The sequence below is a fragment of the Abramis brama genome (genome assembly GCF_963993115.1).
Source record: "Abramis brama genome assembly, chromosome: 1".
Lineage (NCBI taxonomy): Eukaryota > Metazoa > Chordata > Actinopteri > Cypriniformes > Leuciscidae > Abramis > Abramis brama.
The window spans coordinates 56,930,908-57,002,996 of record NC_139963.1 but is presented as its reverse complement, the minus strand read 5'-3'; the positions used below and the strand labels follow the sequence as shown (position 1 = coordinate 57,002,996).

Genomic DNA, 72,089 nt, shown 5'->3' with positions numbered 1-72,089 from the left:
TACTGGCGCGCATTTCACTCTGTGCAGCAAAGATTAACCACTCGTGTCATCAAACAAATTTATGTGAAACTCAGATTAACATTAACAAGCGTCCTCATACTTATGAAAATTAACATGGACATTAACTGGTACTTCAGATGTTATACCGCTCATAGAGATATGACGCAATCGCACGTTTCAAGCAATACAGTTTATATATTTGATTATTAACCATGAAGAACGATCTATTTAACACACAACGGGGTCATTAACAGTATTACCAGCATATTTTGTAGTAACCTCTATTTAATATGCTCTAAAACCTTGCTTTGAATTGTGTATTAACAGAGACACATACCTCTCTTCAGAGTGCTTCCCGCAAACTGAAGAGTGCAACACGTGAGGAATGTACCATTGGTTGAAGAGGGGGTTTATACCAAATCAGTAACACAAGAGAACACAACACATCTTTATCATCAAACTTATACAGTACAGGGCAGTAGTGCAATTATAATGTTGGATACGCACAAAAATTAAATGCTGGATAAAACAATTACAATTTCCCCTCTGAGTTAATTTAATATTCCAACCTTCCCCACTTTAAAGAGATATGGATCATCTCTCATTCTCAAGCTCAATCTCTCTCTGCAACTGATTGGGAAGCAGAAGTTTGATGAATTATAATTTTTTTCACACTATTACATTCACCCTTCCCAATTTCATCAAACTTTATGGAACAAGAGAAAAAGTTATGAAAGGGGACACATTTTTTCCTTAAAACATGACCTTAAAACCATGACGTGAAGTCGTCTGTGAAGACTGCAGATTAATCTGCCAGGTAGATAAATGCCCATATACATATATCCACAGATCAGTTAAATGTTTCCCCCCCCCTTTTTTTTTTATTTACAAATCGCATTTACCTTCTTTTAACTGCATTCTCATGTCCCTTTTTTTTTTTTTTAAAGATCAAATCACATTTTAGCTTTCAACAAAGGTAGAGAGCATCTGCATCAAAGCAGTAAGAGTCTCTTTTTGACCAGATTCAGCAATCAACATACTCATGGATTCAATCAATCTCCTGACTGGCTTTACCATTCTACCAGACCGTGTATGCAAGGAACCACCCTCCAATCCTACACTGTTATCTTTCTCTCTAGTGTCAATCTCTGCAACACTTCCAGGACTATCCAAACTAGAGCAGTGGCTTAAACAGGCATGCGAGCCACTGATACTGCTTAGAGCACAGTCTGATGCGGTTGTGTCGCTCAAAGTATCTTCCGACTGATTGTTTTCACTCCACTGTTCACTTGGGTCTCCACTGTCAGATTTATTCCCAGAGTGTTCATCGAAGAAAACAGTATGTGGATCTTGACTATGCACCGGATCCTGTGTGGGTTCCCTTTGTGCATCAACTCCCGAGACTTCATAGGATTGGATCTCTGGGCCCTCAGTCTGAAACACCCAAGCAGCTGTCCTCTGGTCATCATAGTCTTCGTCAGCATACACAGGTGTGTCTTCTTTCTCCGTCCATTTCCTATCTAATCCATCATTTGACAAGGTTGAAAGAACAGTTGATTCTGCATCACTCTGGCTGATCGGAAGGAAATTAACAGGCAGTATGAAGTTCCTATGAACTACTTTGTTCTTCTTTGTGACAGGATCCTCAACTCTGTAAACATGCACATTAGGATCTTTCCATGTGATTACATAGACAGTTGAATCCCACAGGTCTGCCAATTTCCCTCTTGCCCGTTCCCTACGATTGGCCAACAGAACCTTGTCTCCAATCTCCAAGGCAACACCTTTGACTCGTTTGTTGTACTGTTCAGCTTGCTTCTTCTGAGCCTGTGTTGTGTTGCTTTGAGCAATCCTGATGGCTTCCTTTAGGTCTTTCTCGAATGAATGGACGTAGTCGTTATAATCCAATACTTCGTTGTCTCTCAGCACACTCCCAAACATGATATCCACTGGTAGTCTCGGAACTCTGCCGAACATGAGGTAGAAGGGGGCAAAGCCAGTAGTCTCATGTATTGTGCAGTTGTATGCAAAAGTTAAAGTTTGTATCATCTGGGGCCAGTTCACTTTTGCTCTAGCAGGGAGAGAGCGAATCATGTTGCCAAGTGTTCTGTTAAACCTTTCTGTTTGGCCGTTCCCCATAGGGTGATAGGGTGTGGTGTGAGATTTCCTTACTCCTGATACTTCCAGCAGTTCAGCTATAAGTCTGCTCTCAAAATTTGCCCCTTGGTCAGAGTGGATCCTATGAGGAAAACCATACACGCAGAAGAATTGATTCCAAAGTTTTTGGGCCACCACTTTTGCCGTCTGATTAGGACAAGGGAACGCGTGTGCCAATTTGGTAAAATGATCTGTGAGAACGAGTACATCCACATTGTCGTTATTTCTCCCCTCGGCAGACCAAAAATCAATGCACACTAATTCCAGTGGCTCACAAGTTTTGACCGATTCCAAAGGTGCTCGGGCATCTGGCTCAGGCGTCTTACTAAGAACGCATCGCTTGCATTGTGTCACATACTTCCTCACCTCGCCGTCCATGCCACTCCAGAAAAATCGCTGACGAACTAGATGGAGGGTTCTAGTCTGGCCCTGATGGCCTACATCGTCATGGGTTCCCCTTAAGACGGTTGACTTCAGGGAACTGGGCACTACAAGCTGATACCTTCTCTTTCCCACTTTATCTTTAGATCTCCTATAAAGGACCCCATCTCTTATCTCGTACTTTTCCCAATGCTTCAACATACGGAGTACCTGAGCCGTCTCGTGAACCTTCTCCCTCCGTGATGGCCGTCTTTTTCTCTCAAGGAAGTAGATCACCCGCACCACCACATCATCCTCTCTTTGCTTCTTTCTTATTTCTGCAACAGTAAACGCTGGGAGAGTGGACAGACCACATGACATATGGCTTGAGAATTGGGACCACTGAGCTGTGCGCACCGGTAAGGTGGAATCCCAGTCTAGACTGGACTCTATAATGGCTTTCACCTCCTCTCTTCCCACTTCTTCTTTGACTCTACATTCATTCTTGCAATTATGTTGCTCTTGAGAATTGACAGATAGTTTGAACGCATTCTGAACAGATTCGAGACTCATGTGATTTGTCTTGTTGCCTGGTTCGGTAATTCTAACCCCTTTTGCAAACGGCTCACGACTAAGGAGATCTGCTGGGATGTTCTGTGATCCTGGAATGTACTTAAGATCAAAGTCGAAAGGTGCTAACTTTGACACCCACCGTTGCTCGCAAGCGTCTAGCTTAGGCTTGGTCATTATGTATGTTAATGGATTATTATCGGTTAGCACTGTGAAGTGAGCCCCTTTTAACCAATGAGCAAACTTATCACACACTGCCCATTTAAGTGCAAAAAACTCTAACCGATGTGCTGGGTACCTAGCTTGAGAGCGGGACAAGGATTTGCTTGCGAATGCAACTGGTCTTGGTTTGAGTTCACCATCAACTATTTGACTCAGAACCGCTCCCAAGCCGTCCATGGATGCGTCAGTAGATAAGAGAAATGGCTTTTCAAAGTCAGGATGAGCCAAAACAATGGTGGTGCTTATAGCCTTCTTAAGCTTTTCCAATGACATTTCACAATCTGGTGTCCAATCTTCTGGCTTGAGGCATCTGTGTGGCTTGGTACTGACCTTTGCACCTCTGCGCTTAACTCTCTGTCCTGCCGTTAACTGAAATAATGGTTTTGCCAGACGTGAAAAGTTCTCAATAAAGTGTGAATAATAATTGGCCATACCCAAGAAAGATTTGACCTTGGTGTAGGAAGGTGTTTTACCATCTTCTCCCATTAGATCCTTTGCTGTGATCTCATTAATTGCAGAAACTTTTGCAGGATCTGCAGCAATGCCTTCTGCTGTGACTATATGGCCTAAGAATTTGACAGACTTCCTTAGGAAGTAGCACTTCTTTGGGGCTAGCTTAAGATTATGTTCTTTCAAGCGTGAAAATACCAGCTCGAGACGATCCAGGGCTTCTTGTTCACTCTTGCCAAAAACTAATAGGTCATCCAAATAACACAGGAGTGACATGTAATTTTGATCACCAAATATTGAGGTCATCATCCTAGCAAACGTTGCTGGACTATTACACAATCCTTGGGCCATTCGATTGTACTCGTAGAGCCCTACAGGTGTAGTACACGCTGTGTATTTACGATCGTCTTCATGTATGGGTATATTATAGAACCCAGATGTAAGATCCATGGTACTGAAAAAGCAGTTGCCGCCTAAGGCAGCAAGGGCATCAGCCTGATGAGGTAAGGGATAAGCGTCTTTTTCAGTTCTCTGGTTCAACCATCTGAAATCCGTACAAATTCTCAGCTCACCTGAAGGTTTCCAGACTAAGACAAGTGGAGAAGCCCACTCGCTGCTGGACTTACTGATGATTCCTTTCTCCTCCATTTCATCAAGTGTCTGCTTAAGTTTCTGAAATTGTGATGGTGGGACTCTCCTGTATGGTAACCTGAAGGGTTTCTCATCTTTCAGTCTAATCCGATGTACTACGTCCTTTACTTCACCACAGTCAAGTCTATCCCGCGAGAAAATTGATTCGTATTTACCAACAAGGTTGACCAGTTTTTTCTTCCATTCCTCAGATACATCACATGACTGGATATCTATTTGATGTAGACCCAAATCATGAAGCTTTCCTGAGTATCCAGACCCAACCAACGGCTCTTCTACTGTATTGACGGCACATGTACATTGAATCACCTCTGGATCGTTTTCATTGCCACAAGTTAGTTCTAGATCTTCTAATGCTAGGCAAGGATAAACCTGTGCAATTTTGGCATTTCGCCTGAGTGTAAGAGGACGATCTAGAAGATTGACTACCTTCATTGGAATCCATTTGTCTCCCCATAAAGGGCACACTGTACGTGCAACTAGTACATTTCTTGGTGCGGACTTGGACGTTGTGGGCTCTACAACAACAGTGCTGCCAATGGATAAGGGTACTTGCTCTTTCAGTTTCCCCCATACCAGGTGCTCATGTCGTGGGGCCAAGGTAATACACTGTTTTAAAATTACTGTACCCACTCTTTTGGGTATTTCCTTGCCTTGCCACCGGTCTACATTGGCTAGTAAGTTCATCAAGAGTCCTTCTGAATCATCTGTGGCAGGTTGAGAAAGGTTGTCCCAATACCACTGTGTTTTTTTCAGATGTTGCATCACATGCTTAATGACATTTGACCCTACAATCATGTCGTCTACTTGGCCAGGTACTACAAGCACGGGCACTGCTATTTTGCATTTGAAGAGGTCAACATTTAATTCATATTCACATTTGGGTGGTGTCTGCTTTCCCCCACACCCGACAAGTATTATCTTAGAAGGTTTACTTGATTCTCTTTGTAAAACCCCTTCATGAATTAACTTATGTTCGGCTACTTCACTTAACGTGCAGGCCATAGACCCACTATCTATTAAAGCCTTAAGTTCAACAGAACCCTGCACTAATATGGGTGCATAGAAGAGACTGTCATTACTGATTACTCTCTGATATACAACATTACTACTGCTAGTGGGCCTTTCTGCTTGGGATAGATGATCATTGATTGTGGCATCTGGGGGAATTACTGCTTCGCCCACACTGACCCCCTCCTTGTATGGGCATTTTAGTTTAAATTGTGACTCTGTCCAGAAGGGGTGGGTTTTCTTGCTGTGCCTGATTTTCTCTCTGGACACTCGAACCCCCTATGGCCAGGTTTGTGACAACTAAAACAAAGGCCATCTCTAAAACAGTGTGATTGTGTAGTATGACTCTGCTCACTACACACCTTGCATGGAAAATCATTAGGAGGTCGACTGTTCCCTCTCCCTCGGCTCTTCTCTTGTGTGGACAGCAGTTTCTCTAGAAGGAACACCACTCTATCCATTGTAGCATGTTCACTGTTAGAGGCTTGGGGAGCTGGAAGAGCGGACTGTTGAGGCATGCACCACTTAGAGGCTTGGGGAACTGGAAGAGCAGACTGTTGAGGCATGCACCACGCACCATAATTTTCTTCCTCTTCAACTTTTGCGATACGTTGAGCCCTGCTAGGTTTTGTTGAAAGTGTGTCCCTGTGATGACTGTCAACCATTTCTTGAACTTCTCCTGCAGTCCATTTCTCAACTGGTTTACTCCGGAAAGCAGTGTAGAGGGCTGGTTCGGGACAGTGCTTTACAAACATCATAGCTGCTTCATGGCCTGGATCTTCAATCCTCTTCCCTTGTCTCTGCAAACATTCATTGGCAAGATCAATGGTCTTATTAAGTCTTATCCAGTAGTCCAGGCTGTTTTCCAGTTGTTTTGGCAAGGTTGAGTAAAAATCAGCTAGAGGGGTTGTTGTAGAAATGGACTCTCCAAAGTGCTGTCTGAGAATATCATAGATAATATCAGGGTCTCTGCTTATGTTCACTAACGGGCTATTGCGAATCCCAATTCGAACTATGTCCTTAGCGCGCCCAAGTAGTCTGTCCATTATTTCTGCACCACGTTCAGACATGCTACACCCTTTCTTGGTCAAATACAACTGCATAATTTCTTGCCATTCAGTCACTGTACATCTGTCTGAACCATCACCACGGAAAAAAGGCGGTTCCTTTATTTCTGGCTTTAGAATAAGATTTACTTTTGACCAGTCGTGATGTTGCTCTGTAGTGCTTGAATGTGGAGGGGTCATTGCAACATTAGGTTCTTGAATCCTTGGGCTTGCCAAACTTGAGGCTACTTGTGCTCCTATTTCACTACCTAGTTGTTTGACTAGATCTACTAGGGTTTGTTTTAAATCCTCAGGCTGACTTTGGCTGAGGCTGGGGGCTTCATCTCGTTGACCCACACCATCACCTGGTCTGTGTATTGCCAATGGGGACATTGTAGGAACCTTAGCCTTGTGTTCTATCATACTAATCAACTGTTTCCCCCGTCCTATACCTGCAACATTACCTGCTGGTGTCTGGAGGGTACTCATTTCACCAGTAACAATGCTGCTACTATCCACATTTTCCCCACTGTTAATATCACATTCAGCAGCTACACGCGCCAGGAATGTCTGATCACTGTCTTGAAAGTCATAATTCACTGACATTTTCGTTACTATTTCTGTATATCTGTCTATTATACTTTTGCGTTGTGTTTGCACAGTCTCTAATGTTCCCTGCTGAGTTGATTTCACAATTTGATCACCTTCCTCTTTAGGATAACCAGATGTGGCCTTTGAGTCCTAGTTGTTTCTGGGTCCCCGATGATCTGCTACCGCTGATCTTTGATCCGGGTCACGGCACCAATCTGTAACGGACCGCTGGGCGCACCACAGGATCAGCCCAAATAAAGACCAACACCAGTGAAGTGTTTTCACTCTTGAGTGTTTACTGCAAGCAAAATGGGACAGTGTTACAACAATCATCTGTTCTGGATCAACAATCTCTCTTCAGAGTGCTTCCCGCAAACTCCCACATATTACAAGATGTATTTTCTGTACAGTATTTTAAGTTGTTCAATTGAATTTAATAAAATGCATAACACCAAGAGCATATTATTTTGTTTTGTAGAATTAATAAGATTTATGAATTCTGAAAATCAATAAAACATTAATGAAACTAAATGAATACAACTCATACCTGCAAGCAAAATGGGACAGTGTTACAACAATCATCTGTTCTGGATCAACAATCTGCAAATACATCATTCAGTTATTTACATTGTCCCATATTTCAAATATGCAGGCGAATTACAAAATCAAAGTAACAATACAGAGTTTCAGTTTCTTCTCCTTAACACACATAACATGTTTTAAGTCATGAACTACATTACCCATAATGCACCGCCGATTACTGGCGCGCATTTCACTCTGTGCAGCAAAGATTAACCACTCGTGTCATCAAACAAATTTATGTGAAACTCAGATTAACATTAACAAGCGTCCTCATACTTATGAAAATTAACATGGACATTAACTGGTACTTCAGATGTTATACCGCTCATAGAGATATGACGCAATCGCACGTTTCAAGCAATACAGTTTATATATTTGATTATTAACCATGAAGAACGATCTATTTAACACACAACGGGGTCATTAACAGTATTACCAGCATATTTTGTAGTAACCTCTATTTAATATGCTCTAAAACCTTGCTTTGAATTGTGTATTAACAGAGACACATACCTCTCTTCAGAGTGCTTCCCGCAAACTGAAGAGTGCAACACGTGAGGAATGTACCATTGGTTGAAGAGGGGGTTTATACCAAATCAGTAACACAAGAGAACACAACACATCTTTATCATCAAACTTATACAGTACAGGGCAGTAGTGCAATTATAATGTTGGATACGCACAAAAATTAAATGCTGGATAAAACAATTACAATTTCCCCTCTGAGTTAATTTAATATTCCAACCTTCCCCACTTTAAAGAGATATGGATCATCTCTCATTCTCAAGCTCAATCTCTCTCTGCAACTGATTGGGAAGCAGAAGTTTGATGAATTATAATTTTTTTCACACTATTACACTGGTAATGCTGTTTGTGGAGTTGTTTAATCCTCCTCTGCTGAGATCTTCACAGATTTAATGTCTTCTTTTCTCTTCAGTTGATTTCATCTAAGGCTGTGGCTGAAGTCAGTTGTAGTTCTTGTGTTTCTCTTTCCTTCAGTGATTCTGCTTGTTAACAGCAGGTGTTCATAATTAATGCTCAATCATCACTTAATTATCTCATTAACTTCAACACAGCTTTAACTCTGTAGTGTGCACACATATGAACACTGAGCAGTGTTAATTTAACATGGGTGTTTTTCTGTGTACTATTACATAAATCTTACCTGTTTCATTTACATACGACTGACAAATATAAATCACATTCAGTTTATTAATACAATTACATACATCTTATCTGTTTCATTTAGATATGACTTAAAAATATGAATCACATTCAGATTATTGATTGGTTTATGTTAAAACTATGTAATCCAAATGCATGGGAATTTGTTATGCAATTCAAATACATAAATCTTATTTTTAGACACAATTTTTTTTTTGAGTGTAAAATGGCTTTCTTACTAGTAACAATCACATTCATGATATCAGAAATTAACATTGTCACTAGTGAAAATGGAATTATTGATATCAAAAATGAACATTGTTACTAGTAGCAATTTAAATGTTGATATCAAGAATAGACATTTCAACTAGTGACAACTGAATTCTTGATATCAAAAATAAAGGTTTTTACTAGTAAGAATTGTATTTCTGATATGTGAAACTGGAATTTCAACAAGTAAGAAATCAATTCTTGATATCAACAATTGATTTTGAATGGCAGCCTATGGTGACATTTCACTAGTGAAAATACAATTACAGATATCAAGAATTATAGTTTTTACTAGTTGAAATTCAATTGTTGATATCAAGAATTATCATTTTAACTAGTGAAAATGTAAATGCTGATATCAAAAATTGCCATTGTTACTAGTAGAAATCTAATTTCTGATATCAATAACTATCATTTTAACTAGTGAAAATTTAGTTGTTGATATCAAGAATTCATATCCTGCGAATGATTAAAAGTCAAAACGGCTTGCCTATTGCCATTCCCAGGATATAAATGGTTAATATCAAGAATTATAGTTTTTACTAGTTGAAATTCAATTGTTAATATCAAGAATTATAGTTTTTACTAGTTAAAATTAAATTGTTGATATCAAGAATGAACATGTTTAATAGTTGAAATGTAATTCCTGATATAAAAAATTGCCATTGTTACTAGTAGAAACATTATTCCTAATATCAAGAATTATAATTTTAACTAGTTAAAATTGAATTGTTGATATCAACAGGGCTGGACTGGGACAGAAAATCGGCCCTGGCATTTTGGCCCAGACTGGCCCACTACAGATTTATTGTCCCACTTCAGGAGCAGTTACAGAGCACATTCTGAGAGCACACTGGCAAGCAAATGTTTGGGCACAAGATACAGTGCCTGCTCCAAAGATTCTTGACGCACTATCACTGGGATGGAGGCAAATTGATGATGGGCAATGGGCTCCTGTCCTGTCAAAACTTCCACCAGCACCAGAGGCTGTTGTGGAGCTTGTGAAGTGCTCTTGTCTTGCCAGCCAATGCAGTAGAAGGTGTTCTTGCAAGAGCAACAACTTACCATGCACGCAACTTTGCAGGAGTGAGGGCTCTGAGGAGACATGCACCAATATTGAAAAGTCAGACAGTTACAGTGAGAGTGATGAGGATAAATACTTGAGTAACAATGGCTGACTGTTTTGTTGAACTCTTCAATAATGAAACAAAATGCAGATTTTTTTCCCATTTTTTCCAATGTTTCTATTTTTTTCACCAAATTTTTTGGCAAATGATCCAATAAATATTTTGAAAATAGTCTGTCTCACTTGTCTGCAAGGAATACATTCATCAAAAGTTTACCATTTAAAAGCCTTTATAGAAGGGAAAAGATTATATATTTTATTTTATTTTATTTTATGTGATTTGTCTGCATATTGTCTGCCAAATCTCAAAAGAAAACTGTCTGTCCTTCTGATGAGATGTGTAATAATTTTAACAAATATTTTACAGAGAAGGTTCAGAGTATTTATAGCTCCATCTCCTTTGACTCTCCTTTGCTGACTAGTGAGTCTTACTCAAAAAACTCACCTTCTACTGCCCTTTCGAACTTTACTACTGTCAATGTAGACAATGTTTTTAAATTGATCATGACTATGAGTTCATCCACGTGCTTTCTTGACCCCTTGCCTACTGAGGTTCTAAAAAAGTGTTTATCACATGTCTGTCCTTCCATCACTGTAATTATTAATAACTCCCTAGCCACTGGCCAGGTTCCTCCGGCCCTTAAGGTGGCCGCTATCACACCTGTTCTAAAAAAAACTGGCTGTGATGTTCAAAATTTAGCTAACTACAGGCCTATTGCGAACCTGCCCTTTGTGGCAAAGGTTCTCGAACGAGTTGTTGTTGGTCAGTTACAGCAATATCTGTCCAATAACAACTTTTTGGAACCGTTTCAGTCTGGTTTCAGATCTGGACACAGCACTGAGACTGCACTTGTAAGGGTCACCAACGACCTACTTGTTTCTGCTGACACTGGTGCTTGCAGTATTCTAGTCCTGCTAGACATTAGCGCAGCTTTTGACACTATATGTCATATTATCCTTCTTAACAGGTTGCGTGTGTTGTTAGGCATCTCTGGTGTTGTGTTCAAATGGTTTGAGTCCTATTTAGCAGATCGTTTTCAGTATGTTTGCATGGGGAAACATAAATCTGAGGCCACATTAGTTCAGCAGGGTGTCCCGCAGGGGTCAGTGCTAGGGCCGACTTTGTTCTGCATTTATATGCTCCCACTTGGTGACATTACCAGAAAATACGGTCTGGGGTTTCATTGTTACGCTGATGACACGCAGATCTATGTTAACACACTCCCGGATCCTAATCTTGCAATCACAGCTCTGAGCGCATGTATGGAAGAAATTAAGTTATGGATGCATGCCAATTATCTTAAACTTAATGAATCAAAAACAGAATTTCTACTTGTTGGTATGCCGACACCCTTGCACAAGTTTAACTGTCAAAATCTGATCACTGATTCTGATTTACTGGCCCCAGCAAAACAGGTACGAAATGTAGGTGTTATTTTTGATTCACATTTGTCTTTTGATGCCCATATCAAATTGGTTTCAAAATCAGCTTTTTTTCATCTAAAAAATATTGCCAGAGTTCGGCCTTTTATATCCCTGCCAGATGCGGAAAAGCTTATCCACGCATTTATCACGTCGAGACTGGATTACTGTAATGTAATCCTGTAATGTAATGCCCCGCGGTTGTGGAATAAACTTCCATTTGCGATTAAAAATTCCCCAACTCTGGACTGCTTTAAGAGGTCTCTAAAGACCCATCTTTTTAAAAATGCTTACTGTCTTTGAAGTGTATCTTATTTATATTTTTTTGTCAGATTTTTCTGTTTTAAATTATTGTTTAATCATCTTATATTATGTTTACTATACTGTGTAGCGCTTTGGGTTGGAGAAAAGCGCATTACAAATAAAATGTATCATCATCATCATCATCTTGAATTTTGGCACTAAAAATGAAGACAAAAAATTGAAAACAGGTTGTTTTGTATTCAGTGGGGTCCTAGCAAGTAAAAAAAAACACCAGTTGCCCAGGCTGGAAAAATAATTTCCCTCTTCCTGCAAAAGCTCAAAAGTTTCATTTTGTTTATCGTTTCCTAGTAACAAAGGCTGGCTATCTTTCCCATCTTTCCATTGGCTTCATGTAATCCATTCTCCCCAATCATTTTCCATGTCATCTGATTGTTAACAGAATTATTGTGGTGAGCGCAGAACATTATTTTAATTAAAATGATTATTAGGTTATATGAAGGAAACTTTTAATCAGTCAATGCGTTTTTCTGGGTATGCCAATAAATAGCAAAATGGTGGTTACACCCATCATTGGTTGATAATCATGATAATTCATGTTACCCATGGTCATATTTATTACCCAAGTCAATCAGTTAATTAGAAAATGTATGTATATAATGATATACCTAACATATATCCATTTGAAATGTTTAAAAAGGCGATTATTTGCAATTTTTGGTGATCGGAAAAAATCGGAAACAGGTAGTTTTGCAAACTATAGGGTCTGAAGAAGTCAAAAAACATCATTTGCAAAAATCTATATGAAATGTTCCAAACACTTTATTTTGCTACATATGGCCCTGCACTATGTTGCTCTTGCATTCTTTCTTGTGACACACCTGAATGAATGGTTCATTATGTACCATAGTCTCCTCAGGTGCGAACCGCTAAATATGCATGATGGTGTTGGATCGTTGACGCCCACTCCGCATATTGCCTTTCCAAACAGAAATTGTTTTTTGCAAAATTTAAATCAATGTATTGTTTTATGTGAATGATTAGGCAGGATGATTTTCACATCATTTTGAAGAAAAAGTCAAAAGTCTTATTGCCACATATTTTGTATGTGTTTTGTGGCCTTCAGAAACTTTAGTTTTTAGTTTTTTCAATAACCATGCATAAACATTATTCTCTCAAAAATACAAACATGTACATACATGTTGCTCACATATTATGGTAGCCCTGTTTGTGCTAAATAGAGTGTAATTACACCTTTGCCATAAATATGTTTATAAGCAACTGAAAAAAGCACAAATGTCAGAACATCTCAAGGACCCCAAAAACACCTTAGACCCCAGAGGGTTAATGGCATCTTTTTATGAATTATGTTATTTGATTCTGATGTCACTGCTGCACATGTGGATCCCGCGTCCCATTTTCTCACAACTCTTAACGTTCATTTAAGATGAACCGCGGCACCCAGGTTGGGAAACGCTGCTCTAGAGTTATTCAGTAAGTCCATATATCCCCCCTCCATTGAGATGCTACAAGGTGAGAGGAAAGATAGCTTGAGAGTATTGGCTTGTTAATGGGGTGAACGCTCAAACTCTTTTCAGAGAGGGAGCCTTTCCTCGTGTCGCAGGTCTGTATCGTTGTGGGCAGATGGATTTCGGGTGCAAGTATAAACCTAGTTTTAACATTAGTACAGTCCACTGTAATTACACTCTATTTCTGTTTTCACAGAAGCGGAAGTTCAAAGGTCATTGAAGACAGTGAATCTTGGAGTGCAGATCTGACGCCAACTGCTAGAAACTAGTGAAATTCTGTCTTTTCTATATGAAGTTACATGAATCGCTTCAGTCTGAATGAATACATTCTTTAACCCCCTGGGGTCGGCGGTATCGCCGGCGATACCAGCTCGCTTTTTTTTTATCAGTGTAAAAGAAACTCATAAATACTCTGTTGACTTTGATTTTCCATAGGAGTTTCATACATCAATCGATCCTGTTAAATGTGTATTATTTTTGTGTATACTCACAATAAAAACAAAGTGTTGTGTTTTTCACCAAATAAAGAAAAATAAACACGAAGCGAGTTCTGCCTTCTCTCTGTCAGTTAAGTCAGCCTTTCTCAAACTTTTTTCCGTCAGGGCACCTTTCAAAAGTGCATAAAATCTCAAGGCACCCCAGTGTAAAATATAATTTAAAAACACTGCATAACCCAAATGTAATGCAAATTATATATATATATATATATATAAAATGAATTTACAATTTTATTAATCCGTTCATATGTTTAACCCTTTCACACGTAAATTTAAAATATTCTGGCTGACCCCCCAGCGTGAGTTTTTCAAGGTGACCGTTATTCAGAATGTGTCACTTTATGGTTTCCATGGTGACGCGTCATTGCCTGTCACGTGACACACCGCAGCAACAACAGAGCTGAATGAATGATGATCTGCTTTTATGTCATTTTTCCTTTTTTATTCAAAATATTCACAAATTTGTTAGATATGGCATGAAATATCTGATATTCCAATTGTCAAATATATGCAAGTGGAAGTGTTTTGTTTTTTTAACACCTTTATAACGATCGCGTTAGTTGAGCTGTATGCGCGATGGGCGCCGCCATGTTAGTTTGTGCCGCAGATGCAGTTCAGAGAATCGGATCTGTTGGATTTACAACAAGTGAATTCATCCACTTCTCCCGAAATACATAAAAGTAAGTGGCAGGTGAACTGGGAGAAGAACAGAGTAAACTTTAAAGTTACTTACACAATGTGTATCTGATATGAATAAAACTAATTATAATGGAAAGGATTATTATTGCCTCTTCCTTTGACATCAGTGTGTATTTTACAAACTCTAAATGTATTGTTTTTTAGTACTTATGTCTGAAACCTAAAACAAACATTATGTGGATGAAAACACTGAAAAGTTGTGATATATGACAGCTGAGCGCGCCTGTCTCTGGCTCAGCGCCAGCCAACGCGCGAAAGCACATTTGAATTTAGCAGTTGATCACGTCATGCACTGAACGTTCTAATCACACCGGTGCTCCAGGGACCAGCCTAGACTGATCACACCGGTGTGGTCGTACGTGCGAAAGGGTTAAAAAGAAGAAGAATGTATTTATGTAAATTCAAATATATTTATATATGAAATGTCCGAATTTTTTTTTTTTTTTTTTTTTTAACCTACGAATTTTTTTTGGCGGCAGTGTGCCGCGGCACCCACTTTGAGAAAGGCTGAGTTAAGTCCATTCTGAAACGCGTCCGAAAATGAACCATAACTCAGCGAATACTTCTCACACAGACACGTGAGATATGTCTTTATGAAGCTTGAAATCTCTTCTTTTAAATTAAGTAATTTATATAAAAAACAAATGTTTTCAACTCATGTAATCCGTTTGAAAGCAAGGAGAGGTACCGTTTTTCCTTCTTCCTTCATTATCTCTATAATGAGCTGAGGCCGACCCGGCGCTATTCACATGGTAAATAGTTTAGGTGATCTATGCATCGCACACGTCCCCCGATCAATGCCATAAAAACACAGTTTCTTCATCAGACTTACTGATAGTTCATCGCGTTTTGAGTATGGCACGCTTCTCCGGTAAAGACGCCCTTCAGATGATTCTGGACAGCGAGGAAGAATTCACCTTTTCCTCAGAGGAAGATTGTAACTCGGACGACGAACGGCAGCATTTTGAAGAGCGAATTGATCCCGCCGAGGACACAATTTCGGAGTAAGTTTTACTGTTATATAATTATTTTTCTGATAATATAGAACTCATATGAATTTTCAGACTATATCTGCTTAGTTTTGGCTAGCTTTTGGCATCTTACAGGAAAGATTGCCTTACAATATCCCTAACATTCGTGTATATGCTCAAATGTAAACTTTTTCAATGTGATAGGCTATTACTCTCTAAACATATTTGTATATTTCACTCAGTTTTGATTAGCTTATAACACTGATTATCATGCTAAAATACTGCCGTATGTCTTATGTACCTTATTTGTGAATATCTGCTTAAGTGTAATGTGATTTAGTCTAAATATATTTCAGCCTCCGGTAAAATATGTGATAGCCTAGGCCTAACTGTCTAAATACTAGATATTATATATATATATATATATATATATATATATATATATATATATATATATATATATATATATATATATATGGTTTTGGTTAGACTATGACACTGCTTATCATGCTTCAATACTGCCTTATGCACAGATGTTTGTGAATACAGGTGTAAATGTTTGAAATGATGTGTCGTTCGCGAACGATCCGTTCATTGCGTGCGTCACTAAATGCGTGCGGTCTATATGGCTCATCAACAGATGCTCGCGGTGACGCGGTGATATTTCTCTTTCCTATGGACCATCAACAGATATATACATAGATTGTGCGTCCATAACAATTAATTGCCCATCAGTTTACTTTGGATAATGTATGCTAACAGTTTTTTTTGTTGTTGTTTTTTAGGAATGTGCAGCTAGCTCTCCTTCTCCAGCACCTCGCAAAGGGGCACGCAGTTCAGTTCTCAGTGTGATGCACTCAAAAAAAAATTGTGTCTAAAAATAAGATTTATGTATTTGAATTGCATAACAAATACCCATGCATTTGGATTACATAGTTTTAACATAAACCAATCAATAATCTGAATGTGATTCATATTTTTAAGTCATATCTAAATGAAACAGATAAGATGTATGTAATTGTATTAATAAACTGAATGTGATTTATATTTGTCAGTCGTATGTAAATGAAACAGGTAAGATTTATGTAATAGTACACAGAAAAACACCCATGTTAAATAACACTGCTCAGTGTTCATATGTGTGCACACTACAGAGTTAAAGCTGTGTTGAAGTTAATGAGATAATTAAGTGATGATTGAGCATTAATTATGAACACCTGCTGTTAACAAGCAGAATCACTGAAGGAAAGAGAAACACAAGAACTACAACTGACTTCAGCCACAGCCTTAGATGAAATCAACTGAAGAGAAAAGAAGACATTACATCTGTGAAGATCTCAGCAGAGGAGGATTAAACAAGTCCACAAACAGCATTACCAGCTTCACTTATTACTAACCAGACTGACTTTATTTCATTTCCGTTTTAATGAAATCAATAGTTGTATTTTAAAGTCACCATGATGGTGGTTAGTGTTTGCTTTAGTTGGGCTCTTGACCATTGACTCTTTAATATAACATTTTATCTGGCTGCTATAATTATGTGTTTATAAAACACATTTGTTGCAGCGAAAAAGCCAAGAGAAAAAGAGATCAAGTGATATTGGCTGTTTATTGATGAAGGTATAATCATCATATTGTGGCCTGAGTCACTTGTCTTTTTCAGTGTCTAATGCTTTGATTATTGGGCTTATGTGATTTTGTTTTATTTATTATAGTAGCTGTGTGACCTGACAGCATTAGATCCAACAGTTAATCAAATAATATAAAGAATTTTAAAAACATTTAGTGCATTAAACTTTCTCTTCTACATTATTACTTAGACATCAAGAATCAGTGTATGACTCTCAACAATGGTGACAATCAATGAAATGCTTCATGCTGCAGTGCATGCTGGGTACCACCAATCAAAACTCACCCATATCTCCCAGCATGCATTGCGGCATTAATAAATTATGCATCAGGATTTTTTGTATCTTTTATCACCATTGTTGAGATTCATATGCTGTTACTTGATGTCTGTGTGAGTCTAAGTAATGCCATAGATGAAAGGTTTTTGTGCACTAACTATAAAAAAAATATATATATATATATATATTGTTTGATAATCAACACTGTTAGATTTCCTGCTGTAAAAACAAATGGCTTCTGTTATGAATAAAACAATATTAAAATGCATTAGACACTGAACAAGATCAGCGAATGAGGCAATTACATGATGATGACTTTGTCGTCATCATCATCATCAATAAACAGCCAACATCACTTGATCTCTTTTTCTCTTGGCTTTTTTGCTGCAACAAACATGTTTTATAAACACATAATTATAGCAGCCAGAGAAAATGTTCAAAAGCCCAACTAAAGCAAACGCTAACCACCATCATGGTGACTTTAAAATACAACTATTGATTTCATTGAAACGGAAATTAAATAAAGTCAGTCTGGTTAGTAATAAGTGAAGCTGGTAATGCTGTTTGTGGAGTTGTTTAATCCTCCTCTGCTGAGATCTTCACAGATTTAATGTCTTCTTTTCTCTTCAGTTGATTTCATCTGAGGCTGTGGCTGAAGTCAGTTGTAGTTCTTGTGTTTCTCTTTCCTTCAGTGATTCTGCTTGTTAACAGCAGGTGTTCATAATTAATGCTAAATCATCACTTAATTATCTCATTAACTTCAACACCGCTTTAACTCTGTAGTGTGCACACATATGAACACTGAGCAGTGTTAATTTAACATGGGTGTTTTTCTGTGTACTATTACATAAATCTTACCTGTTTCATTTACATACGACTGACAAATATAAATCACATTCAGTTTATTAATACAATTACATAAATCTTATCTGTTTCATTTATGTATGACTTAAACATATGAATCACATTCAGGAGTATTGATTGGTTTATGTTAAAACTATGTAAACCAAATGCATGGGAATTTGTTATGCAATTCAAATACATAAATCTTATGTTTAGACACAATTTTTTTTTTGAGTGCAAGTGCATTGCATTGGAGGCCCTGGATATAAGCCTCCCTCTCGATCTCTCTTAAATATTTTTGTTCTCTCTGTTTTGTCAATTAACTTTATAGATTTCAACCATATTATTCCTTCTTGAGTCTCTTTAACAAGAACTTAGATTAATGTATGAATTGAATAGTGATTGTGTGACCTATGATGAGGGAACAACCAGTGATACCCTTGAGGGAACAACCAGTGATACCATCAAATGATATAGCGATGTCATCAGGATACACATACACCGGTAGGCAGTGGCCCAACTTACTGGGTGACCACATCGTGGTCCACCAGAATTTATAGTTTACCCACCTCTTTTTTTACCACTACACCACTGATGACAGGGATGTTGCCACAGTTGGTCGCCGCTCATGTGTTCAGTGCAAAGCAGTGTGTGGTAAAAAGCAGTTAACACCATGGAAATGCCAGGCATGCAATGTTCACTTATGTCTTCAGTTAAACAGGAACTGTTTTCATGAGTGGCATAAAGATGTGTGACTGTGTTCAGATGTGTGTGCTCTGCTGACCTTTCCAAAGGATAGCAATCTGTCTTTACTTTTGTTTAATTTGCTCACATTTTATTTGCTTAGAGCCCGCATCAACGGGGCATAAGCATTTACTGTGAGATACCTGCCTATACTTTTGTTTATCGCTCACAATTGCTTTGTTCCTGTTCGCAGGAGTGATGAGATAGTTAGTAGATTGTGTTCGCTTAACGGTTGGCTGTCTAAGTGGTGTCCGCTTAATAATATAGAATTCATAGACAATTGGAAAAGTTTTTGGGGCAAACCTGACCTGTTGAAAAGAGATGGTATTCATCCCTCCTGGGATGGTGCTGCTCTTCTCTCTAGTAATATGGCTCATAGTCTTAGAGCTCAAACGTGACAATCTGGGGCTCAGGTCAGGAAGCAGACAGACTGGCTAAACCGACCGTCTGCTAGCGGCCTCACGTCACCAAGGTCAGATAAATCCCATCACATAGAGCCTCTTTCACCTAGATATCATCATATAGAGACTGTGTCTGCTCCCCGAATTTGGAAATCCAAAAAGCGTTTTAACCCATCTAAGGTTAAAAATTTAATTGATGTTCAACAAATAAAAAACAGCTATAATACAGATGAGCAAATGCTAAAGCTTGGGTTGCTGAATATTCGATCGCTTACTTCAAAAGCACTCATTGTTAATGATATGATTTCAGATAATAACCTAGATGTGCTGTGTTTGACAGAAACCTGGCTAAAACCAAACGATTACATTACTTTAAATGAATCAACCCCGCAAGATTACTGTTATAAACATGAGCCTCGTCTGAAACGCAAAGGGGGAGGAGTTGCTGTAATTTATAGTAATAGTTTCAAAACCACTAAGAAATCAAGTTTTAAATATAATTCTTTTGAAGCATTGGTGCTTAATGTAAAAATATATAGTGTAAACGATAAATTACGTTTGAGATTTGTGCTGGCTACTGTATACAGGCCACCAGGGCACCATACAGACTTTATCAAAGAATTTGCGGACTTTCTATCAGAATTAATATTGACTGCAGATAAAGTACTAATTGTTGGTGATTTTAATATACACATCGATAATGAAAAAGATGCATTGGGATTGGCATTTAAAGACATTGTAAATTCAATTGGAGTTAGACAACACGTGTCAGGACCTACTCATCGTCGTAATCATACTCTAGATATAATATTATCACATGGAATAGATGTTGATGCCGTTGAAATTCTGCAGCAGAGCGATGACATCTCAGATCATTATCTAGTCTCGTGTAATTTGCATTTAGCCAAGGCTGCAAAGTCAACTCCGTGATTCAAATATGTTAGACCTATCACTTCTGCCACTAAAGATTGCTTTATTAATAATCTTCCTGATCAGTTTCATCATCTCAGCATCCCAGATAGCTTAGAAGAACTTGATATTACAACAGAAACGTTTAACTCTCTCTTTTCCAGTGCTTTAGACACAGTTGCTCCGTTGCGCTTAAAGAAGATTAAAGAAAATAGTCCAACGCCGTGGTACAACGAGCACACTCGGGCCCTTAAGAGAGCAGCCAGATAAATGGAGCGCAACTGGAAGAAAACAAAACTAGAGGTATTTCGCATTTCATGGAAAGAGAGCTCGATTGCATACAGAGAGGCTTTAAAAGCTGCTAGATCTGCTTATTTTTCAACCCTATTAGAAGAAAATAAACATAATCCTAGGTATTTATTTGAAACGGTGGCTAAACTAACGAAAAATAAAGCTTCAAGCCCAGAAGTTTCCAAGCAACACAGCAGTAATGATTTTATGAACTTCTTCACTCATAAGATTGATAATATCAGGGACAAAATTATAACTATGCAACCGTCTACTACAGTATTGCATCAGGCAGTGCATTGTAGTATCCCTGAGGAAAAATTTGATTCATTCGTTGCTATAGGAGAGGAAGAATTTACTAAACTCGTTAAATCATCTAAATCGACAACATGTATGTTAGACCCTATACCGACTAAGCTACTGAAAGAGATGCTTCCAGAGGTCCTAGATCCTCTTCTTAATATCATTAATTCGTCTTTGTCTCTAGGATACATACCAAAAAACTTTAAGCTGGCTATGATTAAACTGCTTGTTAAAAAAACGCAACTTGATCCTACAGAATTAGTCAATTACAGGTCGATCTCGAATCTACCTTTTCTGTCAAAGATATTAGAAAAGGCAGTATCCTCACAACTGTGTTCCTTTCTTGAAAGAAATGATATCTGCGAGGATTTCCAGTCCGGATTTAGACCGTACCATAGTACTGAGACTGCTCTCGTTAGAGTCACAAATGATTTGCTCTTATCATCCGATCGTGGTTGTATCTCGCTATTAGTGTTACTCGATCTTAGTGCTGCATTTGACGCCATTGACCACAACGTTCTTTTAAATAGATTAGAACATTATGTTGGCATTACGGGAAATGCACTAGCATGGTTTAAATCATACTTATCTGACCGTTATCAGTTTGTAGCAGTAAATGATGAGATGTCTCATCGATCACAAGTTCAGTATGGCGTACCACAAGGCTCAGTACTACACTGTAAAAAAGAATACATTGATTTTATTAATATCTAATTAATAAAAATGAGGCAACAGATTACAAGCAATATTATTAATTAAATTTAACAAATTAGAATTGAGTAATAATTAATCAAATTAATTCCTTAAAAGTTAACCATTTAAAATGAGTAAAATTTACAAAATATCTTTTATTGCCAACATTGAAGACACCTGGTGTTAACAAGCAGAATCACTGAAGGAGAAAACCATAATTAAAGTCACCATTGTGGAGATCAGTGTGTGTTTTAGTTGGGCTCTTGACCTTAAATTATTAACTTTAAGTTTTGTTTGGCTGCTGTACTTGAGTTATAACAGCCAGATGAACAAATAGAAAAGGTGATCTGATGGTGTTGGCTGATTTAATATAATCATTATTTCACAATCATTAGACCTGAATCACTGAACCTCATATAGAGACCGATTTATGAGTTAAGTTAACTTTATTAACTACTGCAGTATAATATTTTTAGCCTTTTCAATGAAATCCAAATGATATTTTAATAATAAAAAATAAATAAATATATGTTTTTTTTTTTTTTTGGCACAAACACACATCAAAATTTTGTGTATGAATCTCAGCAATGGTGACAAACAGATCACCTCTGAACATAAACTCATTATTTATTCATGCAGCAATGCATGATGGGAGCCATGAATGAGTTTTGATTGGTGGAACCCAGAATGCACTGCAACATGCTTTATTATTGTCACCATTGTTGAGAATCACAGGCTGATTATTGATGTCTGTGTGTCTCCTTTATATGTCAGAGAAACTTTTTAGAAGTTTAAAAGTTAAAAAATATTATGCCGTTCAAGGCCAGTGCTGCTATAGTTAATAAAGTAAACCTAACTCATAAATTGGACTCTATGAGTTCAGTGATTCAGGTCAAATGATTGCGAATTAATGATTATGTTAAAACACAACCGACACCATCAGATCACCTTTTCTCTTTGTTCATCTGGCTGTTATAACTCATGTACAGCAGCCAAACAAAACTTAAAGTTGATAGTTTAAGGGCCAAGAGCCCAACTAAAACACACACTGATCTCCACAATGGTGACTTTAATTATGGTTTTCTCCTTCAGTGATTCTGCTTGTTAACACCAGGTGTCTTCAATGTTGGCAATAAAATATATTTTGTAAATTTTACTCATTTTAAATGGTTAACTTTTAAGGAATTAATTTGATTAATTATTACTCAATTCTAATTTGTTAAATTTAATTAATAATATTGCTTGTAATCTGTTGCCTCATTTTTATTAATTAGATATCAATAAAATCAATGTATTCTTTTTTACAGTGTAGGACCGCTGCTGTTCACTCTGTACATGTTACCATTAGGAGATATCATTAGGAAACATGAAATTAGCTTTCACTGTTATGCTGACGATACTCAGCTGTATATTTCTTCAAAACCTAACGAAACTTATCAATTCACAAAATTAACGGAATGCATAGCGGATATAAAAAATTGGATGACTCGTAATTTCCTACTTCTAAATTCTGAAAAAACAGAGTTTCTAATTATTGGACAAAAAACGTCCTCACGTAATAACCTAGAATACTGTCTAACACTCGATGGCTGCTCTGTTAAGTCTTCATTGTCTGTTAGGAACCTGGGTGTGCTCTTTGATACCAATCTTTCATTTGAAAGTCACGTGTCTAGTATCTGTAAAACTGCATTTTTCCATCTTAAAAATATATCTAAATTACGCCATATGCTCTCATTGACAAATGCGGAACAATTAGTTAATGCGTTCATGACCTCAAGGCTAGATTATTGTTATGCTCTACTGGGTGGTTGCCCTGCACGCTTAATAAACAAACTACAGCTGGTTCAAAACGCAGCAGCTCGAGTTCTTACCAGAACCAGGAAGTATGACCATATTAGCCCAGTTCTGTCAAAACTGCATTGGCTCCCTATTAAACATCGCATAAATTTTAAAATATTGCTGATTACTTACAAAGCACTAAATGGTTTAGCTCCGCAGTACTTGAGCGAGCTCTTAACCCACTATAGTCCGTCATGTTTATTGCGATCTCAAAATTCCGGCCAGTTACTAATACCTAGAATATCAAAATCGACTGCTGGTGGTAGATCCTTTTCCTATTTAGCACCAAAACTCTGGAACAGTCTTCCTACCATTGTCCGGGAAGCAGACACACTCTGTCAGTTCAAAGCCAGATTAAAGACACATCTCTTTGACCTAGCATTCACATAATACATTATAGACTTCTATAATTTAATGTTAGGCTGCATAGATTAGGTCAGCCGGAACCGGGAACACTTCCCATAAATCCTGATGTACTCGTTACATCATGAGAAGAATGGCATCTACGCTAATTTTAGTGTCTGTGTTTATCCCGAGGTTTTCCTGCAGCCTGCCGGATCCAGGCCGTATCCAGATCTGACGAAGGACCTTTGCCTGGACCGATGACAACGCAGTGCTGAAGTGCCAACTAGTCTCTCCCTATGGAGGATCCCTCTACCACTATACGGAAAATCCGTTTCGCGTTCCTACCCCAAAGCAACAAAATAAAATAAAATTCTTTATCAAAATTTATAAGGAAAGACAAGTACTTTGTTTAGGCTTGGTTTGTAGGGAATTCCAAACCTGTGTATTTTCAAATGCACATATCTATAGAACCCATTCTAAATGCGCATGTGAACGCCATCAGCGTTTCTCACAGGTTCGCGTTTAAAGTCTGTGTAGAGGGAATGGTGTCGTCTTAGCGGCCCCTAATTTAATAACAAATGATCGTTGTGACGGAAGCAAATCAATCAAAACTAACTTTAGATGGAAAATAGCTTAACTCTGCTATAAAGCCAAAACAATCTCTGTTACCTTAAATTATACGCTTATCTCTGTGAAGCTGCTTTGAAACAATCTACGTTGTTAAAAGCGCTATATAAATGAAGATGACTTGACTTGACTTGACTTGTTTATAGCAGACTGATTATTTTTTTATTTTGCTCACATTTGATTTGCTTAGAGCAAATTTAGAACATTTAGTTCCTCCACATAGAGGAATTACAATAAAACAGATTGAAAAACAAAACCTTTGAATCTCCTCTACTTCTTTCAGGCTCCTTCACTTGATGGCCAATTAGCCAGTGGGGGAGTGTCTGTCACACCCCTGGTCTGAATCTCATTAATATTGATAGGCCATTACCACTCCCATGCATAAACCTCTTCTGACAAAAAAACTGTTTTACAAAGTGTAAATCAATGTATTGTGTTATTGTGAACGATTAGGCAGAATGATTTTCACATCATTTTGAAGCCAGAACTCGAAGCGACGACATTCATTAGTCAAAAGTCTTATTGACACATATTTAGTATGTGTTTTGTGGTCTTATTTCAGTACCTTTCATTTTTATTTTTTTCAATAACCACGCATAAACATTATTCTCTTAAAAATTCAAAAATATACATGCATGGTGATCACATATTTTGGTAGCCCTGTTTGTGCTATATAGAGTGAATTTACACCTTTGCCATTAACATGTTTATAAATAACTGAAAAAAGCACAAATGTCAGAGCATGTCAGAACACCTCCAGGGCCCAGAAAATCCCTCAGACTCCAGAGGGTTAATTAGACTTTTGAGCTTTATCATTTAGGCATATGTTCAGAAATATGTTGTTTTGTAGTTCAGATCATGTATGAGCAACTGAATCTTGTCTTTAACTCTCTTCTGGTGTATTTGATGAAGCTCTGATCTTCTGAGGTTTAGATGAGCTCAGATTCTCACTGATGAATGTCAGAACAACTCATTTCTTAATAAATCTGAGAAGAGACAAGAGTCTCTTTCTTTATCTGCTTCCTTACATGTATTGTAAACTCTCAATAGCTTCCTGTTTTGAGTATTTTCTCCATTCATATGGTATCACACCAGAACTCTCAAATGTTCTACTGTAGTATTTTTCCAGATGTTTCTGGAATCTGCACACAAACCACTTCCAGTAGGGCAGTTCAGAGAGATCAGGGCTGATGCTCCATTTAGCAAACCTTTCTCCTGCTCTTCTGTAGTCTCTATATAGGACTGTATAATATGAATCATTGGGATAAAAATATCGATTGTTGCTTGCTACAGACGATGTGCAGATCCAAACACACAAGTTTGTTGTACCCCTGAAAGTCGAACCCGTTACTGCTTTCACTCTGTGGAAAGAAACACTGTGATCTACATCATGGTTTTCTATGGTGTTTGTGCAGATGGCATAACAGAACGGACACTGAACCCAACAACACTGACAGAAGTGATCAATCAGAAGCTCATCTGGCCTGAATTTATTGTCCAGCTTTACTGGAAATGTCTCTGTGTTGAATCTACTGCTGATGTCAGTCATTATAGCAGGAAGTTTGTGTCTTATCACATCTTCTAGGAGGTTGAAATCATCAACATCATCATTTTTCACTCCACTGAGATATTTTTCAGAGAAGATCAGCACATCTGAGAGCTTCTGTGTGAAACTCTTCAACCACAAACCAACATCTCCTCTGTTCTCTTCAACATGTTCAGTAGATTCATGTGCTGCTTCCATGATCTTCTCCTGCAGGAGTTTAATGTTCTCCTTCATCCTGGGTAAAACACTGACACTGAACTTATCAGTAATGTAACTACTGACTTCATCTTTGATGAAACTCTTGAAGTGATCTCTGGGTTTATGAATGTAGTTCATGTATTTGTTAAAATCCTCCTCTTCTGCCAGTGTCTTCAGGATGTGTTTCTCCAGATTTGATCTGTTTCCATTCAGTGATGGACAGTTTGCTCTCATTTCATCTCTCAGCTCTTTGGCAGTCTGCTTGTAGATGCTTTGCTCAATGGGCTCTTTCAGTTTCTGACAGATGATCTCACCAAAAATGGCAGCTGATGTTGCTCCATGACAGTATTTCTGGAAAATACTATAGTACTCTTCTCTCTTCTTCTCAACATACATTACAGGATCATTGGCATCTCTAAACTTTCTGTGTTGATCAGTGATCGTCTTGTTTGCTCTCTTACAGATGGAAATAACCAAATCCAGGAAGAATTCATTCTTGAACACATAATTCACTGATCCTTCCTGATGTTCTGTCACTCTTGCCTTGATGTAACCTGTGAGTTGTTGAATGCAGCTGATGTTGTAGCCCATCTTTGAAATGTTAAATGACTGAATCTCTTTGTCTGTTTGCTCAGCAACATCTGTGACTAATGACCTTATTTGGGCTTCATCTTCTTTAGACATCCCTTGAAATGATCTAATGGCATTTGTTAAGACTCCTCCAAATCCACTGGATTTCTTTAACTTTACATAATCAGAATAACTGGGCACAGAGAAAATATCCCTGCTCTCCCTCCAGTGATCTACAGGTGCACTTTCACAGATGTCACTGATGATCTCTTTCAAGTCTCTCATTACTTCAATCTCTTTGATTGGAGGATTGTCTGTGATTATCTTCTTCACACTCTCTTCCCAAAACAAATCAAACTCTTTCTTCAGTGTTTCTTCATCTTTTGCTTTGTCTTTTAGTTTCAAGGCAAGTTCTTTGCTCTTTTCATAGAGAGTGTTTTCATGATTTATCTTCTGAGCATCAATCTTTTTCTTCAGGTCTCGCTGCTGAAGAATCTCGTTTAATTTCCTCTTTGTTTCTCTCACAATGTTTTCCTGAAGCTCCTTGATTTTGTTTTCAAATGATGTTTTCCAGTGAATCAGTATATCTTTATCTTTGTCTTTCTCAAAAAATTCTGACATTGATTTTTTCACTTCTTCACTTGTCTTCTTCAGTTCTCTTTGAAGATCAGTTTCCTTAACCTCATGAATTGTTTCATTTTCTATTTTGTTGTGTAGTTTGTTCTCAGTTTCCATCATGGCACTGCGAAGACTCCAGGTCCACTTGCTGTATTCGGTCTCCAGTTTCCTGTAGGCTGAAATCTCCAGCGAATTTCTGAAGCTGAAGACGAATCGTTCCTTCAGTAAAGCCTCCCAGAGATCTTTAACACGATATTTTAGGTCTATCAGCATCATTCCATGTGTTTTTGAGGTATGAGACATAATAGTTTTCTTTAGTTCTTGTATATTCTCACAGTAGTTTGGGTTTGGTGGTGCCATTGGTGGGCTTCCCTCCCAGAGCTGAGCAAAATACTTCACATCATACTGAACATCAAATCTAATGACATCACTGAAACATTCTGCATCATAGTCTTCCTCTTTAGCAGCGAGTTTTGTCATCTCATCCAGTGTCTCCTGCAGTCGTCTCCTTCCCTCCATGTTTTTCTCTCCAGCTGTGATGTCTGAAACGTTCTGATGCACAAACACACAGCTGGGAGACATATTTACCTTTGTCATCCTCATGAAGGCTTGAACAACAATCTGAAGAATGTCCTGCATCTCAGATGGGTTTTCTCCAAAGATGTTGATCAATGTCAGATTTCCAAGACCAACAACAAATGTGGCCAATTCATTGTCATGATCTCTTGTTGATCTTCCAGCCAATTCTAGAGCACGAAGACCCTCAGTATCAATGACCAGAATATAGTCAAAGTTCATCTGTGTTTTCATCTCGTCTGAGACTCTGACCAGCTGCATGAAAGCTCCTCTGGTGCACCTGCCAGCACTGACGGCAAACTGGAGCCCAAACATGGCGTTCAGCATTGTGGATTTCCCAGAGCTCTGAAGCCCTAAAACTGACAGCACAAAGACTCTGGTCTCGTTTCCCAGTTTCTGAATGAGTTCTTCTAGAACAGCAGAGACCCAGATCACAGGAACATGACCAGCATCTCCATCCATCAGCTCCAGTGGAAATCCAGAGATCATCATCTCTGCTGCCAGACTCGGGAGAGAAGAGAAGTGAACCTGCAGGCCTTTCTTGTTCTTCTTCACAGATGAACATGATTCATAGATCTGACCGATCTCCCTCATGATGTGCTCCAGACCAAAGGTTGCAGCTTGAAGATCCTCAGATAATTTCTCAAGGTCTGTTTGTTCAGCTTTATATTGTTCAGATTTATTACTGTCTTTCAGTTTTAAGACTTCTGACCATGTTTTATCATACTTGTGGAGTAGAGCAGAAAGGTCAGCTGATGTGTGTTCATCCAGGAGGATTCTGAGCCATTTAAGAAAAAACATCTTCGCATGTTTAGCATTTGAGTTCATTTCTTTAATGAATTGCATCATAAAATTGCCGATGTCACATCCATGCTGTTTTTCACGGATTATCTTCATCTCTGTTTTTTTCCCACTTGTTACCATTTCTATATTTTCTCCTTGAGGTCGGTGTAGTTCTTTGTTCTTCTTACTCCACTGATGCCACAGTTTCCCCTGACAGGGCAGAAATGAATCTTTGATTTCTGTCAAATCTTTCTCCTTCAGTAAATTCACCATCTGCTGTGCTGCTCCTCTTCCTCTCCTACAGTCATCATCATCTTCCTCATCTACTCTGATGTCTGAGTGTTTGGCCACATCTTCAAGTCTGAAAGAGCGAGATGATTCTGAGAGACATTCTTTTATCGCTCTTTTGAGTTCTTCAGATACATCTGACTGATTTCTGTCTTTCAAACCAATCTTGAATTTCCCTTTCTTCGGCTTAGTTACAGCAGATTCATCCTCAGTAAATAGAAAAATGAGTGGCTTTCTGTTCTTGTACAGGTTTTGGATCTTTGCTACATTTCTGTCATTCCTGTCCAGTTTTGGAAGAAGAACAACATTGACTGTGGCCATTTCAGTGAGGATCTGCAGCTGTTTCTCATGGTCTCCTGCATCACCATGTAGATTACAGAACGCAACACAGTCATTGAATTTATCTGTGTCTTTCCCAGAGGGGCAGAACCAGGCGATCTCCACCACTCCATCCATCAGGACTCTGGTTCTGCTGCTGCCTGGGCTGTTCCTGTGGAAGAACGTGTCATGTTTCTTATTGATCAGACTGTTCATCAGCTGAGACTTGGATGAAGACATGGAGCCAAACCTGAAGAAAAACACCATTGGAGTTTCTGCCTTGTAGATCGGCTGGGTTTGACTGATGGTTTCATTGTTGGTGTTTCTCATCTTCCAGCTCTTGTTGATTTGTCTGAATGTCCAGAGAGGAAACTCAATCTGTTGTGTGAATGGATCAGGAACAAGCAGAGGCAGAGCGTACTGACACTGGGACAGTTTAGTGACCATCAGCTGCTTCAGGAAACCATCAGCACAGTGAAATACGGCTATCTGAACATCCATCGGGTGAATTTGCACAGACTGACTGGTTCCTGTGTTTGACAAAGAGGTGCTGTGAAGAACATGATCAAAAATATCACCCTCATCGTCAGATGAGTTAGTATCTCTTTGTTGTGTGTCATCCTGTCCATTAGTTTTAATATGTCTTGCTCTGTAGTCCATCATCAGTAGTTTTTGTGTGAAAGTTTGAATCAGCTCTTCTTCAGCACAAGACTCATGGGATTCTAATGAATGTGCAGATATCTGAAGAATGTCTGCAGTTCTCAGTTTATTGTGGTGGCTGTCCTCAAGATGAAGTCTAGCAAATAGGCGCTCTTTTTCTTTTCTGTCAGTGTCTGGTTGATCTGCACTGACTTCTGCTGTTCCAATGGATCTGTTTTCTCTCTGTTGAATAAATGAACAGCATTACATTTACCCATTGGCCCAACAATGGAATTCAATAGTGTGCAAAAGGTATTGTGTATGTATGTATTTTATCATGCTTATTTATTCAAATTTAGATTTCAAATCGATTCCAGCTCCATGATTACCCTAGTGAAAATAAATGTACTAAAATGTATTTGAAATACAATTATTTTATCCTAAGTATACTACAAATATGTGTCTATATTTATGTATTTAATATAAATACCATGTGTCACATTCACATTCTGTTTGGTTTGTCTTAGTTAAACTTTCATGGACTCTTAGGTGGCTTATGGTTTCCTTTGTTCTCAGTTTAACGATCACTCCTGTTTGTATCCTGTTCATTATCCCTGTGTATTTAAGTCCCCCAGTTTCATTCTTTAATTTTCTCTAGACTCAAGACGGAGGGGATGTGGATTCCAGTATTTGATGGGGTTTCTACAAGGGACATATTTGATCACTCACTTATTTGATGATTACAATCGACAGGTAGGTTCCTCTGATAGCTTCAAGAGGTGCTCTTAAGTGGAGCAGAATATCTTCTACCCATGATTCTGATCATCTTTCTTAATTTCCTCTGTTTATAAATAAACTGACTTTTCTGCATTTGCAACTGGATCCTGAGTCTGACACAGCTAAAATGCATAATAAAGAAATAAAGAAGATTTTGAGCCCAAACCATGGTACTTGGTGATTCATATAGGGCAAGTCAAAAGCTACCGTCATTTTGAGAGTCAAAAAACATATATAGGCAACACAAAATGAAAACCCGTGGCTCCTGACGATATATGGAGGTCTTATGAAGCGGTCAGTGCAAGGAACTTAACATTATTTTCACAAAATATAATACACAATTTTTTATGTAATCACACAATGACTTAACTTAAAATAACTTAAGTTACAATAATGAAACAACCTAATATTTGGTGCAGTTCAAACTGTATGTTATAGTAATAGTTTTATTATTAAATAAATAAAGAAAAATGTATTAATGTTGTTAAAACAAACTATGCATACGTATAGACTTTTATTTGAACAAACAGTGAACTATTATATATCTCTGTTTGTTTATTTAAAATAAAAATAAAAACAGCACAACATATTGCAAAAAACTTTTGTTCATTATTTCAACAAGAATGAGACTGATTAAATATATATAAAAATAAACAAACAAATCAGAATAGAATAGAACAAACTTTTAGAACAATAAAATAAAATAAATAGCCTATGTCTATTAGGCTATGGTAAAACTTTATAATAACTGCACGCTATTAATCATTAGTTAAGCATTAGTAAACAGTTAATTCATCATTTATAAAGCATTAATAAACATTAATAAGCAGTTTATAAATACAGCTATAAATGCTTTATTCTTGATTTATAAGCATATCTATAATGTGTTTAATAATTGTATTTTCATACTTTATTAATGATCAAATTATCATTTTTAAATGAAATATTGCATTATATACAAACCAGTTTTTTAGGTGTTGTCATTGATTCATAAGATCACTTAGAAAGTGTAAACAATGCTATACTTCTATATTAATAAAGTATGAAAATACAATTATTAAACATATTATAGATATGAATAAAGCATTTATAGCTGTATTTATAAACTGCTTATTAATGTCTATTAATGCTTTATAAATGATGAATTAACTGTTTACTAATGCTTAACTAATGATTAATAGCGTGCAGTTATTATAAAGTGTTACCGTAATTTCCTACTTCTTAATTCTGAAAAAAACAGAGTTTCTAATTAGTGGGCAAAAAAACCTCTGCACGTATTAACCCAGAATACTGTCTAACAATTGATGGCTGCTCCGTTAAGTCTTCATTGTCGGTTAGGAACGTGTGTGTGTGTGTGTGTGTGCTCTTTGATACCAATCTTTCATTTTTTATTTGAAAGCCACGTTTCTAGCATCTGTAAAACCGCATTCTTCCATCTTAAAAATATTATGCATAATTATGCATAATTATAACATATGCTTTCAATGAAAAATTAAAACTTCCCTTCTCTTTACCTCTGTATAGATAAAGCGTTGTCGGGATAGTTTCGGTTTGCATGGCTACGCGGAAGCGATAAAAATTCTGTATTATAAATTTAAAGGCCAGACAAGTAGTTTGTTGAGGGTTGGTTTGTAGGGAAGGCCTGCACACATATATTCAAACACACATACCTATAGACTGAACTCGTAATACGCATGTGCACGCCATCGGCATTCTCACTGGTTCGCGTTTTTGAAGTTTGCGCAGAAAGAACTTAAGAGTTTACTGTTAAAACGGTGTTGTGTTAGCGGCCCCTAAGTTAATAACTAATGATCGTTGCGACTAAAGTGAATCAATCAAAACTAACTTTGGCTGGACAGTGACTTTATTCTGGAGCTGCTGTAGAGCCAAAACAATCTCTGTTACTTTAAAGGGACACTCCACCCATTTGCATTAAGCTTTGCATTGTTAGAAACCCAGTCATACTATTGAATGGTTGTGCAACACTCTCTCATTTTCCCCTGAGATGGGAGAAATCCGTTATTTACCTCTTACACTTCCTCCTACAATGACGCAAAAATCGTCATTTTGCGTCATTGTAGGAGGAAGTGTAAGAGGGGGGGATTTCTGTTGAGACTACAAGCACTAGTTCCTCATCTTTCCCAGGGGGCGGGACCCGCTCACGCTACAGACCTATTACAGATCAGTGGGTGGGACTTTACTCTCTGAAACTGAAAGCAATATCCTCCATCTTGTGTGAAGCTAAGCTAACAGGCGCTGTGGAGACAGATGTAAAGTTATGACAATAGCGGAGGAGAGTGCTCAATATGATATAGAAGAAGAGGATTTCGGAAGTCTGATGCTTGAATCAGGTGTTTGTGGCTACCTTTACAAGCCGCATTATAGCGAAGAGCAGCCGAGGCAGAAGACCTGCATGCCGCGGACGAGGAGCCCGGACTGGCTCGAGTTAGGGCGGACTGGTGGCGCCGGTGATCTCACTATGCATCTCATAGACTGTAAAATGCAACTACGAACACAGAGATGTGTTGAGAACTATCCTAGTTTCGCACCGCATATGTTCTGACTGAACATCCAGGTACCATGCAATAATTCACCTTTTCGAAAGAAATACAAACGAGGAGTAATGAGTTCGCCAACTAACTAGACATTTTGTGTGAATGTGAAATGAATTTCAAGCTCTGGTGGTAGCTAGCCTTGTAGACGGAAGAGTGATTTCTCTTATAGGCAGATATGTGCTTTCTGGATTAGTGGGAGTGGCTTGCGGAGCTGTGCAATGTGGTGCATTGTGGGAGTTGTTGTCTTTCATACAAATGCGTCCTGAAGTTATTTTTTGTCTTTCCTCGGTCACGAAGGCACCAAATTCAAAATTTATTTTACATTTTGACTACATATATGATCCACTTTAAATAAAAAACAATGTTCAAATGGGTGGAATGCCCCTTTAATTTCCTATTATCAATGTAAAGCTGCTTTGAAACAATCTACATTATTAAAAGCGCTATATAAATGAAGATGACTTGACTTGAAGCTGCTATGATACAATCTGTATTGTAAAAAGCACTATATAAATAAAGGTGACTTGACTTGACAGTGTAAACGAGGCCTAAGTCTGCCAAGAAGCCCTGACGCCAGTGGTGTCAGGCTTCTGAGGGTACACCCCTCCATGGGCACTGTGCCTGCTGTTTGAAATACACCAGAGGCCAGTCTCAAGAGACTGGTATCCTTAGTAGATATTTTGACAGATTGGAAAAGTCTACCAAATATGTCTTGCTGGGTCCTGCAGGCAGGATCCTACCCACAGCGGTTGGCCCCGAGCAGGCTCTGGTTATGGAATTAAAAGTAAAAGCTCTTCTGCAAAAGGAGGCTATAGAACGGGTTCCTCTGCCTAGCAGGGAGTCCAATTTTTTATAACCAGTACTTCTTGGTCCCAAGAAAAGGATGGGGGTTTTCGTCTGATTTTAGATTGGCGCTGAAGGGAAGCTCAACAAAAAAAAATACTCTCAAACAAGTCGTGTCACAAATGAGGTCCAAGGACTGATTTGTCACGTTAGATCTAAAGGATCCATCCTTCCACAACACAGGAAGTTCCTGAGGTTCGCTTTTCGGGGCGAAGCATACCAATATCATGTTCTTCCTTTCATAGGCCAGCCACTGTAAAGCAGTTTCAAAAACGGTTAGGTCTGATGACAGCAGCAACCAACGTTATACCTTGCGGCCTGTTGTACATGAGGCTGTTGCAGTGGTGACTCAGGACCCAAAGGGGAAACCCACTCTGCATGATCGAAGTCACGCGTCGATGCCTTCATGCCTAAGTTATGTGGAAAGAACGTTGGTTCCCATCCTGGGAGCTCCTTGTCGTCGCATCACACTAACGACGGATACTTCCTTCACGGGTTGGGGGGCTATCATGACTGGTCGCCCAGCCGAAGGTCTGTGGCAGGACCATCATAAACTAGATTAGTGGATTAATTCAGCAGTAAAATTAACTATATTTTTATATAGATTCTTATAGAATAATTCTATAAAATCTAAACATTTAGTGAAAAAAAAAACAACATTATTTAGTGGGGAACAAATAAGAGACAATAAGTGTAGTACTAAATCTCGTAAAATGTTACACATTGCTCGTTGTATTGTTGTAAAATACATTCATGAAAAACAAGATAAAAAAATGATAAAATAATATATAATTTAGGCTATATATACACTATAAAATTAAGAATTGTTTTAAATGTATAGCACAGCTGTTTAATGAGGCAGGAACACATGACAGAGAGGACATAACAATAAAGGCTATAAATAATCTTTCATTGCACAAAAGTATTATGATATGAAAGGCTCCATTACAGTGCGGCACAAAGTGCTTATGCGCATCCCGAGCGCAGAATGATGCGCTTGAAGCAACATGGAGTCACAGTGTGCAGCGTGTCGAGTCCACATTGAAAAGTTCATAGCACAAAGGAAAGACATATCGATGCGTAGTGTATTATACAGTATCTATCTATGCAATAGTTTATTCAGCCTTTTATTTCAGTTACTGTGCGCGTGAAGCAGGGGCGATTCTAGGATTTTCGTTTTAGGGGGGCTCAGCCCCCAATGAGGGTATGATTTAAAAAAAAAAAAAAAAGTTAGTTTATGGTCTAATGCTCATTATTAACTAGTTTCATTAATTCATCCAGCAATATGCATATGGCACAGTTTTATAATCACTGAGGAACCAAATGTGAGGTATTTAGGGGGGTTCGGGGGCATGCTCCCCCGAGAAAATTTTGATTTCTCTGATCTACATATGTGCATTTTAAGATGTTTTGAAGGCCAAAGAAATTGGATAACAATAGCTTTAAAACCATGTGCGGGCAGCTGTTTATTTTCTCACCTCATCAGCATCACACTCTTTTTCTCTTTGTTTTTATCTTGCTCTGTCTCTTCCCCTCCTAAAGCTGCTTTGACTAATATAGGCTTTTCATTTTTGTCTGTCAGTGAAGAAAGTAAACATAGGGTCAACTGATTGATTCAAGTTGATTTATGAATCATTTTTTCAGACAAAGCTACCAGGAAAGCTAGGTAACTAAGTTTATTAAATTCATTCACAATATGTACACATTCATTATTGATCTAGGCCTAATACATGGCCGTAGACAGGGCTTTATAATCAAAGAGGTCATAAACTTGAGGCTGTTATGGGGTTAAACATTTTTATTTCTGATATGTGCATTTCAAGACGTTTGAAGGCCAAAAAAGGATAAGAAACAGATTTAAAACCTGCTCTCTCCTCATCTCCATCACTCTGTCTTTTTCTCTCAGTCTCCTGATCTTGCCCTGTCTCTTCCCTTCCTAAAAGCTGAACTTTTTTAATTTACTGAAGGCTATAAATTGTATTATATTAATTCTCAACATGTACACATGCATTATTAATCTTGTGCCTATGAAAACGGCTTTGTTAATGTTTCTTGTCCCCTCACAATGACATAATTACACGTTATATAGGCCTATTTTCAGCTCAAAATGGCGAAATTAGACAAAAGTTTATTAGTTTTCTAATTATTTTTGTCATTCGTTTAACATTTATGACCTAAAAAACTGTCAAATATAAAATGTTTAGTTTAGCTACTTACATCTTCTTAACTCGCACTTGACCGTAAACTGAAGCGTCAGTCGTGCTGCTAAAATTCGCGCACAGCAGTTTCTGCGAACACGCATTTGTGTAGCCTACACTTAATCACAAATGTTTAGGGGGGCTAGGCAGAAGTTTAAAAAGGGCCTAGTGACGCCTTGGTTCTCACTCTGCGTGTGTTTCGCGCTGGATGACGGCCGTGCTGAGCGGTGCAGGTACAGAGGAGAAGTAGAAGAAGAGAGGATGACACCATTTGCTAAGCGGGGATGTTTTCATTTTCATCCTTACACATACATTTTAAACCACAAACTACGGAGTATGTTTTGGACATTATTTAACATTGTCAAAGACGAATTTTTTTTTTTATAATAACATTTCTTACTCCAAGTTTTAGGGGTGCTGAGCTCCTTTTTAGGGGTGCTGAAGCACCCCTAAAAAGGGGCTAGCCTCGCCCATGGCGTGAAGAACAATTACAGGGCGTGCAGAATTATTAGGCACGTTGATTTTCTGATCATATTTTATTCCCAGGAATATTTTGCCAATTCCAAACCATATTAATCTTAATAACTACTATTAATTTTGTATTTAATCATTTATAAGTGATATATAATTGTTCATGAAGGCTGGAAATGAAAAATGCCTTATTTTCAGGTGTGCAGAATTATTAGGCAAGTTTTCTTTTACAGATAAAATAAGCCAAAAAAGAGATTTAACAAATAAGTTTTAATAAGTTTTGGGAGTTTATTTTTAGTCCATCTCCTACCCTGAAGTCCGTTTTGCAGAGATGGACTAAAAATGAAAAAAACTCCCAAAACTTATTAAAACTTATTCTGGAAGATGAATTCTTCAAATAGTGGTAGAAGAGGATGTGGTGCTGGTCCTTCAAGAGTCACTCTCAATCTGTCTGTCTATAAAGCCTATAAAAAAACAGTCTTGTATTTTACTATACTTCAGCTTGTGATTCTTATTAAGAGGGAGTCATTTTTTAGGATTCTTTACCTAACCCAAGTCTCTGAGATCCTGACACCTTGCACTTCTGGAGACTCCAGGTACCTGTAGGTTGCAGTTCTGGAAAATGGTGGCGCTGAAGACTAAAGGGTTCCTGATGGTCTCACACTTAATTCTTCACCTTAATTCTTCATTCTTTTGCAGTTAACACGTGTCTTTTCTTCTCCACCTGTTTTTGTCTGACCCGGCTGACTCAATGAGCATTTCACTGTCCAATGGTCATGCCTTAACTGCAATCTCTAGTATTACATTAGTATTGTATCCTTCTCATGGACATTTAATAATTTTTGACTTTTCAGTCTTTGTTAAATTCTCTTTTTTGGCTTATTTTATCTGTAATAGAAAACTTGCCTAATAATTCTGCACACCTGAAAATAAGACATTTTTCATTTCCAGCCTTCATGAACAATTATATATCACTTATAAATGATTAAATACAAAATTAATAGTAGTTATTAAGATTAATATGGTTTGGAATTGGCTAAATGTTCCTGGAAATAAAATATGATCAGAAAATCAACGTGCCTAATAATTCTGCACGCACTGTATAATGCTGTCTACTCCAGTGTTGTGAACAGACACCTGGTAGAAAGTAACATGATTAAGGTACAGCAATAAAGTCCAGCAAGATGAAGTAATTTTATGCAAAACCATAGACCTTTATCTACAGATCAAGTATAATGAATCATCTTGGACATCTTGGATCTTGGAGTTTCATCGTGTTGACTCTCGTGACCGAGCAAGATTCGCTGTTTGATCTTGAATGGAGAATGACTGACAGCCGCAGGTGAGGGAAAAGTTTACGTGAACTTGAATTTAATGACTTAAATATTAATTTCTATCTCACATTATACTATAGAATGGCTTCTGAACACTTATAATATAGTGCACGAAAACTTTATGTTGCTTTATAATGTTTGTGTGCCTTTTGCGGGGCTTAACAATAACACAGAATAGTATACGCACAATATCGGATTTGGATCGGCCTCTTCTAACCGATACCCGATCCGGCCAAGAAAGGCAGTATCGGAGCCGATTCCGATACTGGGTATTGGATCGGTGCATCCCTAGTGCAGACTTGGCCGAGGTCATGTCTGTACGAATTTCCCCCAATTGCTCTGCTACCAGGAGTTCTGGATGGTTCGCCAGGATGGGGTCAGTTTACTGTGTAGTAGCCCCGTTCTGGCCGGCCCGAGTATGGTTTGCGGACCTAGTGTCTCTCCTCGACGACTCTCCTCTGAAAATTCCGATCAGGAGGGACCTACTCTCTCAGGCGAGTGAGTCGATCCTTCAACCCTGCCCAGAACTATGGAAACTGTGGGCTTGGTATCGGAGGGGACCCAGCTCTTAAGTTCTGGTCTCTCAACCAAGGTTGTTGAGACCATTCTCCGCTCCAGAGTAGTATTGTCACGATACCAAAATTTTGACTTCGATACGATACCAGACCAAAATACCTCGATACCGATACTGAATCGATACCACAGCAAAAAAACTAAAACAGTAAAAGTAATTGAAAAATATGACAGAACTTAATCATTGTTTTATAAATTAATTTTAAAAAGCTAAAAACTCACATGACCAGTATGATCCTGCCCTGCTTTATGACCATTCCCTCCCCTTTATTAAAAAATAAAAATAAAAATAAAAATAATTACATGTCAGTGTGAACGTCTTTACCAAGATGTTTGCAACATTCACATTATTATCAATCATGCTAACATTTACAAACCTTTCACAACTCTGAACAGGTTGGGATGACCAAAATCTTATTTCATGATACGAGTCATATAATATTTTTTAAATGTAATTTTATAATTATAATATAGATATTTAATTTAATTGTATCTTTGTAATTAAAAATAAGCAAAAAAGCTAATTACAAACAATATGACAAATACTATAAGAGAATAATAAAATAAACAATGCTTAATTTCTTTTTTGAAAGCTATAGACCTTCTGTAGCTGAAACAATAAGGTCTTCACTCTATAAATTAACTATAGACTGATTCTTAATAAATAGATTACATTTATTCAGTCAAGCATTGGGTGACTGTCTATTTTCTTTTGTTGTTGGATTAACATTAATCACACAGTATATTACGCTGCCGGTCAGGCCCTTTAAGACCTGCACGTATCCAATACATTGGAACATATACGATTTCTTTTTACAAACGGTTTACGTTCACTAAAGACATACCCGACTGTGTTTACGTGAATAGCAGGGTATTGCGATACCTTCCTAGTACCGGTACATCGTGCAATACTACTCCAGAGCTCCATCCACATGGAAACTGTATGCCTTGAAGTAGAGACTTTTTACTTCCTGATGTAGAGAGCACCAGCCGGACCTGGTTAACTGCCCAATGGGTGCAGTGCTGGAGTTCCTGCAGGAGTGCTTCTCCACAGGATTATCCCCCTTCACACTGAAGGTGTACGTGGTGGCACTAGCTGCTTACCACGTCCCTTTGAGTGGAGTATCTTTGGGGAGACACCCACTTATAACTTGTTTACTTTGTGGCACTTAAAGGCTGAGGCCAGCAGTCCGCATGATGGTGCCGTCTGTTTGCTTTGGGGTACCCACAAACAGGTGTCCGCCGTCTAATCTGAGGATGAGCAAGTGGTGGTCGAGGCTTGCTTATGAGTCGGCCAGTCAGTCTTCACCTTTGGCTGTACGGGCCCACTCTGCTAGGTGGTTTGTGATGTGGCAGGGCACATACATTTGTGAGGCTTCACTAGCTGGACCTTGGCTCCAATCCAGGGGCACAGGTGCTTTCTCCTAGATGTGCGCATTGATTTCACACAGACGGACATTTGTTCTTATGGTGGCATGGGTATTAGCATTCCCACAGCGTTTCGACGCAGCTCGAGCTCCCTTGAAAGAGAAATTCTTGGTTACATATGTAACCCTAGTTCCCTGAAGAGGGAAAGAGACGCTGCGTCACCATACTCTTTTTTAGACTTTTCCCTCCACAGACGCACGTCGGTTAACCCCCTGAAGTCGGCTATCACGCCGGCGCGATAGGCTCATTTTTTTCCTTATAAGTGCAAAAAATAATCAAAACACTAATATAATTTTTTATCTTATATGCTTGTGTTATACATCAATCGATCCTGTTAAGTATGTATTTTTTTTGTGTATACTCATAATAAAAACAAAGTGTTGTGCTTTTTGCCAAATAAAGAAAAATAAACACGAAGCGAGTTCTGCCTTCTCTCTGTCAGTTAAGTCCATTCTGAAACGCGTCCGAAAATGAACCATAACTCAGTGAATACTCAGTCAAACGGGCATACAGACACACAGGCATGAAGCTTGAATTCTCTTCTTTTAAATGAAGTATTTTTTATAAAAAACAAATATTCTCAGTTTATGTAATCTGTAAGAAAAGAGCGAGATGTCAGTCGTTCTCATCTCAGCTAATTATTTTTAATGTGACCCCGCCCACGGAGAGCGCGCGCTATTCAAACGCAAATGACTGAGGCAATCCTGCAAACTGTGAACGCCCACATCAGCTCGAGAAAACACATCAAGCTTATTCAGATCATTGTACTTGTTTACACCGTCTCGCAGCGCTGTGAGGTATAATACTATAATGGAAAATGTACCTCAGAAGTGCTGGTATTTCGAGGAGCAACGGAGCTATGGAATACTGTAGTATGTTTTTTTTTTTCATTCTCAAGTGAATGGCGTTTCTGTGTGTGAATGAATGAACGGCAGAGATGCGCTGTTTACCACAACTGGCAAAAGACGGTTTAAATTTGAATTGCGTTTCTGTGTGTGAATGAATGTTTCGCTTTTAGCAAACTGTATTGCTATACTGATTAAAAATCGACTGAAATATGTTGAAATAAAATGTATTTGTATAAGCAACGTATTAAACTGCAAATTAACATTTATATTTCTTATAATAAAAACGAAAGGCCTATGTTACAGACATATGAAAGACAACATTTCGTTGACTAGTTTTGGATAGATTATACATTTTTACTGTAAAATATCTGCCACCTCAAATAAGCTTTTGTTTGCCAATTTTTGCTCATATGTTAAATATAGTATGTTTTGTCAAAAATAAAGTAATCAAATAATATGTTATAGTGTTTATTCCAATGTAGCCTAGGCTATATTCAAGTAATGAATCCTTAACTTTGAAATATGTATGATAAAATGTATACTTTAGTTTTTACAAAGAAAGATTACACTTGAATTGTTGTTGTAATTGTAACCTTTTTAATAAAAAAAATATATATATATTTACAAGGTAGATGTAAACAAACTATTAAAAGGTAAATATAAGCCTTTTCTTTAAATCATTTTTATTGTGTTTTATTAGTGACAAATTTGGGGAGAGGATAAATATTCCAAAACTGAAAATACAGTATGAGAATTTGCACAATTACTAGACATGTTTTCCTTGGATATTATAGGCCAATTTGCAAGCACAATTTGTGAAAAAAAAATAAAATAATTGAGATGCTTCCAACTGTTGCTCTTGCATTCTTTCTTGTGACACACCTGAATGAATGGCTCATTAAGTATGCGGGCCCCATTGTCTTCTCAGGTGCGAACCACTAAATATGCATGATGGTGTTGGATCGTTGACGCCCACTCCGCATATTGCCTTTCCAAACAGAAAGTGTTTTGCAAAATTTAAATCAATGTATTGTGTAATGTGAATGATTAGGCAGGGTGATTTTCACATCATTTTGAAGAAAAAACTCTAGGCAACGACAAAGTCAAAAGTCTTATTGCCACATATTTAGTATGTGTTTTGTGGCCTTATTTCAGAAACTTTAGTTTTTAGTTTTTTCAATAACCATGCATAAACATTATTCTCTCAAAAATACAAACATGTACATGCATGTTGCTCACATATTATGGTAGCCCTGTTTGTGCTAAATAGTGTAATTACACCTTTGCCATTAATATGTTTATAAGCAACTGAAAAAAGCACAAATGTCAGAACATCTCAAGGACCCCAAAAACACCTTAGACCCCAGAGGGTTAACTAAGAAATATACTTGCGCTCCCCGGGGCGGTTCAGCGCAAAGAGGAGGCGTGTTCCGGCGCAAATGTTCCCTCATGCTATTTTACAGGTTTAGAAAACAATTCCGCCATTGACCGAAAAAAACAGTTTAAAGTCAGTGGCGCGTTGCGCATGTTATTTATGCTATTTTAAGGGCGCATGCTTGGTCTTAATCAATGTAGCGTGTGCACAACGCGCATACACTTTGATTCTCTCATCTACACACAGACGCAGCAGTTTTCATTTTTGCAAATCATACATTATTACGATAGATAGATAGATAGATAGATAGATAGATAGATAGATAGATTATTATAAAAGCATACATCTAGCTTACTAGGGCTGGGCGATATATCGCACGATATTGTTAGGCGCATCTCATCAGTAAAGCCGGTTCCTTGATTAGTAGTAAATCGCCATCACCTGCTTTCAGATGGAGCGGCGTTAAATTAACACTCGGGCTGGAAGTGTATATGAGTCCACACGTGTAAAGTGTTAAAATATGCATGCATCATACATTGCGGTATGAATAAATTATGATCTGAATTGTCTATGTAATTTACTTTTCCCTAATTTAATATTCTGCTCGTCACCATTGTTGAGATGCATAGACTGAATCTTGACGTCTGTGTGTGCCTAAAAGTACAATTTAATTTTTTTTAAACAACTTTAAAGAAATCCTTTATATTATATCTAAAATTCTGGGCATGTATGCATAATCACAGTTATTCTGTAATCAACAATATAAATCTATGTCAGAAAGAAGGATCTTAATGAGCTCAGTGATCAAGCTCAAATGATGATTGTCATAATATAACCAACACCATCAGATCACTTTATTCTTTGTTCATCTGGCAGTTATAACTCAGATACAGCAGCCAAACAAAATCTAAAGTAAACATATTAAGGGTCAAGAGCCCAACTAAAGCAAACACTATTCTCCATAAAGGTAACTTACAATTTGTGATTTTCTCCTTCAGTGATTCTGCTTGTTAACATCAGGTGTCTTCAATAATGTTCAATCATCACTAAATTAATCACTTAATTATCTCATTAACTTCAACACTCTTGAGTGTGGACTCATATACACTCCCAGGTGTGTTAAATTAACACTGGAGTTTTTTCTGTGTACAAAGAGCCGTAGTTAACTGACAAGCTGAGCCATATCGCATTAAATATCGTTGGCGATACGTCCGCGATATTAATGCGATATGGCTCAGCTTGTCAGTTAACTACGGCTCTTTGTAGTAAATGCCGCTCCATCTGAAAGCAGGTGATGGCGATTTACTACTAATCAAGGAACCGGCTTTACTGATGAGATGCGCATAACAATATCGTGCGATATATCGCCCAGCCCTATAGCTTACACATTTACCCAAATGATCATACGCCTGTTTAACCGAAGTTAATTTGAGTTTGTTTCTCCATCCCCAACGTCCCTGAGGAGAACATCGGTCTCCTCGGCTGTGTGTGAACCGCTCCTGTCGTGCGCCTGGCAAATCCGCCGTTATAATAGGATTCCGCTTTAGAACAAGCGCGCCTGCTCTTAAAGGGAATGTGAGATGTCGCTCTGATTGGTTTATTTCACGTTACGCCCAAACCACACCTATGAATAATGAAGCTACTTCAGACCAACCCCTTTTAGATTTGCGCAAGAGTCATTTATCCCGCCGGTATAATAGCAACAGCGCCCAAGACCCGCCCACAAAGTTACTTGCGCTTTGCGCTTGACACTTGCGTTTCAGATCGGTAAAATAGGGCCCCTAATCTTACTTTACTACGGCAGAGAAACACCAGGAAAACATAGACCTGGCACAAATACAACAACTTCTCAAGTTTCTCTCCTCTGCGTGGCACGTGTGAAGAATAAAGATTTTTATTGGCAAGATAACTGGTGTCCGATCCCGTGAATCAAATAATGACGGGGGAAAAGGATTAATTCCAAGTCTACAGACTGCAGCATCTTTGATGAGTTGCTTCTTTGAAAAAGCGTCAGTGAACTGTGCTTGATTGACGAAACAGTCACTTGTGAAATGTCCAGAACAGATGGTCAAACTAAATTGCTGTAGTATTTCAGAATAAATGAACATTAGCCACTGGTCTCTTATATTAATGTTGTTTGGAAGCCTGTGCAATGATGTAGTTTTCTGACATCCATCGACTGAACAGCGTTTTCTTGACATGTTTCCGTGTTGTTTTTGCTAAGCAGTGGCATAGATGCGATGTTGTCTGGGTTATGGGAAAAAGGAGGGAGGGACAGTAAACAGTGCTCGGGGTGGTGACTGAAGGCAGTGACTGAGTAGTTCTGACGTCACATTTTTACGGAAGTCACAACGGCTTGTGAAAAGGCACAGCTACTTTTTGCAGGCTGTGTGCATTTGTCTATGGATTGACTGTTTTGAAACCTATATGGTAGTTACATAGCCCTTAGACCTCTGTTATCATAGCCTGACGTCGTCATACTCAGATTCTAGTCAGAATATGAGTCTGATACTGCTCCATTGGGCTGTGATTAGGGGGGGTGTTTCAACCGAACCAGGAAAGAAAATGCCTCTGCACTCAATTGGATAGACCTACAACCAATAAGAACAACGGAGTAAGTGACGTATGTTCTTCATTCATCTTTCCGATCGACAAATGCCTTGATCGCAGATCTCTGTTCCTCTTTTAAAATGAATGCATTGTCAATATCTTCTATAAGGTGGCAGAATCTATGGCAGAATCTATACATGATGTTTCATAAACAAAGTTCAGGAGGAGCACGTTCAAATAATCAATCCAATCAACTTGTCATCAAACAATTACCATGTCTACACTATCAGCATGAGAGGAAGCATATATTCACTCTGTCAACTCACCTAACATCCCTTGACAGTTTTCAGCATCCCTCCACTCACTCTTGGCTTGTTATTCCACAGCCTTTAATAAGGGGGGAGTACTTTGGGTTCGGGCCGAATACCGAGCCAGGAGCCCTCTCCTCGGACAGCACGCCAAATATGCATTTATTCTATCTGACTTATTTGTAAGTGTGAAATCTCAATTCTCCAGCTGCAGTCATCTTTGTTGTAAACAAATTCAACCCAAGCACTCGTTGGTGACGTGGATGATTACGTTCTGTTGATCATCTGTCCATCATCTTATGAAGCCTTGACATTTTGATTGGTCTGAACAGCTCTGGTTCGAGCATAGTTGCTCCACAACGGATCAAGTCCAGACCGAACTTCCCGACCTAAAAATATTGTGGGCGGGGCTAAGTTTGGCTGGCATCCAGGCTACTGTTATCATGAAAAAAGCCAGGAAGTTTCAGTTTTGACAATATGGGACCTTTAAGACCTGAATATATCGTCAGGAGTCACGGGTATTAATTTAGTTTTGCCTGTATGTGTTTTTAGATTCTCAAACTGATGATAGCCTTTGATTTGTATTATATAAATCACCAAGGATCCTGATTTCAGCTGAAAGTCATATGTCTGAAAGTCTTCTTAAATTTTGGATGAACTATCCCTTTAATTGCGCCATGATAGTTCATGATATATATATATATAGTGGTAATACAGGAAAAATGTACAGTTTTATACCCTCATATTTCACCATCACTTCATGCACTCACCCGAAGTTTTTCTCCAGTCTCTGATGTTGTAGTGTCCTCCATTCTTTCTGTATTGATTATGGGTTCATCATCTTAAAGGGAGCAGAAAGGGAACAGATGTAGATGAAAATGTATTTTTTCCCCCACACTTTATTTGTAAATATCACCACACATTACAAAGTTGCTGTAACAGTCTTCCAGCCTATTACTATTTCTCTTACAGGCTGCAATTTCATTCCTCACCATTAGGGGTCTAATGATGCTGGGTTTAGATAAAGTTACTTGACAAGTAGAGGAAGAAAGTATGGCTCCTGGAAAAGAAACTTCATCACAGTTTGCTAAGATTACATCAGGGTGGCATAGATGTTCAGTTTTGTTGGGTGCCAGAATATGAGGGAGGGAAAGGGAACAAAAGCAAGTGAAGTGTTACCGCAGGAACTAACAGTTCCAATTCCACTTGGAAAAGGAGAAGGAAAAGCAGTAATTAGGAAGAAATGTATTGGAATATGGCAGAAATGGTGGAAGTCACGAAAGGAAGAGGATATCATAAAATACAAAATCTGTCAGTATTACAATTTATAGGTGTAATGAGACATGGTTGGGGCACTACAAGTCCCATCAGCCCTAGTGCTATATAAGGAAGTAGTGAGATTAGTTCACTCTCTCGCTTCCTGTCTTTGACTGATTTGTGAATGAATGGATGTCGCGGCACATCTAAAACTTCAACTGATGATTTATCACTTCAGAAGAAGAGTAGCGGACGAGCAGTTATGTTAAATGCTGGCACAGCGTTATTGAGAGCTGAATATATGATACACACCGTTAAGGAGTGTTTTGGCCGGATTATTGCCTGACTGATTGTTGCCTGAGTGTCCGGCAAAATAAAGGATGTTAGAGGGATGCATGGTTACCGTTTACTTTAGATTTAATTTTCTTTGGTTTATTTATTTGTATGTTGGACCATAACTGCATAGGGAAAACCTAGGCCATAAAAGTATAGTAATGGTTTCATGGTGCTGACAGGTTTGTTCTACTTGCATTACCCACTGTTAATTAATTTGTTTTTCTTTCTTTTTGTAGATTTCTTTTTAAACCAACGATGGCTTCCGGGTTACCCTCACTGTGTGGATGGCTGTGGTGAGGTGGCTGGGATCGTGTGGTGGTTTGGTCACTTTATTTGTGTTTCTTTCTTTTTTGTAGGTTTGCAGTGTGATTGCTGTGAGCCTTGTTGTGGTGAGAGCATTTTGAATGCCACTCTGTCTTCACGATATAGGTAACCCGTGGCTATCTGTGGGTTGTTTTGTTTATTTTCATTTATTCGTTTTTCTTTGTGGGTATTTGCAATGTTGAATTATTTGAATAAAAAATGTGACTGTTGATTGAAGCTGCACTACCGCCTTGCGCCTGATTATTTACCCTATTTGGGTCATCATGTTACATAGGGAAAGGACCAGACGGGAGGAAATTACAAAGACAAGACTGAGAGTGGATCACACATGACTGAATGGCCCCTTGTTTTTAATGGGAAAAAGGAATAGTGGATATTATATAAGGTGAAAAGACGGGTGTTTCAAGATGGGGTTCAGGAAGCGAAATGTGACAACATGCCCCATAGGTGGGGCTCACTGTAACATGACTATATGACTATATCTGATCTAATCAAAAAAATATACAAGACAAACTAAAACATTTTCTCAATAAAATACAATTATTAACTTTTTCATATAAAATAATGGCAATTTCTAATAATTAAAAATAAAATATTTTTTTGAGTTTGAGAACGAACACACAGGAAAACACAGCTATACAACATAGTTCAAAACATAATAATAATAATAATAATAAAAATTCTGAACACTGACAACCTTTTTCTAATGTTTTCTCAATAGAATTCATTAAAGTGTAGAAGAGAATATCATATTTCTAATGGGGGCTCATTGTAATGCAGTGTGACAACATGCCCCACCTGCACAACTGGGATTTAAACCCTACTAGTGTCTTCTGCTAGTTAGCGAAACGTTAAAGAACCATATCAACTAGTAAATAACATATTGGAGATTAAAATATCAGATTTGTCTAATTTAAAATAAACACCAAAAATAGAGATGAAAAATTAAAAGAAGAAATTTACTTTTGCTATGGTTAAATAAATGTTCAGTAATGCCTTCAAAAGATTTCAGAATTTTGGCGCAATTTTTTTCTCTATATAGTGTTGATATGGCCACTAGAAAATACGCTAAGTTTCGTTTTGTGTGGAAGTATCATAATGGCGGGAGTGGAATCTAAAGGGGATAATGTGAACAGAAGGAGAGGAGATAAAAATCACCAGAACTGAATTATTTAAATTTCTTAAAGACACAAGGTTGATGAGTAGAATATATAAACTCGTCATGTCATGATTTTACACACTCCTTTACAGTAGGTGGCGGTATGCACCTAAAAGTGGTTTGCAATCCACCATTAATCAAGAGAAGAAGAAGAAGAAGAAGAAGAAGAAGAAGAAGAGCGTATAGTGCTGAGGGTGCTTCTCAATATCATAGACAGTATATAAACTGGACACAGTGACCCCATAGGTTTCAACGGAGAAAAGTGAAGTCAATTAGAAGCTCTCACTTCCTGATGGCTGAGCGTACTGCGCAGACTCAAACTGAGCTTGACGACGTAGATGTGACGTGAGCAACCTGTCTGTCTTCTAGTAGCTGTGCCAAGAGAAATCTGAATCATTCCCTTCCAAAACTTGCAGAGACGGAGAGTGTGAGTTGGAGCAGGTGTCCATGAGCTAGGAGCAGGAGCAACTTTTGCTAAGTATTCTGATTAATTATTTTGTCATTTTGCCTCCACGTCCCCCCCGGTTACCCGCAAGCTTCTCCTCCTGTCTATACGGTAATTTCTCTACTGTGCGACAGAGAGTCGTGTGGTTATGACGCAATCGTTAGCCTATTTTTACAAAAACTGCATCTACGGGGCCATAACGTAAGATACAAGGTAATGGAGCCTTTTATACATTTTCGTGTTTCTTTAGAAATAAATAATGGACAAATGGAGTCTTTAAACGCCTCAGATGTAAAGTTATTCGCTGTCAAAGTGACGCCAAAATGAATGGGAGTCAATGGAATGCTAACAGCAGGTGATGGTCCGCTAATCAATGGCGGCGCCCAGGGAAGCTTCAATATTTTATGAAACCCTGCCCCCCTGCTCAATATCCCCCTCTTCTCCTCTGTCCTCCGTCCTCCATCCTATGACCCGGAAACCGATCGAACTCAGCCATCTTGAAGGACATCTCAGTTCTCTAATTGCACCAAGAGGAGTGAGGAGCTTCCTGAGGAGTTATAAGCGAGGATGCACAGCTGTTTCCTTTGCGGTAGAGTTTTATCGACTAAATGTGACGCACATATAAAATCTCCTCCCTCTTCACATGGGTCACAATAATTTTAATTTATAATTTACCTTTGCAGTTTAACCACAGATCTCACATATTTCAAATATTTCAACAGGGTATCTTGCTCTATTATTATTTATTATGAATTTCTTAAATAAACAAACTTCAACAACATAAGGTCAGATCCTTTGAGCGCTGCTGATGACGCAGTGAAGTGACGCTCGAGTGATCAAGTATTCCAATGTGTAAAAAAGCTTTCATTCGATTCCTCCGTCCTCATTTTCTTTCCTTGCAGCCTTCCCTCGCATCCTACAGGGGGTGGAGCTGAGACGCGAGGAAATGAAGCGAGGAAAGGAAACAAGGATGCACAAATAAGAATTGAGAAGCACCCTCAGTCTCAATACGCCTACTTATACTATGCTCTAAAAGTATGTACTCTTTTTGTGAAGAAAAGGTGCATACTTTTGAGTGTGCGGCAGAAGAGTACACAAGCTTTGGGACATACCATCACGTCATACAATTGCATCTTTAATGGTGGCTCTCTGTCGCTTAGTTACACTCATCCTGTCATGCAAACTGACCTGTCAATCATCTTGTCAAAGATAAAATCCTCCACATTTAATTTAATTTGATTTCCAACCGTATCAGAGAGAAATGCAGAAGCACATTGATCTGCAGTCTTTCATTCCGAGACTCTCCTCATAATAATTCATAATGATGCATTTAAAAGTTAATGGCCAAACAGGCCATTTTTCTATCAGGTTAAACTTTGATTAAAGGGGTCATATAATGGTACATACACTTTTACAAGTTGATTGTACTGAAATGTGTGTTGGCAGTGCCTGTACACAACCATCATATAATGATAAAAATCCATCCAGTGTTTTTTTTTTTTTTATCTTATGTTTTCCCCCATCTCAAATCAAGCTGACGCCCCTCCCACGATTGTTGATTGACAGCAGCGTTTCAACACAGACCCGCCCACGCTCGTAAGCGAGCTGTCAGTCATAGTCCGTGCGGACCGGCGCGTTCATTGCTGATACGCTGGAGCACTGAGTAGAATGGCGTCTAAGCGATTGTGGTGTTCTGTTCTTGGGTGTAATAACGAACACACTCAGTCATTTTGATGTTCCTAAATCCGAACCGCTGAAGACGCAGTGGCTGAGTTTTGTTTTCGAAGGGAATATTCCCCACGATCAACATCAATTCTTTCATGTTTACGCGAATCATTTCACACACCAGACTGCTTTACAAACAAGGGTCAGTATAACGCTGGTTTTGCTAAGAAGCTGCTCCTGAAAAAAGGATAGGTACCAACTATTCGTGTTCCTGCTGCACCTCCAGTAGAAGAAGTGAGTGTAACGTTTTATTAACCTTTATATTAATATTTATAGTAATCTTTGCAAATCGCTAGCACACTTCACGATGAATGCGGCTAAGGTTTACACTCAGGGTACATTACGGCATGTTTTCTATGTACGACGTTCTCAATATAATTCATAATCCCACGTTTATAATGAACAACGCGAGTCTGTCCTAAATCATAAGAATCTGAATTTTCATACTCACAATCCATGGGGTCAGAAGACTTCTCTGTGGTCTGTTCAGCTCACTTTTGTAGAAATCAAAGACTTTTGGTAGGCACGTTTCTTCGTTTCAATTAAATATAGTTTTATTATTTACGGTTTAACTAGATTACATATAAAGTACTTATATATAAAAGCCACGACAAAACAAGATCAAAAGTACATAGTTTACAAGCGTTGTCTGTCAGAGGCTTCAATGGCATCAAACACCAGATAGGCCATTTCTAAGAATCAGCGTCTCCTTCATCTTCTCCTTTCAGCCTTTTATAGACCATCTGAATTCTTGAGCTCGTCATCTTTGGAAATCCCCTCATAATTCATTAGTCTTTATCCAATCCGAAGTCTTGAATGTCATAAGTTCTGGGCATTCCTTTCGGACCTGCCTTTGGCCTTTGGACTTTTTCTTCTTTTGTTGTTTCTTCTTTGTTGGGCTGGCGTGTCACTGAGATGTTCTCAGAAAGAGGGAAGAATAAAATAAATTAACTCACGTCCTCAAACATCAAACTAGAAAGTATTTTAACATGCAGAATATATCCAAATATTGCATTTATTATTATTATTATTATTATTATCATCATTATTCATTTTTTATCATTAGAAACATTAGATTACTTGATTAAATTGAAATCCAATACTTACATTTAAAAGTGTTAACTGGCAATCGTCTCTGGAGTGCAATTAACCAATTGTGGGGTAGGCAAGGCTGCAAAGGATCCTTCTGATGTATTCTGCATTCACAGGAAAAGAAGGACGCATTTGCTGGCCGCATATTGAAGGACCTTCAAATTGGGAAAGCCTTCATTGTGCCGCGATGACGCAATCGGCTATACTTTCTCCTTTTAACACGAGTCGCTGCATCCTTCGAAACATGCAGCCCCTAAATTGGGACACAGCTTATGGTTACCTCGCATGCCAACATGCATTGCTGGCTGTGTTTTGAAAATGTCCTTGTTGGGAAACGTTTGGTTTCATGCTCAAATAAGGACTTTCATTGATCTCTACATGCTTAATGCATGTCAGCGTTGTGGATCTGGTTGGGATTATCATGGAGGACAGATAAATGAGGATAAAAAATGACCACGTACAGGAAAATGGCCGCAGCCACCAGCAGGAAATAGTGCAGCCCGCTGTGGCACTCACAAAAAACTGAAACTTCATTGCTGCTGATTGATAGAAAACTCAGGAAGGCGCAAAGCTAACGTTGAGAAGTCAACAGACTTCAGACGCAAGTCGCTGCAGAGCGCAGTTACACCAACACCACGAGAGGCTTATTCCCAGAAAGAACGAAAGGCTCGTAGAATACTGTCAACCAGTAGCGCTGAACATACACAGTAAAGCGAAAAGCAAATATGCAAGCATCTGCTTCCGTATTTATACCCGCACGGCGGGGGCAGAGCTTGTGATGCAAAGTCTGCATGCCAATTCAATAGAGGCTCCAAGTTCTAACAAACATGTCAAGTGCATTTTCCTTCCCCATTAATGTTAGCTAAATATTGTGATAAATATCAATATCATGTGATATGGATTTTTTAAAAATAAAAATATTATCATATTTTTGGCCATATTGCCCAGCCATTTGGCCATTTGATGGAGTAATTTGCATTTTACCTAAACATGCTTGGCACACAAAGATGAAGAATGCACCCTATGTAAAATGATCTCCCATAATTCATCCAGAATATAATCATGGAACAGGGAACAGGTGTAAAACTCAATCGGAGGGAAAATGAAACCAGAACAGAACAAGACCGTTACATCTTCCTCCCATTGAGTTTAGTATTTCAACTCAAATGAATGTTTCCATTAATTTATTTATTCAATATAAAAAGTAATTTTATATTATTGTGTGAGTTGTGATGACAACACCATTTTACCATCTAGACTTGTTGATACAGGGGTACTGGTTCCCTCTTAGAACCACCCCTGACTGTAATGTCCCCATATCTCCACCAGTTGTCAGTACTTTTCTAATGGCACAGCAGATAGAACGCTACACTATGTTTCCTGTTGCACCCTATCAAGCCACTCACATACAGCTCAATCTAATCACACACTACAGAGCTCAAGTTCATTGCCATTAATGTTTGAGAGTCAGTTAGGGGGGATAATGACTAGGGCTGTAATCTCCCAGTCGATTAGTCGATTATTTGGTCGATACGTCGCTACTAGAAGGTTTGCTGAATATTATTACTTGATCTGGTTTGTTTAATAAATATATTTTTTTTATTAAAGTGGACGTGCCTTTTGTGTTTAAGAGTAAAAGCTTTAAGTTAATAGTCTATTCGTGTCTCAGCCGCGAAGCTGCTTCTATGTTCGCGAGCTGCACAGAGTGGCTGAAATTATAGTGTCTGTCAGTTATTATAATACATATGACAAAAACAATTGTCTAAATTATGTTACATATTCCTCAAAAGTTCTTGTCATGATATCACTAGTTGACAACATTTCGGAAATCATAGGCTATGATATTGCGCAGGTGCACGTGATGCAACGCTGTCAGAGCCGACAGACTCGTGTGTCAGACTCATTTCAGTGCAAAATAATTACGTCAAAAACGATTTAATACTGCAAATAGCCTACTAGATGTTTATGTTTATTTATAATTAATTTAGGCGGACAACAAGGCGCACAGTGCGCAGCTAATTAATTTAAAGTTTTTTTTTTTTTTCTAATGTCATTTTTAGTCGATTTTAGTCGAAAATTTCAGGACTTTAGTTGACCAAGAATTTCTTTGGTTGATTACAGTCCTAATAATGACCTTGATTGTATTATATTATAATATATATGGTATATTATATTATTCTATATATGAAAACTGAATCTGTAAAACTCTTACTTTGACATGTACTGGTTTCCAGCTCTTTTTTCTTTACTGATGCAGTGTTGAATATCTGTCCAGTGTAGCACTGCTGTTGATTCTCATTAAACAGATGCTTAAGCTTGTTCATCAGGTCTCTCATCTCTGATTGGTTGTTCATCATCTTGTTGCAGGTGTGATATCTTCCTCCACATTTCTCCAGCAGCTGCTCCAGAACAGGGTTTTTCTTCAGATCATCAATTATAGAGTCACACTCTTCTTCTCTCTCATAGGTGAAGAGAATCATCACAAACTGAAGAACTCTGTCACCAAACACTCTCTGAAGCCATTCCAGACTCATCTTATCAGCATCTGTTAACTGGCCCAGTCGCACAACAAAGATGAAGGCGCTGATTTCATTTTCATGCACTAGTTGACCAATGAGATGATCTATACTATCTGGATCATACTCAGCCTCATGAAAGTCAGTCAAATTGATTACTGAGACATGATGTTCTGATATCTTTGTCAGTACAAGAAGAATCCTGGTGAACTCTACATTCTCATGAAGAGGGTGTTCTTCTCCCACTAGAAGGTTAGTACAACCAAACTGGACTGATGCAGAGTTTCCAAATAGTACAGCTGTCAGTTTTGGAACATGGTGATCTAGAATAAACAATACTGGTATAAACAATACAGAACTTTACCTTTATCCAACAATATATATCTACTAAAGAACACGTTTGATCATACAGCATAGAACCCACCCTGAGTGAGCTGTGTATACCCTGGCTAGAGCAGTTATATAATGTCTCAGCTATGTAATGTTGTAATGTGTCAAAGAAATTAGCTAAATTCTTTTACGTTTGTGATAATCATTGTACATTGGACTGCTTTGCAAACAAGGGTCAGTAAAACACAGGATTTGCACAAAAGTTGCTTCTCAAAGATGGATCAATACCAATACCAACTGTTTGTGATCCAACCTCATATCTAGAACACGTAGTACCGCATTTTATAATGTGTGTGTTTGCAAATCACCTTTCTGAATGTGCTAATCTGGCTAAAGTTACCATTGTCTCGTACTGTCTCTTAAAACACAGAGAACAGAGCTTGTTATTTCGAACCCGAAATTGATCACCGCCTGTACTAGTAAATTCCCCGGTGTTAAATTAATACCGCTCATGATTCTGCTCATTATTATCAGGTGTCTTCAATAATCAAACAATCATGACTCAATTAATCACTTAATTGTCTAATTAACTCCACCACTGCTTCAGTGTTACTTTAACATCCTGCTGGTGGTTCCCATATGAACAAATGAAAGAAAGAGAAATACAAGATCTACAACTGACTTATACCCAGAGGTGGAAGTAACGAATTACAACTACTCACGTTACTGTAATTAAGTAGTTTTTTTGGGTACTTGTACTTTTTTGAGTATATTTTTAAATCTGTAATTTTACTTGTACTTAAGTACATATTAAGCTAAGTAATCTACTTCGTTACTTGTAAAATCACATTTCGTTACTGAGTACAATTTGAATTGATATTCAAATCTTTGACCGGCATTTAGGTAGCCAATAAAAATATTCGATCGTAAACGGACCAATAAAACCCCTGATATTTGGACTGAATTAAAGCCGCCGCAGTCGCAGCCGGTTTTGAATAGCTGAAGGAGGCGAGGAGCTCAGAGTGATTAATGGCTGGACTGAACGTTTGGAGAAACAACAAACTACATAGTAGTATTGTCAAAATACCTATATTTTGATACATATCAATACTTAAATATCTGTCAGTCAATACTCATTTTCTGCAGTATAGGCCATACACCGATACGATACCAGCTGCGCGTTCGCATTCTCTCATCTCAACGACAGCGAATTTGACACCCGCCTCATCTCAGCGCGGGATTGCAGGTAGGCCTATTACGCATAATTTTATTAATACCTGCAAGTTTCTATGGCATTTTTTAATGGCAAATGTCACGAGTGCAATATTGTAACGCGAGGGCACATTCATGTAATCGCAGAAAACTGGACGCGAGCTCTCAAATATACGAATGAACTGGACTCGGATATTGAGTGTGCGCTCTCGGACTGTGTCATATCATGTGCAATCGCGAATCTCTCCAAGTGGTTCTCACTGCAGACTCAAATGACGTCCAGCTCCAATCTCTCCATGCTCTTGAATTAAACGCTGTCAAAAGTTATGAAAAATCTAGTCTTTTTTGCAAATTAAATTCAGTTTGAAATCAAGCTTCCTTGTGCTGTGTGTGAGCTATTGCAACAGTTAACGTTACCCTATTGTAAAGACAAATACACTGAGTGAGTAAATATTTAAGTTAGATTATTGTAATGGTTATTGATCAATGTTTAAATATGTAAACAAAAGCCTAAATTAAAATCTCACAGTATAAAGTGGACGTGTCTCTTCAGAAGACTTGAATTAAACTTTTCCATTCAAATAGATCACTGTTACAATGAGTGTTGTGTTTTTCGATGCTTGAAAATAATGATTGCCTTGACAAAATGGATGGACAAAAATGTATATATTAAAATATTTAGTATGTGGTAGTTTTCCCGATGGTATTAAAAATTATAGGCTAGGCCTACTGAATATTGACATATTTCAAGGTGTCATATTGAAGTTAGAAATTCCAGTATCATGACCACTAATGTCCTTCGACAATAAGGTTAAACATGTTAAAAGTAGCTATTTTCTACATAAATCTATGATTTGGTTGAATATTTATTGGTAATACATTAACTATCGCCAGCTAAAAAGTAACTAGTACTCTGAGTAGTTTTTGAGAAGAGTAATTTGTACTTTTACTTAAGTACTTTTTTGACACCAGTACTTTTACTTGTAATTGAGTATTGTTTCAGCAATGTAACGGTACTTGTACTTGAGTACAAATTTTCAGTACTCTTTCCACCTCTGCTTATACCCACAGCTGGTGGGATTTAGATGAATGAATGAATGAATGAATGAGGCATTTATATAGCACTTTCAGTACTACTGTAAACCCAATGCGCTTCACAATCATATCAGGGGATCTCTCCATAACACCACCAGTGTGTAGCATCCACTTGGATAATGCGATAGCAGCCACAGTACAACGGCACTAGTGCGCTCACCACACACCAGCTACAGGTGGAGAGGAGAAAGAGTGATAGAGCCAGTTCAGTGGATTGGGATTATTAGGAGGCCATGATTGGCAGGTGCGATTGGAGGGAATGTGTCCAGGACACCGGGGTTACACCCCTACTCTTTACGAGAAGTGCCATGGATTTTTAATGACCACAGAGAGTCAGGACTCGGTTTAACATCTCATCCGAAGGACGGTTCTCTTTGACAGTATAGTGTCCCCATCATTATACTGGGGCATTAGGACCCACACAGACCACAGGGTGAGCACCCCCTGCTGGCCTCACTAACACCTCTTCCAGCAGCAACCTGGTTTTCTCAGGAGGACTCCCATCCAGGTACTAACCAGGCTCAGCCCTGCTTAGCTTCAGTGGGAGACCATTCTTGGGCTACAGGCTGCTATGGCTGCTGGCAATATAGTTTATAGTTTGTATAAACTCTCTATAGTATATAGTTTGTTTGTATATAGTATATAGTTTGTTTATGAAATCAACTGAAAAGACATTAAATCTCTTGTATTACAAACCAGACTGACTTTATTCCTGTAATTTGTGTACAGTTCTTTTTGAGCATTAACAGAGGTTTAGATGTTGATATTTTAGTGAAAGTGTTTAGTTACCATTATTGTGGTCAGTGTGTCCTTTAGTAGTTTTACTCTTTGCTTTTTATATAAGTTTGTGTTTTTTGTAACAGTGTTTTTTAGAACACAAAACTTGCTGCAAAAAAAAACAAAAAAAAACTAAAACGATCAGGTGATAGAGTTTTTGTAATCATATATAGGCCTATATAGAACAGCATTTGACTAAACTTATCACTGACCAATATGGATTATTCGTTGTTAATAGATTTTAACCAACAATAATTTCTTTCCACAGTCCAAACAATCTGAATTGTAATTTTTAAATACATTTTGGGGACAAATAAAATATTTGCACACAGACATCAAGACTCAGAATGTCACCATTGTTGAGATTCATGTGGTGTGTCTAGGCGTTTGTGTTTCTGTCTAAAGTGTTTTCTGCTTTGTTTAACAATGCATTTAAATATCAACATTCAGAATGTTTGTTCTCTGGCTAGAAATCATTGTTGATGACAGTCTATTAGTAATAACCACTTTTGGTCATTGATGACCAGTGATGGGAATAACGGTGTTATGAATAAACAGCGTTATTTTTTCCAGTAACGAGTAATCAAACAAATGACTGTTTTTCCCTATTACAACGGCATTACCGTTACTGTACGTAACCCTCGTTCCCTGAAGAACGGAATGGAGACGTAGTCGGACGCACCATACTGATTTGGATCACGCTTAGGGAGCCAGTCATCTTCGAGTATTGAAAAATGGAGCCAATGCACATTGGTGTGCGAGATTTGCATCTCGAGCTCTGCCCCGCAGCACGGGTATAAATACGGAAGCGGATACATGCAGCAATTGTCTTTCGCTTCAGATTCGTGTGCAGGAGAGACCGAGTATGTATATAGTTTGTTTATAAATAAATTACTAATTTCAGCATTAGAATAATCTCTGTAGCCTATTGGTATCATCTGCAACATTTTAATTAGTTTGCATTGTTATAAAAATAAAACCCCAAAATATATTTTATTATTATAATTTATTTTTGGTATATTGTTCAGTATTATATTGAGAGCACTTATTGTTAAACTGTTTACTTTTGTGAGGAAGAAAATACTTCAAGTAGGCTACACTGTGTCTACCAGTTAAGATGTGTGACAGTTTTATCATTTAAATTTGCACTACAAAGAGTGTATGTATATTTTTATTATTTTTTATTAATTTTTGGTTAATTTCTTAAGAAGCATAGTTTATTTATAGATGTATTTTTTGGCCAGTTATGCTCACATTGTCTCACAGCAACATTAAAATAGTTTAGATTAGTGTACAATATTTTATAATAATAATGTATTCTATTTAGTGTCCATTTCATTAATTTAACATATTTAATATTGGGGGCAATATTAGTATATTAGTATTAGTAATATTAAGTTATGTGACATATTTGAACATTTAAAAAAAAAAGTAACGCAAAAGTTACTTTCCCTGGTAATTAGTCACTTTTATAATGATGTAACTCAGTTACTAACTCAGTTACTATGTGTGAGAAGTAACTAGTAACTATAACTAATTACTTTTTTAAAGTAACATGCCCAACACGGCCCAGATCTGGCCCACATCTGTTACATATGGAATAACGATCTGGTCCGCATGCTGTGTGGAATGATGAAACTTGGCGCTTATTTATAGTTTATTAAAATAGTTAGATTTGATTAGATTCAAATAACATCATACAAGTCTATTTCATGATGATATAATCATCACCTGATCTCGTTTCACTTTTGCTTCCTTTACTGCAAATGTGTTTAACAAACACACTGTCATAACAGCAAAAAAAAGACAAAAGATTAAGAAAAGAGTTAAGAGCCCAACTAATGGAAACACTAATCACTGTTATGGTGACTTCAAATGAAACACATTAGAGTTAAACCTCTGTTAATTCTCAAAAAGAACTTCTGTAGACGTCTGACAGAAATAAAGTCAGTCTGGTTAGTAATAAGTGAAGCTGGTAATGCTGTCTGTGGAGTTGTTTAATCCTCCTCTGCTGAGATCTTCACAGATTTAATGTCTTATTTTCAGTTGATTTTATATAAGGCTGTGGCTAAAGTCAGTAGTATATAAATTTTCCTATCTGGGTGGTGATGACATTAGTAATTTTTTTATGATGATGAAAGATATATCATCTTTGTTCATGGCTTCTTATTCAACAAATTACGTGTTTCAGTAAACACTTCTACAAAAACCATAAACTCACATAAAGAGCAAAGAGCCAAACTGCCAAAATAAAGGAAACACTGATTGTAATAATTCAGGAAATACCTTTAAAACAGTGTTTTTCTGTTAAAGTTTTTTGCACTTATAATTTATATTGGGATATTTTACTTTAATTTAACCTTTTTTTAACAGTCGTAGCTGACTGTCACTGAATGACAATTGTCATTGTAATTTTTTTACAGTGTACTGTTAAATATATTACAATAAGATAACTGTAAAATTGACATTAAGCTGCTGTCACCTTTGCTGTCAGTATTTCACTGTTCATTTGCAATTTAAGTGTGTTTTTGTAGTTCATGGTCAGCTTGCCTTTTTCCTGTTGCAGCCTGAACATGTTACTTCAGTTGATGGTCTTTTACTGTTCCCTTTCGAGAGCGGTAACTCTACATTGCGTTGCTATGCTGCGGGAAGTCCTCCCTTCTCCACTTTTGTTGAAATCTTATGGGTTAACGCCAGCTTGGAGCAACTGGCCAATTGTCGCAAAGTATGCAATTACTGACAGCCTCGCGGGCACACAGCAAAAAGTCCAGTGTTAAATTAACTCTCCTGGGAGTTTATATGGCTCCAGAGTCAGTGTTAAAATATGAGTGTTAAATTAACACTCAAGAGTGTTAAAGGTAATGAGCTCATTAAGTGATTCATTGAGTGATAATTGACCAATATTGAAGACACCTGATGTTAGCAAGCAGAATCACTGAAGGAGAAAATCTATTTTTTTAAGCCACCGTTATGGTGATCAGTGTTTGTTTTAGTTGGGCTCTTGACCCATAAAGCATTAACTTTAAATTTTGTTTGGCTGTTGTATCTGAGTTATAACAGCCAGATGAACAAAGAGAAAAGGTGATCAGGTGGTGTTAGTTATGATTTGATAATCATAATTTGACCTGAATATCAACTCTCATTTAGAGAGTCAGATTTACCTTGTTGATTACAGCAGCCTGTGAATCTACAGCAAATTATTTTTATCATTAACAATATAATCCAAAATATTTCTTAAAAATTGTTCTGATAAAAATACTTAGAACATTACTGTATTTAGACACACTGACATCAATAATCAGCCTGTGAATCTCAACAATGGTGACAATAATAAAGCATGTTGCAGTGCATTCTGGGTGCCACCAATCAAAACTCATTCATGGCTCCCATCATGCATTGTGGTATGAATAAATTATGATCTGAATTCTCTTACTAATTTCCTTTACCTAATTGAATATTCTGTTTGTCACCATAGTTGAGATTCATACACTGATTCTTGATGTCTGTGTGTGCCTAAAATAAATATTTTGTTTTATCAGAACAACTTTTAAGAAATCCTTTAGACTAGTTAGAAAAAAGATCTTATGCAGTAGAATCACAGTAATGCTGTAATCAACAATATACATTTAAGTCAGAGATTAGACTCTACATGAGATCAGTGATTCAGGTGAAATTATGATTATGTCAAAACATAACCAACAAAACCTGAACAACTTTCTCTTTGTTCATCTGGCAGTTATAACTCAGATACAACAGCCAAAGATAATCTAATGTTTACAGTTTATGGGTCAAGAGCCCAACTAAAGCAAACACTGATCTCCATAACGGTGTCTTAAAAAAATAGATTTTCTCCTTTGGTGATTCTGCTTGTTAACATCAGGTGTCTTCAATAATGCTCAATCATCACTCAATGAATCACTTAATGAGCTCATTAACTTTAACACTCTTGAGTGTTAATTTAACACTCATATTTTAACACTGACTCTGGAGCCATATAAACTCCCAGGAGAGTTAATTTAACACTGGACTTTTTGCTGTGCAGTATAAAATGTATGGGCGCAACAATTGCGTCAGAATCTCTTTCTTCATGCTGTCATCATTGAAGTTGCACCTGAGGACTAGCAGTCCAGTCATTTTATGAAAAAAGGTTGAACAAATTGCAACAGAAGCAAACTCAACTGATTTTGTATCCTCAATATGTCCTGAGTAAGGAAAAAAAAAGCCCCGAAGAATCCCATTAGGGGAAAGTTTCGAAAAAGACCCAAATATAGCTTATTCATACGCCTATTCATTATTTTTCTTACGTGAATAGGGTAAAAATTTTAACCTTTAGATATCACCATGAAAATTACTGATTTGATTACTTACATCAAGACAAACAAAAATTGTATTACAAGTTTTTTTAAATTGTTTGTTAACATGTACAAACGGTGCATAATCTAATTATGTATGTGCTAATTTACATAAATACCACAACAGATCTAAACATTGAAAATGTGTTGTTGAAACTTGTTGACACATAACAGTAAAATACTTAGTTAAGGTCTGAATGGAACCCATTTAGGCTACCCATGAGCACTAATGCATAGAGGCAAGAAGTAGTACTTTAGAAACCAACCTTTATTAATTATTATTGCAGAGATGGGGTTTGGGGCTGGGTCCGTGGGACTGTTTATGCAAATAACAAATATATGTTTTCTAAATGATTGTGATTAGACAGTCTGCCTCTGTCTGGTGCTCTGGCTGGAGGTGAGTGCAACGGCCATTTGTGATTGTGCTCGAGCCTACCGGACTTTAAACGGTTAACAGTGTAACTCTCGTCAGGTGATGGGCTGTTTGCGGATAAGCACACGTTGTGCTGAGGGTTTGCAGCCATAGATATCATATAATAAAGGCTAGATGTCTTACGGCGGAGTCACTTCCGGCATCACCGGCGGCCATCTTATCACAGGGAAGCTATGAATTAAGGTGAGTGATCAGCACGCACACAAATCCTCTTATCTCGCTGAAATCTGGGCGGATTTACAAACGGTTTGGTTTCTTACAAACGTTATTAACGTGGCTATAATTCTGAATGCTTAAACATGTTGAACATAATTATTCATGTATGCAGTGTCATAGCTACATCTCTGACGTTTATAACAAACCAAACCGTTTGAAAATCGGTAGAAAATTGAGCAAGTTATGGTTATTTAAAAGTACATGCACTATGTTACGAGTGAGCACCCTTTGGTAAGATGGCCGCCGTGTGCAGACGTCGACCTCTATTGGCCAGCAGCGCGGACGAGACATCTAGCCTTTTTATATGATATCTATGTTTGCAGCCATTGGCAATACGCGCCGTTTGCCAGATACCAACGCATGTTATATATTGCACTAAGCGTCGCCAGTGTACTGCTGCTTGGCTTCCTGGTAGGTCTCTTTCTGGCTCTTGTAGCTATATTTATTTGAAGTGATGTATAGACCAATTTCGAGCCTACGTCACAGTTACGTCACAGCGTTAGCTGGTGGCAAAACGAACGGAAAACTGGAGGCGGCCAATACAAACCAGCACAGATTCGGCTACATAATAAGGAGCTTAAATTATTATTATTATTAAATGTCATCTTGTTGTGTTATTGGGTGCAAGAATCGACGAGTACAGGCTCCAATTTGAAATTTTATCGCATAATGTTTTCTAAATGATTGTGATTATTTGTGAATCATTATGATTTTATACATTGTTTTGATTGATTGTGACTATAACAGTTACTTTTTGAAGAACCTGGTAATAAAGGGTAATCAAATACATAGTTAAAAAATGAATATGCTGTATCTGGAATTTTTATTTCTAGAAAATATTCACATCGTTAAAATTGCACCGTAATGTCACTCTTTACATTGTCGTCTTTGTGTCGGGCGCTGGCTAGGCAGGATCGTAGGCTACCACACAAGTCTTGTACGTAACGTGACCATTTAGTACAGTTATAGGCATCTAAAGATTTACAGTATATGCCCTCAGTTTCTCTTTAAGCTCAGTTTCTCTATCAGGTAGGTGTACAAGTCAGGCCACTCAACCGGAGGTAGCGTTAATCCTGTCAGATCGTCCATCCATTTACTGAGCGTGTCCGTTAAAATTAACTTTTGCAAATAACAGTCGCGGTCCTGGACAGTGAGTGACCTTGCACATTAAGATAAAATCGGATTTTCTCCAGTCATTATTAAAAAACAAGCTAACAAAACTTGCAAACTAACGTTAGCAAAGCGGCCAAAGGGATCGTTCTGCCACCATCTAAGCTCCGCCCACAAAAAAACGTCACCATGTTTACCAACTGAAAATTGGTCTATAGTGATGGGCTTTATCTGTGTATTCCGGCTCAGCTTTGTAAACTTTGTTCATCTGTTGCTGCCGGATGAATGACACGATCTCCGCATGTTTGGTATGTGCAATCATTGTATAACAATGATGAATTAATACTATGTATATTTTAGCTTACATTCGGGCTTTTGCAGGTGAATTAATCTGCCTGTATAAGGGCACATGAAGACTGTGCTGCTTGGTTTAGGACTTTCATCGCTGCTGTTTTGTTCCTACTATTCTAACATTTTTGTTTCTATTGTTTTGTTTCATCAACATGCTTGAGTGCAGTTGCTCACATGTGAGCACACTTCAGCATTGTTGATGTTTGTCTTTGCTTGCTTATTTGTTTAAGTTATTTTGCTTTATTATTTTGTGATTGTTTAATTCATTATTTTCCTGTATTTTGATTGCTTTGATTTCTTTGTTATTTTTGGGTGCTGTCTTTGTATTTTTTTTTGTTTTATAAATTATATTTTCTTTTTATCAATTGTCACTGTGAGTGGTAACCGGCCTGTGAAGCTTGGACAGGCACTGTGAGTCCGGAGCAGGAGGGCTAGTTGCTCTATTTGGTGGTGGATTCTGAAGAGGCACATTGTGTGGTCTACAACCCATAGTGATTGATCTTGGTTGACGTAAGTGTGCATGTGTGTGAAGTGTAGTGCACGTGTGGGTGCTCCTTGACCATCGCTGACGTTAGCGAAGTATGGCACTAGCTCGTCCTGCTTCTGGTAATCACGAGTCCTGGTAGTTTCTTTATTGTTATTGTGTTGTGGTTGTAATGTTTGTTCGTTTGCTCACTAGCTAAACTATGTGCAATAACTGGAACGCACACCTGACATTCTGAACTGGGTGTTTATTTTGCCATCTCACTTCCGCACAATCTCGCGAGAGTACAGAGATCTTGCCCGAGGGCTACGGTGTCCCTTTTGGGCTAATAGGAGGCGTGTTCCAGCGCAAACATTCCCTGGTGCTATTTTGGAGGTTTAGAAAACAATTCCGCCACTGACTTTAGACTAGTTTTTTCCTGGTCAGTGGTGGAATTGTTTTCTAAAACAATTCGTTGCTTTAGAGACTAAATTATAAACACACGAGGGAAATCACTGTTGTGTCCATGAAGAAAAATAGGCATAAATCTAGCTTACACATTTACCAAAATTATTATACGCCTGTTTAACCAAAGCTAATTTGGGTCGGTTTCTCCATCCCCATACAATGTCACTTCTCTGTCTTTTATGGGCCTGACGAGAACGTTGGTCTCCTCGGCTGTGAACCACTCCTGGTGCGTGCCTGGCAAATCCACCGTTATAATAGCAATCCGCTATGGAACAAGCATTTTAGATTTGCGTCGGGCACGAGAGTAATTTATTCCGCCGGTATAATAACAACAGCACCCAAGACCTGCCCACAAAGTTACTTGCGTTTCCCGCTTGATACTTGCGTTTCAGATTGATAAAATAGGGCCCACAACATTAATTCCATGAACTGAACACTTGTGCTTAAGGCACATGTAAGCAGTCTGGAGAATACAGTCTGGCAGGTGACTGAAGGTTGTCCACTGGAGTGTTCCTGTACTCCAGCAGAGTGAGGTAGGGGTCTGTGTTTCCAGCTTTTGCCTTGTCCAGGATGCACTTTGCAGTCTGGACAGTCTTTTCAGCAAGGCCGTTGCTCTGTGGGTAACGCAGGCTTGTGGTGGTGTGGGTGAAGTCCCACGCGTTTGCGAAGCGGCGGGACTCCTTAGAGCTGTTGCATGGTCTGTTGTCGCTGATGAATATCTCTGCGATGCCGTGACGAGCAAACACGGACTTGAGTTTGGTGATAACTGCAAGTGAGGTGCAGCTTGTGAGCCGCTCCATTTCAAAGAATCTACTGTAGTAGTCTACAATGATGACAAGTTTTGAGTGTTCCATGTGAAGAGGTCTGTACCTACTACTTGCCATGGTTTCTCAGGTATGTCATATGACCACAGGGGTTCTTTGGGGTTAGCATTACGTCGTTCCTGGCATATACTGCACTGCAGCTTGATTAACTTAAGGTCTAGACTAGCTCTCATCCCTTGAATGGGAGGTGCTTTGGTGTCTACTATGTAGAATTCAAGCTTAATGGCGGTATTTTTGTACTTGCACTTTAAATGACAGGTGCCCTTCACTTTCAGGAACTCACCACCATAGCCAGAGATCTTTTGGGTGGCTGGTTTTATGGCAGTATCTCTAAACAGTCTTCCAAATATGTGTACAGGAATTGCATTGGTCTGTGCGCCAGTGTCAATTTTGAATTTAACTTTCTGAGTTCCAATTTCAATTTCAGCATAAGCTTGTTCATTACATTTTTCAGTTGTGAAGTGTTTTCAGTTGTAAGTCCATCAATAAAAAGTTCTACCTGCTCATCTTCAGTGTCTTCGTCCATAGTGTGAATCACTTTTCTTGTGTGAGTTTTTGTATGTTGTTTTGACTTGCAGACTTTTGCAAAACGATTGAGTTTTTTGCATTTCATGCACTGCTTGCCTTTGGCTGGACAGGCGCCGTCTTTGGTGGTGTACAGGCCACCGCATCGGTCACATTCTCTATGTGCTGTGGAGGGCTCCCTCGGCCTGGCTTTATAGCTCATGCGCGTTCGTCTGTGTTCCGGTATTCAGCCTATGGCGTGTACAGTGTCGTTGTTGAGGTCTCTGCCTCCCACCATCTCTTTGAGCTGGACTTGTGCTAGCTCATGGGAGCGCACAACGTCAATGGCTTGGTCTAGCGTTAGCTCCGCGCCGTGGCTAAACAACTTCTCCAGCACTTGCCGTGAGTTTTTAGGAATAACAATGCGGTCTCGCACCATCTCGTCGCTGTTGGGGTATCCACATTCCTTAAAGGGATGGTTCAAAGTAAAATCAACCTAGGGTACTTTGCACCATGACATCGAGCCAAACACCCCCCCAGAAGCCTTTTTTCCCTTGGTTGAACATTGTTAAAGTTAGAGCTTATTTTGAAATATCAGCCGGATGGCTTAGTCCAGGCGCTATTGGCTCCAATTTGTATCTCGTAAAATTACTAGGGCTGGGCGATTTAAATCGCGATATTCTTATGCGCATCTCATCAGTAAAGCCGGTTCCTTGATTAGTAGTAAATCACCATCACCTGCTTTCAGATGAAGCAGCATTTAGGGCTGATGAGATAATTAAGTGATTAATTTAGTGATGATTGAGCATTATTGAAGACACCTGATGTTAACAAGCAGAATCACTGAAGGACAAAATCGCAAATTGTAAGTTACCCTTAAGGTGATGGGTGTTTGCTTTAGTTGGGCTCTAGACCATTATATGTTTACTTTAATATTTACTGTTGTTTGTCTGCTATTATTGATTTATAACAGTTAAATGAACAAAGTAAAATGTTATCTTATAGGGTTGGTTATGTTTTGACATAATCATGCTGTGATCTGAAAAATGAAACTTATTGAGATAGTTTGGTTTAACTTGTTAGCAGCAGTTTTGTGATTCTTCAGCCTACGATTATCAGTACTTCACTTATAATTCAAAATATTTAATCAACATTGTTCTGATCAAAAGACATTCAAATAAAATCATTTAAAACACAGACATCAATAATCAGCCTGTGAATCTCAACAATGGTGACAATAATAAAGCATGTTGCAGTGGCTGCCACCAATCACAACTCATTAATGGCTCCCATCATGCATTGCGGTATGAATAAATTATGATCTGAATTGTCTATGTAATTTACTTTTCCTAATTGAATATTCTGCTCGTCACCATTGTTGAGATGCATAGACTGAATCTTGACATCTGTGTGTGCCTAAAAGGCCATTTTTTTTAATACAACTTTTAAGAAATTCTTTATATTTTATCAAACATTCTGGGCATTTATGCAGATTCACAGTTATGCTGTAACCAACAACATAAATCGAAGTCAGAAAGAAGGATTTTAATGAGTTCAGTGATCAAGTTCAAATGATGATTGTCATAATATAACCAACACCATCAGATCACTTTTTTCTTTGTTCAACTGGCGATTATAATTCAGATACTTCAGACAAACAAAATCTAAAGTTAATAATATATGGGTCAAGAGTCCAACTAAAGCAACCATTGATCGTCATAACGGTGGCTTACAATTTGAGATTTTCTCCTTCAGTGATTCTGCTTGTTAACATCAGGTGTCTTCAATAATGTTCAATCATCACTAAATTAATCACTTAATTATCTCATTAACTTAAATACTCTTGAGTGTGGACTCATACACTCCCAGGAGTGTTAATTTAACACTGGAGTTTTTGCTGTGTACAAAGAGCCGTAGTTAACTGACAAGCTGAGCCATATCGCATTAAATATCGCTGGCGATACGTCCGCGATATTGATGTGATTTGGCTCAGCTTGTCAGTTAACTACGGCTCTTTGTAGTAAATGCCGCTCCATCTGAAAGCAGGTGATGGCGATTTACTACTAATCAAGGAACCGGCTTTACTGACGAGATGCGCATAACAATATCGCGATTTAAATCGCCCAGCCCTAAAAATTACCCCACTAATAATGCCCAGAATGGTACCAAACCTCTACAGTAGTACAAATAGGTTCTGTACTCATAAAATGAGGCATTGGAAAGTTTGTAAGTACATCAGGAGTTTATTTAAATAACACTTGCCTGACGGCTCATGCTACTGCTAACACGGACACCAACGTCACTTCACTGAGTTGAGAAAAGCATGTAAAAGTCCTGACAGAAAGCGATGCATAAGGATGTAGAGGATGTTTTGGTGAGTTAAGTTCCTTACTCATGTATTGTGAACTGTTCTAGTTGTACGCAGTAGTTACCGCTATGCTGTTGACTCTGTGTATATGGCTACTAGTGTTTAATACAGCGGTTACCGCTAACGCAATTGACACTGTGTTTACTTTCATGCTTATTGTGTTGTATCTGCCCTGGTTCAGTGCAGCCTTCGCTTTCATTGCGTTTGTAAATGCAAATTTTGATAGGGTCGTGGATGATGTCTCATTGGTCTAATTCCACCTATCAGATGCGAGCACTCCTAGAGGCGTTGCTATTGGTTGACTGTCTGTCTCTTCTGTGGCTGGTGTAGCTTGGCCCCATTTTACCCGGGCTTATCTTCACTACTCTCACGGCAGGATTTCATACAGTTCCCAAAGCCCATATAGAAAAAAATATATATATATTGAAATATATTTTAAAGTGTCAAAAATATTTGTGGCATATATTCCAAATGCATTTAAATATATTTGCATTGTTGTTCACTTATATTTATTATTTTGAAATATTTTCTGAAATATAACAAAAATATATGATGTTAAGTGTAAAATATATTTACATGTATAACATGTAATTTAAAATATATGACAAAATATGTGGTCATAAAATGTTTAGCTTGCTAAAGAAGGGTCAAAAATGTATTCTGATCATAGTAATTCCTCTACCTTTTCCCCTATACACAACAGTAGGCTACCATATTTCACTACTATGACACACAGCTATAATAAATACTGTACTTACATTTAAATGACTGCAATGTAAAATGACAGATAATTGCTTTCCTAGGACTATTAGGCCATATTAGGTGGCACGTACCTAACACTAAGTGTAATTATTAGATTTATTGTTGTTTTATTGACATCTTTCCTGAAGTCATTTAAATATTGAAAATATGCTCAATATTTATGATGCAAGTATAGCAGTGACACTCCAACAGTGAAGTGCACTCAAACAATAGATAGAACTCAGTGTCTAACACTGCATACACACACTATTACATAACTGTATTCAATTCTGTAAAAATAGGGAACTCTGCATTCTGTGTGTTATTTCCTACATAAAATTGTCATTTTAGGCCAATAAAGTCAGTAAAGGGGCAGCTGTGGCCTACTGGTTAGGGCTTCAGGCTTGTAACCAAAGGGTTGCCGGTTCGACCACTGACCAATAGGTAAAATGTGGGTGGGGGAAGTGGTAGAGCACTGCTCTTACCTCCACAGCTGAAGTGGTCTATCTAAAAAATAAATTGTTTGTTTATGAAAATGTTAACTTTTTAAATTTCAAAATATATTTCAAATGAAACAATTTGCAAATTTTAAAACATATATGAACATATATGTATACATATTTGAAAATATATTTACATATTTAACTAAAATATATTTATTGGGCCAATTTAAAATATTTGCATATATTCCAAAAATAAATGTAGAAAATATATTTCAAATATATTTATTTTGTGTATGGGAGCGTAGCTATGCAATGTAGAGTTACCACTCTTGAAAGGGAATGTCTCCGGTTACTAATAATAATTCAAATCAAGGCTTTCTGATTTCATGATTAATATACCTGCCTACATGATACATTTTAGGGAGCTAGAGCGAAAGTTTCAGAGGGTACAATGTGAGCTTATTGGGGGAAAAACTCTCTTGTGAAAAGGAAGCTGATATTGATGGTTGTACTGGCTGTAGAGATTGCGAATCTTCCTGAACTTCCCCAATCTATGATGACCGCTCTTGAGCTTCTCAATTACCTCACACAAAATGAGATGTGTGAAATTTACCCTAATCTTTGGGTAGCTCTCAGGATAGCCTGCACTCTGCCTGTGACAGTTGCCTCAGCTTTTCCAAGCTCAAATTGATTAAAACATACCTGGGATCATCAAGGGCCCAGGAAAGACTAAGTAGACATGCTGTTATTAGTATTAATAACAAAGTTGGCCAAGCAATACCGTACAGTGATGTCATCAGATTGCGTTAGCCAGCGTGTTCGTTGTTCGATCAGCTGTGCAGTGTTCAGTTGTGATTCTGACGCAATTGTTGCACCCATGCATTTTATACTGCCTGTAGGAATTTGCATACTTCGCGACAATTAGCCCATAAGATTTCAACAAAAGTGTAGAAAGGAGGAGTTCCTGCAGCATAGCTATGCAATGTCTCGTTCCCGCCTCTCAGTGAAACAAGGTTAAAATAGTAACCGGAGAAGTTTTTTCTAATAATGGTAAACATTTGGCTGTTATTTTTACAGCGCACAATAATAGTTTTTTGTTGTTTTTTCTTAGAGCAGATGGTCTGTTCCTTCTTTTGATATATTGCATGATCAGATATTCATACAACAAAATATTCAGTGAATTTCTTCATGCATGAAAACCTTGCTGGCAGGCAAAGCCTTTTGTACAGCAATGTTTTACAGTACATACCATACACAGATCGTAATGTCAAAGACTACTTAGGAATATTTGTTCCTGGGAATGAATTATACATATGAAACATACCAGTTAGGAAAATTAAACATTATAGAAGCAAATAAATACACAACATACATAATTTAACAAATAAAACAAAACTGTAGAGATTATGCAAAGTTAGTAACATAGGCCAACTATTAAAATGGTCTTACCTTCATGTTCACGATCGCGCAAGTCTCGTTTTCCAGACATTTCTGAGTCTAAAAATCTTGTTAGGGCTTTGATGGATCCACATTATTTATAGGCATAAAACATACCAAAGTTAAAAAATGAAACATTTTAGTGGTAAAGAAATACACAACATACATTATATTAACAAATAAATCTATTTTATTTTTTGCAATTTTAGGCCAAATATTAAAAGGAACTTACCTTGTTCACTCTCTTAATTCTCTGTATCCAGACATTTCTGGTTGTCCAAGTCTAAAAACCTTTTGTGGGGGAGAGTCACGAGAGCTCTGCTTCGATCCGTCAAAAGTGCAACTTCTCTCAAACAGCTTCACTTTTGCCAGGTCCCAGAAACATTTATAGACAAATAACATGTAGCCATGCCCTCGGGGTTAGAGAACATACCAACCATTTGCCTTCCTTAACTTTATCAACTCTGGTTAGTCACTTTTAAATGACTGTACTGTTTATTATTTTAAACATGCCAGTAACTGGAGTAGTCACATTGCAAAGGTAAAAACCTGTTTCTGTCTGATCTTGTCTGACTACATTTGGTGCAGGTAAAAGTTAAGCTACCATTCCTGTGAGAATGAGGCAGAATGTGAAAAAGACAAATGTGAGACAAAGCAATGACATTGACATATTTTAAGATCTGCTTTCATTTAAAACAGATCAAACATGCATTCTAGTCTGAGACTAGATTTACGTCTTGTCTGTGAAACAGGGATTACATGTTGATGATGAGAGACAATCTTCGGTAGCTAAAGCACCTTTCAAATGATCTAAAATTGTTGATATTGTAACAACCA

At 38.0% G+C, this 72,089-nt stretch overlaps 1 protein-coding gene across 1 annotated transcript; it reads right to left on the bottom strand.

Annotated features, from left to right (window-relative positions):
* Window positions 1-24,626: 24,626 nt before the first annotated feature.
* LOC311074609 (interferon-induced very large GTPase 1-like) lies at window positions 24,627-71,712 on the bottom strand. The gene is made up of 5 exons (XM_084101325.1): window positions 71,485-71,712; window positions 71,265-71,330; window positions 53,825-54,451; window positions 46,045-46,115; window positions 24,627-30,257 (listed from the first exon to the last, which is right to left on the bottom strand). Exons 2-5 carry the CDS (start codon window positions 71,302-71,304, stop codon window positions 25,503-25,505), a joined length of 5,493 nt encoding a protein of 1,830 aa, XP_083957451.1. The 5' UTR covers window positions 71,305-71,330; window positions 71,485-71,712; the 3' UTR covers window positions 24,627-25,502.
* Between the last annotated feature and the right edge of the window lie 377 nt (window positions 71,713-72,089).

Coding starts and splice junctions, on each gene's coding strand:
- LOC311074609 (XM_084101325.1), bottom strand. CDS start 71,304: ATGTCTGGAAAACGAGACTTGCGCGATCGTGAACATGAAG. Junction 46,116..53,824: donor GGAAACCAGTACATGTCAAA/GTAAGAGTTTTA, acceptor GCTCCCTTTAAG/ATGATGAACCCATAATCAAT. Junction 30,258..46,044: donor AGACTGGAGAAAAACTTCGG/GTGAGTGCATGA, acceptor TTTATTCAACAG/AGAGAAAACAGATCCATTGG.